The following is a 72,089-nucleotide window of genomic DNA, read 5'->3' as shown; positions in this document are numbered from 1 at the left end:
CATTGATCTATGACATCATTGAAATGAACGATTGTGAAACTGATTTGATAACTGATTTTACTGGTTACTCGCTGAGCTTCTAACTCACCCCAAAAATGTTTTTTTTCCCCTCCACAGGGCTCAAGGCGAAGGGAAGGGCTTGTAGTGGTTAATCCTGGATTATTTCATGTATGGATTGAATTTGGTTTTTCTTTTGTGTAATCATTCATATTGGGATTGTATTGAACGTTTAGAATTGATTGGATGTGTAATAGTCAAGTTTTGGACTTCCTCCTGTATAATCATTGTGACCAAGGATCAGAGTGGCGCAGTGGAAGCGTGGATGCTTCGCTTTTGATATGTAAATGTTGGAATATTTGATTTATATTGGAGATTTTATCTTGTATTTGTTTGAGGACTGTAGTGATCGACTGAGTCCCGGCGAGAGCTGGGCAGGCGGCCCGTTGACCCCTCTGGTTCGCTTTAGGGGAAAATGGGGTCGTGACAGGTTTGCAACGTATGAATTTTACCAATCTTCAAGAGGATCCCACGATGGACGCTTGAACTTCAAATTGAACCTACTTGCTCTTGCTACTTGGTGAGTGTCAAGTATGTGTTAAATGCTTATGTGATTGAGATATTAGTTGTACAAGTGTTATACATGATACGTAAACTTGCCGAGCCGAGTGTGTACTTTATCGCACTCGTTCTCATTTGAAATGAATAACTCATGCTTGAAATGCTGAAATATATTAAATGCTTGAATGTATCAAATGCTTGAATAACATGAACACGTTTAACTCGTAAGTTCTGAGCGGAAGCATGTACCACACCGATTCGGGTGGGAGGTGCCTCTCATACCGTCTCAGTGCTAAAATCAGTTCCCTGAGCGATAGCATGTACCACACCGATTCGGGTGGGAGGTACCTCTCATGTCGACTCAGAACCATAAACAATGATTGGTAATTGTACATGAATATGTTTAACTCGTGAGTTCTGAGCGAATAGTATGTACCACACTGATCCGGGTGGGAGGTACCTCTCATGTCGTCTCAGAACCATAAACCTTTCTAAGTCGATTGGAGCGATGTCTCATCGACTACTGAGCGATAGTATGTACCACACTAATTTGGGTGGGAGGTACCTCTCATTCGACTCAGAACTATAAGCAAAGTATAAGTCGATTGGAGCAATGTCTCATCGACCACTGAGCGATAGTATGTACCACACCGATTCGGGTGGGAGGTACCTCTCATTCGACTCAGACTCATAAATGGAATAAGTAAAGTTCTATGGACTATTAGATTGAAATTTGACAAAGTAAGTGGAAATGAACTCCTAAGAGCTCTCGTATCCTTCCTAAACGTGTTTTGTGAATATTCAGGAATTACTTGAATGTTATAGCTTTACCTCTCGTACCAGCTTTATTGCTACTTGAATTACCTGCTTGCATGATTTTCTTGGCCTCACGAGCATTCGCTCACCCCGTTAGATTTTTTTTCCTCAACAGGAACTGAAATGGGAGGAATTTGGAAAAGTTTACTTGATGGCTCATTTGATTAGAATTTTGAATGTATTTGTTTAGACAACTTTTGAAATCTGTATATTTTGGGAATGTAAGGTATTTTTGGTAGTTTTTGATGTACGACTTGAACGTTTAGTAGGGAATTGACCTTTCTCTTATCTTTGACTTCTAGTATCGACTAGTTATTTTAAGTTTGAATTGAATTTGTATCGAGTCCTAGCGAGAGTTGAGCAGGCGTCTTGCGGATACCCTTGGGTTCGCCCTTGGGAGAAGTAGGGGCGTCACAGTCGAGCTACAGCAGCTAGAAACATAACCTTCATAATGAATTTTTTACTCTTACATGTTCGAAAAGGTTGCTCTTCCTCAGGATGAAGATAGTACCTTTCGGATTCTTTAGTCAAATAAAACCATTTTTCATCAACACGAACAACAGTAAACATACTCCTAAAAACTGGTTTAGTATTGAGACTTTCAGATTCAAGCATTGACGAGCAAAATAGAAGTCTTACTTGCTTATTTTCATCCGTCAACTGTGGTTTCAATACGTTTGAATGCGGCCTAATAGCACCTTATTTAATTCGTCGATAAAGAGTTGACTTGGCCACTTTCATTTCACTGAGAAAGAACGAATGTTTGTTCGGCTACGAAGAGGAATTGTCATAACGGAGGTGAAATCTATTTTCACTCATTTCCGTCCAGGTCCTTTTGAAAATCTCCGAGTTACATCAACTACTCCTCCATTTGCAAAAGAGACTGCCGCTCGTTTCCAAATCTTGCTAACAGTTATGAAATTTATCTGGAATAAGTCTGCAACATTTTTAATTGTCCCTCTTCTCAAATTTCCACCATCACTATACTGAAAGAGAGTTTCAAAAATAGATTGTCTTTCTTCATTAGTTAATCTCTTTATACGATTGCAGGAAGTTTCAATGTCATCAAGCATATCCATTTTTCTTTAAAAAGTCATCAAAGAAACAGAGCATAATGCTCATATTTATATACAGAGTAGAACTAGGAGTGAGTAGTTGTAGTCCTTAGCTAACAAATTTTTAAAATAGGCAATTCAATTTTTAGAAATCCGTCAACTTGCAAAAGTTTTAGACCAATTTGGTGGTAAATCTCAAAACAAAAAACCAGAAATTATAATTAAGCAAGACAAGAATTAACGCCCTCTTGACATGAACCCGAAAAAAGAAAGAATAAAAACAAATCATAACAAGAGAATAAAAAAAACTCAATCTTGATATGTTTTGATTAGATGGATAATCTAAATATAGGCAGTGCAAATTAGACGAACCTTTATTGAAGACTTGAATCCCATAGAGTTTTCATCATTTCCTTGAGCATCAACGTCAACTTATTGTCGAAAGTTAGGTAGAGCAAAATTTTAAGGATTTATTAGCAAAAGATGGAAGAAATTTAGGAAGTGGAGTAGTAAAAGACAATGAAATTTTCTTACCGGAAGAAAGTTTGTAGCTTGTGATCTGAAGAGTTGTCACTTGTCACATCAATGTCTCCGGAAGAAGTGTTTGTATTAGATAAAAGTAGCGGTGATGGGCAAAAGTGGAGTGTATTGTGCATAAGGGCAAAAGTGGAAAAAAATTTTTTTGGTAAAGTGTACTATGCATAAAAAGCACATATTCCCAAATATAACCAAATATATGGGACAGAGAGAGTATGCGATTATAATTTATGCATTTATAGGAAAATATATCTTGCAAAGTGGAGAAAATTATGCCTAAATTTTACATGTTTGATAAAATTTCTTCTCTTTACTTGATTTTACATAGTTAAGTGATAAATATGGTCAATAATTGCGATTCTCTTCTCGTGATTATTCTTTTGAGTGACTAATTATTATCTTTGCTTTGAAAAAAATAGAAAAAAAAGAAAAGAAAAAAAGAAAAAAGAAAGAAAAAAAAAGAGAAGAAAAGCTGTTCTATTCCAAGGGTTATTGTACTTAGTAACCGGAAATTTTTAGCTTCATACGAACGGCACCAACCTTGTGATGCAACCCATACAGAAAGGCTTGGATCTAGAAAGTAGAGACTTACGTTGAAGACGATGAACACAGCGGATCACCTAAACCTGTTGATCACATAGTCAACGAACCTCGGTATTTGTAGAAGACGCCACAATCTAGTGCAACTCTAGATTGATAAGTCAATTGAATACATAAGATATAAATCTAAGATATTCAAGGTGCTTCAATGAAGTTTTGAGAGAACTCTCAATGTAATTTTATTAATCATCAAAAACTGAATGTAAACAATGACTTAAGGCTATTTGTAGTCGTGACTAAGGCCTAACAAAGTTTGGAAAACATTAAGGAAATTCGGCCAGCCCTTGGGCTTCTCTTTGGGCCGACACCGGCGACACAACATGTTATTGGAGCTAACTCGTTAACTAACTAAAAGAGCTAACTCGTTAACAGCGAGACCCCCAAACCAGCTCATCGTAGGGACTAATTCGTTAACTAACTAAAAGAGCTATTGGACCTACGGTCCACATGGCCTAGACCTCTTTGTTACACCCTACTAAACTAATAATGGGCCATGGACCCCCTTAGCTGAATCATGGGCTCCTAATCTTCAGTGATGGCCGAGACTAGGACAACAAGCCTAGTTTCGTTGAGGCCCTCGATGGCTTTTGGCTTTCCACTTGACTCTCGGGCCGCACGAACCAATGTTTGTAGTGTCACATTCAATCTCTTCGCGCGAGCTCGTGTCATAGGCCCCAATGGTACCTTCACTTGCTCCACTTGGATAGCTCTCTCGACCTCCTCATCACATCTACAAATGTCAACTTTCATATAAAATGGTACTTGAATTAAGAGTATGCAAGGCAACTTGATTATGTGAAGTGCTGAGTGACCGGCGATCTTTATCTAAAAATGTCGATTTTCACATCAAAAGACAATTTCACAATGTGAGTAATATTTATATATATGATATGAATAAATCCCTCTTTAAATTTGAATAAGATGATGATCATGAGTTTAGGTAGCATTTTTATTGACCATATAAGTTACTTGCTTGTGAAATTGGGTAAGGATGAGGAATTTAATTGAACTAGTTACAATTATGGTATAATTGGCTCTCCTTTACTTGATATTATGAGTACTTAAACTTAGTTGAGTGATTGCATAATGGTTATTTACCTTATTTTGAGAAAATGAAATTGAATGGAGCATATATGTTTTTTTTCAAAATTTTGAATCATTGTTGGATTGTATTTCTAATTGCTTGAGGACAAGCAATGGTTCAAATGTGGGGGAACTTGATAAGTACATATTTTACGTGTTTTAAGTGTGTTTTATTAGTTAGTTTGTTGTGTTTTAACTACTTTTATAACTAATTAACTAGGATTTTAGTGAAAATATGCATTTTGTAATCAAAGTGGTAAAAATTGCATTTCTATGGATTTTGATGGTTTAAATCTTCATGTTTTTGTAAGATTAATGATTCAATCATCAAATGGAGGATGATTAATGATGATTTAATTTGATATAAAGAGAATATGAAGTGCAAGGGAGGATATGCACTCAAGAATAAAAGGAAGCAAGTTTCACAGCTTTGACACCTTGTGGTATTTTGGTTATATCTTGGGTTACAAGCAGTGGATTGAGGTGATTCTTAACCATTTTGAAGCTAAGAGACAGATCGATATTTGATATGAAGACATCAATCCGGTTTAGTCGTTTCATTGTCAAAAAGTCAAAACACAGAAGTGCAACTCTGATGTCGAAAGGTGAAACAAAGCTCTGACCAGTCAAGGTTATTTCGGTTATTTCTTAGTTCACAAAACTCCAAATTGGATGATTCTTGAGGCAATGGAAAGCTAACTCAAAGGGCTACTAACTTTCATGTTTTGCACAAGAGTTAGTTCGGCCTCTATCATTGAAAAAATAGCAATTGATGTGGTGCCAAATTCACAGAAGTGAAAACGCGACCCTTGAATACGTGGTTTGAAGTCGCGTATTCCACGGTCACGTATTCTTCATTTTCTACTGCAATTTGCTCTGCAACTTGTTTTTTGTTCACACATCCTTTCCAACCCATCTACAACTCAAAATTTCACCTATATCTGACCAAGAAGATTATGAAAAGTTGGAGAAACAACTCATGGGAGTTCCAAGAATCAAAAATGCTAACTAGAAACAACTCATTTGACTCTTGAATTCTCTATAAATAGGAGCCTTTGGAGACCATTTTCATAACTTTGAAAGGCTAGAAAAACTCCACAAAAATGTAGTCTTCATTAGAATTTCTTTAGTTCATTAGTTAGAGTAGTATAGTATAGGTAGTATAGTTTATCTGTTTTATATTTGTAATTAGATTTGGATGAAGATTAAGGAGCAAAGATGGAGAGATTGAAGCTCATATGACAAGGGTGATTCTCTCCTATCACTTTCTCTTTTGTATTTGATTTCATGTTTAGTTATAAAACAAGTTTGGATCTTGTTTTTCATGTTTAGTTAAACTTTATGCCTAGAGTTATGGATGAACTTTCTATATCTTGTGTGTGATGTTTACTTGATTATTTGATGATGTTATTTTGAGCAAGTTATTAATCAGTTTTGTTTATCTAATTATGATTAACCGGCCATTAATTGTGATAATGTTACGGTGTTAAGTTTGCAATGAAAATTGAAATTTAACACTAATTCAAGGAAGTGATAAACCTAGGTAGTACACTCACAAGAGTAGAGCTGTACCTATGTGACTTTAGTGATTTGTTTCATGTAATTTTATAGAAGAAATGAGTTTGTAATTAAATCATAACCATGAGATTTGGTATGGCTTAGTTACAAGTATAGTTGATTCACTACGAGAGTAGATTTCACATACATTAGGAAATTACGTCATAACTAGTCAAGATAATAGCATTCACATAACCGGTAATGTCAGTTGCAAGAGAAGTAAGGAATTCTATACCTCTAGGAGTTTTCTTATGTTATTTTCATTATTTTTATGTTTATGGTAGTCTAGATAATAAAGGAGTTCGAAAACCACCGATAATTGAAAATCTTTTCTATAAGATCGACCCTTAATACCCTATACTCGCTCACGACCAATATACATGCAGAAAAATCGCGTGTGGGGTATTTACGATGTTATAAATGTAAAACTTGACTGTGAAATAAGCTTGTTGTTATATGTATATCTCGTGTATGTCAAGTTTTTGGCACCGTTGTTGGGGAAGATTTGTCAATATCGGTGCTAGGAACAACTTTATTAGTTCATACATTTTTATTTTTTTTCTTGCTTTTGTTATGTTTAGTGTCCTTTTTTTGTGTCTTGTATGTTTGTTGTTTCTTTAATTGTATTTTTTTGTATGAGTTGAGTCATCTATTCTTCTTGACTAAATGTGTTTTTGAATTATTTTGAAAGCATGTTTAGGGACTCAAGAAAAGTAGAAAACATGAGGAGGCAATGCATGAGAGAAGGAAGATTGGCAACAGATGGTTATCATGTGCAAAACTCCATGGATAGAGGTAATTGGGAAACTACCGAAGGTATGTCGTTTGAAAATAGTTTAAGGTGTTTAAAAGCTAAATTTGATGTTATAATGTTACAAGTTCAATTGGACACCATTATGCATGAGATTGAACAAAAGAGGAATGTTAATGCTTTTAATTCTTATCATATGATTTGTGACTTGTGTGGGGGTTATCATGCTACTCATATATGTGGACAAGCACAAAATGTGAATTATTATGGTGAATTTGGGCATTATAATTCTTGTTTTGATCAATACAACCCTAATCGGGGGAATTCTTATGCTTATGGTTAGGATAATCAATGCACTTATAGTAATTCTCCATGTTTTTATGATTACACACCCGAATGTGTCCAATATGAATTAAAACTATCTTGGCAATTGGCAGTAGAAAGGTTAGTTCATGCACCTTCACCTTCGAAATTAGAAAGTGAACCATTAGCTAACGATTCCAAATCATTTTAGGAGCTAGCTATAGAAAAGTTAGCAAATGTAAACTCCGACTGTTTTGATAGGATTGAGGAAAAGATAGATTAATTAGTTTCTCACTTTGGTAGAATATAAGACTAATTGCATGAGTTGTGTGAAGTTATTTCTTCTAATGATATGCACTATGATCCTAGCATGAATGGTGAGCATGTTGCAAGTGAAAATGGATTCCATTTTGATGAAAATGACGAATCTCAATTGTGTTTCAATGAGAAAATGTTCATTTCACATGATAGTACCTTTGGAGCTAATCTCGAACCTCAAGAGGTGAGTCTTAGCGACTCATTTTCACCCTTCTTAAGGAACGTATTGAGGGTATAGGCTCTGAAGGTATTGTTTTTCAAGAAAACCATGCGGACGTTCCTTTGGTAAGTTCTCAAGTAATACATATTCAAAGTAATATCTATGAATCACTTGAGATAGGTAAGCCACTTCCATCTCTATTATAATTTGAATATCTGACTTTTGTTATGAAATTTATGCGTTTGAATTATCTTGTTTTTTTTCTTTTGTTGGTTTAGGAAATAGAGACAAAAGTGACCAAATGAGGTGAAAAAGGCAAAATTCGATCAAGGAACTCCAATCCTCAATTTGAGTAAATGTTGTTCTTGATTCGTTAGAAAGGGGTAAAATGCATATTTTGATCATTTTACATGTGCGTCCATTGATAATTTTGACAAGAGAATGATATAGAATGCATTTTGAGCATTTGGGGTAAAAGTCAAATTTTTGAAAAGCTAGAAATTTCTGCAGTTTTTCTGCAGAAATTGAAAACGTGGCTAGCTTACGCGACTCTGAGATCGTGTTTTCCCAGTCGCGTATTCAATTCTGCAGCGACAAAGCAGAATACGCGAGTATCAGAAATACGCGACCTTGAGTGTCATATTCCATGCTCGCGTATTGCATTATGCACCCTCAACAAAGAAAACGCGAGTATGCAAAATGCGACTTTTGGTCGGGTTTTGGTGATGTAGCGTATTGTTTCTTGTTTTGAAAGAAGAAAACGCGATTCCTTGATTCATTTCTTCTTTTCTTCTTCACTTCACGTATTCATTCACACTCACACCCAAGATTTTTACACCATTTTCTTGCATAAAATCATACAACAAATATCATTTGACCTTTCTAGAGCCTATTTAACCGATTGAACTTCAAGAAAAACATCTCAAAAATCGATTATAGGCTAGGGTTCATATTTTCTAAGTTCTTCAACTAGAGGTCAAATGGGGTGATTTTCATAGGGCTTTTTGCATCATTTGCATCACCAAACATTACTTTACCAAATTGAGGTAAATTTCTTGAACTTAACTTTGGTATTTTCAACTTCACCTTTTGCATATCTTTTGAGTTCAATGATATATTTTGAATGGTGAATTTGTGATGTTAGTTGTTGATGTATATAAGTTTCATTATGCTTATTAAACATTTTTAAGCATGTTTAGATGATCAAATGTGGGAATGTGATGATCCATGCAATGTCTACTTTATGCATATTCTTGTGTTATGATCAATGTGGTACTTGATTTTGGAATATTGTTAAGTATAATTGGACAATTCAAATGACCAAAATATGACTGCTTGTTTATGATGTTTACATGCGTACATGCACTATTGTGACATTTTGGAAAATATGCATTTGAACTTGATATTATAATTATCTAGAGAAGGAGACATGCTTATATTTCATATTCTAGGTAAAGAGGGTGATAATTGTGCTAAATGCTTAAAGAGATTGGGAAATCTGGTGTGATGATGTGAGAAATTTTGGTAAAAAGTTATTTGCAAAATATTTTTCGTACCTTTGTCACTTTTTGCATCTTTTGACCCTTACCTAGTTTTTTTTCATTTTCAATTTTTAGGTTTTAGTACTAATGGTTATCCAATAGAACTCGTGAAGTTATGGAGATAAGCGGACAACGGTTTGTGACACTTCATGCCACGTCAATCACAACAATAGGGGAGTATTAGTTTCTTTATATTGATTTTTCTTTTTACATATTGAGAACAATGTGCATGTTAAGTGTGGTGGGGTGAGAATTGAGATTATATGCAATGTATATGATTGGCTTGTGCTTGAAATAATTTGAACTTGATATTGGGAATGTTTCTTGTGCTTTAATTTGTTCAAACTTGAAGTTTGTTGGCAGGGAGTTTAGTCCATTTATAAGGAGAAACTCTGCCAAAATTTTGTTCAAAATTTGCAAATTTGCCCCAAAAGGTTTCAAATTTTTTCAATTTTATCGAAAGAATAACAAGTTCCACACCGTTAGTAATTCAAATTTCTTCTACTTTTGAGATGAATATATGAGACTTAAGCACTTCTTTTTTCATTTAATTTGGAAATGTCTATTATGTAATTATAATTTGTGCATTTATAGGAAAGTATATCTTGCAAAGTGGAGAAAATTATACCTAAATTTTGCATGTTTGATGAAATTTCTTCTCTTTACTTGATTTTACATAGTTAAATGATAAATATGGTCAATAATTGCAATACTCTTCTCATGATTATTCTTTTGTGTGACTAATTATTATCTTTGCTTTGAAAAAAAAATAGAAAAAGAAAAAAAATAAAAGAAAAGAAGAAATAAAAGAATAAAAGCTGTTCTATTCCAAGGGTTTTTGTACTTAGTAACCGAGAATCTTCATCTACAAATGTCGATTTTCACGTAAAACGGTACTTGAATTCATAGTATGCAAGGCAATTTGATTATGTGAAGTGTTGAGTGATCGGCGATTTTCATCTAAAAATATCAATTTTCGCATCAAAAGACACTTTCACAACTTGAATAATATTTATATATATGATATGAATAAATCTCTCTTTAAGTTTGAATAAGATGATGATCATGAGTTTAGGTAGCATTTTTATTGATCATATGAGTTGCTTGTGAAATTAGGTAAGGATAAGGAATTGAATTGAACTAGTTATAATTATGGTGTAATTGGCTCTCCTTTACTTGATATTATGAGTACTTGAACTTAGTTGAGTGATTGCATAATGATTATTTACCTTGTTTTGAGAAAATGAAATTGAATGGTGCATATATGTTTATTTTCAAAATTTTGAATCGTTGTTGGTTTGTATTTCTAATTGCTTGAAGATAAGCAATGGTTCAAGTGTTGGGGAACTTGATAAGTATATATTTTACGTGTTTTAAGTATGTTTTATTAGTTAATTTTGATGTGTTTTAACTACTTTTATAACTAATTAACTAGGATTTTAGTGAAAATATGCATTTTGTGATCAAAGTGGTAAAAATTGCATTTCTATGGATTTTGATAGTAAAAACTTCATGTTTTTGTAGGATTAATGATTCAATCATCAAATGGAGTGAGTGAAGAAGATAATTAGATGATTGATGATGGTTTAAGTGATGCAAAGAAAATATGAAGTGCAAGACAGGAAATGCAATCAAGAATAAAAGAAAGTAAATTTCACAGTTTTGACACCTTGTGGTATTTTGGCTATATCTTGAGTTACAAGCATTGGATTGAGGTGATTCTTAGCCATTTTGAAGCTAAGAGATAGATCGACATTTGGTATGAAGACATCGAAATCTTGTTTAGTCATTTTCATTGTCAAAAATTTGAAATACAGAAGTGCAACTCTGCTATCGAAAGCTGAAACTGAGCTCTGGCCAGTTAAGGGTATTTCGGTCATTTCTCAGTTTACAGAGTTCCAAATTAGATGATATTTTAGGCAATGGAAAGGCAACTCAAAGGGCTACCAACTTTCATGTTTTGCACAAGAGTTAGTTTGGTCTTTATCATTGAGAAAATAGCAGTTGATGTGGTGCTAAATTCACAGAAGTGAAAACGCGAGCCTTGAAACGTGGATTGAAGTCGCGTATTCCAAGGTCACGTATTCTTCATTTTGTGACTACCCTCTTTGTTTAGGACGTACCCCAGGGTAGCTGACCGCCTGCCCAACTCTCGCTAGGACTCACTCACTCACTTCAAGAAATAAGTTACAACTTCAAAAGTAAAGGAAACAACAGTTCCCAAACTTAGAAAGTACATTTATACTCATTTCTATCTCAAACATTCATATATTTCCAAATATACCAAAAGAGCCAAGTTTCAGCTACTTCCAACCCTAATCAAGCACTAGCACGAGTACAATCATAAATTCAAAAACTAGACGACGCTAGCCTGTACCAGTCTCACGCCCATGCTTGTATTCCCTTGTAAGGAAAACAAAATTAATAGGATGAGTCAAAACTCAGTGAGGTTCCAAAACAACATGCAAACCCAAGTAACAAATTGACCATTGTAAAAACTTGGAATATCAAAATAGCGAGCATAAGAGTTCATAAAAATGAGCAATAATAGTTCAAATAACTAATCATTAGATATCCAACATTTCCAAGTAAAAGGATACGGTAACTCTTGCAAGTTAACTCCGCCATAGCTTCACCAGGTAGCAGTTGACATGCCGTCAACTTTCAAGTAGAGTAACCACTCCAGTAGATCACTACTTAACTCCAATCTCCATCCACCAATCAACTCCCCACCGGGCCCGAACTCCAAAATAAACAGTGGTAGTAATACTCGAGTATACCGAATTTAGTGGACCATATCCAAAGGATTACACAATAAATAATAAATGATAATCAGTAAACAGTACCTATGGTTCACCAGTCTTCTCGACCAAGTCCTTACTGTGACGCCCCCACTTCTCCTTAAGGCGAACCAAAGGGTATCTGCGGGACACCTGCCCAACTCTCGTCAGGACTCACGCAATTTTGCATTCAAACTTAATACAACACTAAATTACAACCAGATAAAGTAATTGCAAATAGTGCGAAAATTTTTAAACTTAACAACACATAGCCATTATTCAATCCTTACAATGGGTTTCCAAAATACATCCCAAATACCAAAATTTTTTTTTGTAGCCACAATACTTGGCCACTAACACTGGGGCCCTATTACAAAATATCACAAAAGGGTTCTTCCATGTCTCAACCCATGTCCACTACTGTTAAGGAAAACAAATCTATAGGGTGAGCAAAATGCTCGTGAGGCCAAGAACACACATGTAAGCACGTAGTTCAAGTAACACTCCCAAATTAATCAATTTAAAACAATAACCATTCAATAAAGAGCACTTCACTAAAAAGTAAACAGAAACAATTCAAGGATATGGGAGCTCTCAGGAGCTATTTTCCACTTGCACGATCACGAACCTCCACGCGTTGACACTCCGTCAACCGAGTAGGTTTAATCCGTAGAAACATCACTTACACTTCCCCTTCTCAACCTTACATACCACACCGGGTCCGCAATACATTTATGAGGTGATACTTCAGCGAGTATGCCAAGCAAGACCTCTCAATAGATCGAGCTTATGAAATCTCATGGTTCACTGAGGAGCTCGACCAAACCCATGCTGGCTCGAGTCCAAGGCTAGCCAATAAGAGAGTTTGGGCGTCCCCCACTTTTACACTTTTGTATTGAGGAGGTTCACTCCAACGACTTATGCAATCACAGCATAAATAATCACATAAACACTTCACATATATTCACTTAACAAGTTACTTTAAACAAGTAATCACTTCACTTCACGAACTCAAGTTCACTTCGTTTAAATGAGGACGAGTGCGATAAAGTACACACTGGACTCAAAAGTTTCAAAATCTCAGTTTATATAACACTTATCACTTTGCAGATATATCACATAATACACACACTTGACACTCACTGTGAGTCAATAGTAAAAGTGTCACTTGGAGGTTCAAGCTTCCACCGTGGGATCCTCTTGAAGGTCCTCGTGTGCACCTGAGCAAATAATAGTGAATTATCATTCACATAACCCAATTATCAAGGAAGATTGTGCACTAGTACAATCTAGGGAAATTTCATGAAAATGAACCTCAATTACTCGTAAATCGAGATTCAAGTGAAGTTTCTTAAAGTACAAGAGCAATCGAGTTTTTTTATCTTGGAAATCAAGCATAAACGTTCAAGTGCTATCGAAGGAATAAGGAATACTTGAAAAACTCCATTTCCTTGAAATTCGAAAAATTTCAGTTTTGATACGATATTTTGAAAAATCGTATCTCACATTCCACATGTCAAAAATTGGAAAACTTGGTACTGTTGGAAACCTCTTCCAAAGTACTAAAAGTTCCTAGAATACATTTTTTTAAGATTCCAAATGGAGAACATTCAAAAATGAGCTCAAAGTCGCTGTTTTGGTTCATAAGGCAGATTTAAGTTGGTTTTTGGCCAACTTTGAAAATTCGACAAAACTCACTTGATTGGAACTAGCCTTTGAAATTTAGAAATCTATTAGAGTTACAATCCAATTTTACAAAAAAACAAGCGGAACGAGAAACGGAGTTTTGAGCACTAAGATATGGCAACTCAAAGTTACCAAAATTCCCTTGTGAAACAAGAGTTTTCCAAACTCGAGTCATGAACTTTGGTAATTTAGTCGAGCAATGAAATGGACTCGGATTGGTACTAAATTTGGCAATATAATACTCCTATATAAAGGGTATCTCTCTATCAAATTTCATGGAAAAATACCTTTAGGAAGGTAGTCAACCAAACAACCAAAGTTTCGAAAAATCCTAAGGCAAAACTGCCTTGAGCTTCTTGTTTTCCATTTCCAAACATTTGGCCAAGGAAAATCCTTCAAACATGGTTCATTTGTGTAGGCAAAGCCTAAAGAACATTTATGATACATTTGGTAAGTGTTTTAACTCCAAGAAATTCAATTGGCAAGTCCACCCAAGTCTAGCATCAATTCTGCCCAAAATTTAGGGTTTTCAAGAACAGGGCAGGTTTCGTATTTTGATCACAAATCACTCAATTTAACTCGGAATTGAGCATGGTTGGTGGTGTTGGAAAATGTATTCATAAAACTATAATTTCATGGAGGAAATTGTTTTGAAATTCAGCACACAACTAGCTCAAATTCGAGCCTCAAGTTGCAGCTTCTGAACTTCGTTCCAGGAAAATAGAGAAACAGGACAGTCATCTTTAAACGGTTGGTACAGGATACTCGGGTGGAATTAGGGGGTGAATTTTATACCGTTGGAAATATGGGAATGTCTAGTTTCAAATGTCACTGACAGCATTTGATTTTGACATTGGAGCACAGAGTTATGGACGAAACAAGAAAGCTGTCTGAGCATTACGGGGAAATTTTCCAGGTTTGCTAGTTTTACGAGATTAATCCATTTGACCAACCAAACCTCAATATTTTTCAATGAAACTTTGTACACCATCTATACAACATATAAACATCATATGCAAGCCATTAAAACCTCAAAATTCCGCAAAAAGAGGCACGATCATAACAGGGGCAGAATTGGAAACTTTACATCCATGCACTCCTTGAAGTTTATACTAGCTATGCACCATTAATCTACCAATTTGAGCACTAAACCAACATTAGATCCATCATCAAGCATCACATCAGCCATCAATCCAAGAGTGGGAGTTCATAGAGCCCACATTCAAAATTTTCCAATAATAACAAGTCACCCACATGAATATCTAAGCTCATAAGTGTAAATCAACTTCCATAGGCCAAGAATTTGAGGGTTGATCGTCACTTACTTGTGTTGGTGAACAAGGGCAGAATTTCGACCCTCTCTTAGCTCAAGAAAACCGTGGAAAGCTCCCCATTTTTGTAGCTTAAGATGATCTCCAAGTATTAAGCTAAGTGTGTGTGAAATTTGGAAGGAATTGGAGAAGATTTGTGCAAGATTTAGAGATGAAAAATGAAGAACTCCTTGGGTTATTTTTGCAGCTGATGGCCGGCCACTTTGTGAGGAAGAGAGAGAGTGTTTTGATCCAATTTGGCTTCCTAAGGAAGCTTCATTTGTGTGGCTAGAATTGGTGCAAAAGTCAACTCTTTAATAGTGCGCGTACGCGCGCGTTTTGTACTCAATTCCTCTCGCATTCATTTCACTAGTGCACTAAACCTCCAATATACTTATATTCATACTATTATTATTCGCTCTTAAAGATATAAATGAAGGTCTATAGTTTCCCAATTAATCGCGCGCGCAAAAATATGAATTCTAATTTAAGCACGATAAAGTGAAACTTCCAAGAAATTCTTATAACGATAGTACTACTAACTATCACCTGAGTACTTAAACTTTAAAATACCTAATTTAGGTCCATAGTACAAGTCTCCAATGTTCGAAACTTATTGTACTCTCCAACGGTTAAAATTTCCAAATACTTTTTCACTAATTTCACTAAACGCGCTTTCGGAGACTAATTAATTTTTTGTTTTGAAACGAGTCACTTTAAAAATATTTTGAAGCTATACTTCCATGTAATCAAGTTCAATAGGGCTAGAAAATGATATTCGGAATAAATGGACAATTACATGATTAAATAAGCTCGAAATAGGGTTTTTAAAATAAATGAATTTTGTGAATCCTCACACTTACCAACTCAATTCGACTGACTAACCAATAGGGTTAGGATCCCCGGTAGTATTCAAGTCATGCACATGTATATATATCAAACCATTGTAACCAATACACAGTAATAAGTCACATTAGGGCAAGTGCGATAAAGTACACCCTTGCCCTATCAAATAAAGTGATTCATTCAAGTAATAAGTTCAAACATGCATTTGGAAACACTCACTAATGAGTTATTGCTTCCCAAAACCAAGCTCAGGTTCAACTCCCTGGTTGGAGTCCAAATCTGCGATAAAATACCATTTACTAATTTGTAATTAATTAGGGTTTCAAAATATAAGAGTTTCGCTTAAAAAAAAATCAAGTAAATAGAACTCATTTAAGTAGTACTAATTTTACTTAGTAAACTCTAGAAAATTCATACTCGCTCTTTTGATTTCGATAAAGAAGCATTTAAACGTTTAAGGTCGCAACTTGGCGGAAGAAACTAGAAAATCGTGTTTAAAGTGATCGCTACTTTGTCTTTGAAAACTATACACATTTGAAACAAATTTTCGCCTATAAGTCGCCTATGTGACAGTCCCACCTCCCCTTAAGGCGAACCAAAGGGTTCGGCGGACCGCCTGCCCAACTCTCGACGGGACTCACTACAGTTCTCAAATAAATTACATCACTCACATCTAATAACATAGGGTACAACCTCAATAATAAACGAAATAACATTTTTCAAACTTAGAACGTATACTTACATACATTACACATCTCAAGTAGTAGTACAATTCCCCGAATAAGATAAAAGTCCTCAATTCTCAAATAATTACAATTACAATATCAGTCTCAAATATTACATCTTCCAAAGTTCCCCGAATTCACATACCACAAGGAGATCGAGTTCGAATTCAAGTTATACAAGAAATATTTCATCCAGTCATACTAATAACTCATTACATGCACTTTCTTTGCCTCGAGCCCTGTAGAAGGGGAAAGAAAAATATTTTGGGGTAAGCTACAAGCTCAGCGAGTGACCAGTAAATTCAGTAATCAAGTACATTTCACAATGATGCATTTAGATGATGGCATGACTCAGTGATCAAATGTAAATTTAGTACTCTTGTGAGCCAGTGAAATCCTCGTATTTAGAACTCCAACGCTCAAACAGATCAATGAACAGTCAAATAGTAATATGGAGCCATCAATGCTCCAGGTAAACAGGGTGGAGACGTTGGTTCTAAGCACAAGACTTCCCATGAACTCATTGGAACCAAACCATTTCATGGTACACATGCAAGCACTCATGATATGCAATCGATTAAACAGTGCAAGAAATAGTTCATAAGTAACTTTGGAAATAGTTTGGGATCACTCACCAACCACAGCTCATGAACCTCATCCATCATAAACAGTTTCCTCGATCAAGTCCAAGCTCTTTGTTGGCCTAATCAACAACATTCCTCAGATCCCGGCTCGAAGGGACTAACCGCCCAACCCGTGGAACCCAGGGGTGCAGCCCCTCATGCTGGCCGAGCGTGGTACGGTGTTTTGCGCTGCCATTGTGGTTAAGGAAATAAAGTTGCACCTTCGCTAAAAGCTATAGCTTTTGGTACAATGGTAAGCGCTTGATCCTGACAAGTGGTATCAGAGCGAGGTCGCGGGTTCGAGTCTCCCTGGCTGTTGTTGGGGGAGGGATTGTTGGCCTAATCAGTAACATCCCTCAGATCCCGGCTCGAAGGGACTAACCGCCCAGCCGTGGCACCCAGGGGTGCAGCCCCTCATGCTGGCCGAGCGTGGTACGGTGCTTTGCGCTGCCATTGTGGTTAAGGAAATAAAGTTGCGCCTTCGCTAAAAGCTATAGCTTTTGGTGCAATGGTAAGCGCTTGATCCTGACACTCTTTATTCTACCAAGAATTAACCCAAACTCAAAGTGATCAAACGTTCTCAAAGATTGGACAGCACTTCCCCTTAAATTTCCTTATTTCCATCCTACAACAACCACTAATATCCATTCAAAATAGTACACACAAATCATAGGCTAGTAAATTGTGACGGCCCCACCTCCCCCTAAGGCGAATCAAAGGGTTTAGCGGACTGCCTGCCCAGCTCTCGCCGGGACTCACTCACTTACTACATTCCTCAAGTAAATTACAAGGTACAACTCAAATAATACATCCAATTCTCCAAAAATTACATATCATAAGCGAAGCGGAAACTAGTTCTAAGCGTAGAATGTAGATATACATCCGATTCAATTCCAAATATTTATACAGGCCCAAAAGTACATAAACCAAAACCAAATCTAAACTATACAAGATGTACGCCATCCAGTCACACAGATATCCAAATACAAGTTCTTCCTTTACTACAATCCCTGTGGGGAGAAGAAGATAATTGGAGGTGAGCTAGAAGCTCAGTGAGTGACCAGTAAAATCAACAGTCAAGTGTAAAGCATTGATCTGATGTTATGATGCAGTAATCAAATGTTCATTTATTGCTCATGTGAGCCAGTGAAGTTCTTGTACTTAAATATCCAACGCTCGTTTGGATCAGGTAACCGTGAAACAGAAGTAAGGAGCCATCGTGCTTCAAAGAATGTGTAATCAATAGTGGAGACATTGGTTCTAAGCACAAGACTTTCCAGGAACTCATTGGAGCCAAATTATGTCATGGCACACACCCAAACCCAAATGATATGCAATGGAGTAATAAATGCAAGAATTAATTCAAAAGTAACTTTGGAAATAGTTGAGGGATCACTAACCAACCACGACTCACGAACCTCATCCATCATTTATTATTGTCTTGCTCAAGTCCAAGCCCTAGATCACAAATGAAAATAAGGACTAAAACGATCAAAGCGGAAAAACAGTAAAGGAATGCATTGGGCGTGCGCGGAAATGAAAATGGTACAAAACGGGTTACACGATTTTGCCCATAACTGGAGTTGTGGTTATCAGATCAAAATGTACTAGGTAGTGTCTCGAAGCTTAGACAAAGAGTTACAACTTTCATGAAGACACCTCAACCTAGTTTTCAATGTATCCAAGTCAAATTTGCCAAATATAGAACTAGAACTCCAAACGCTAGTTTATCTTTCTCGTGAAAATTTGGCAGCATGCCCCTTGTGTTTACCTAATTTTCCAGCCATTTAGGCTTCATTATTTTTCTCTCAGTCAATCCCAAAGTCATACATATCATAGATTCAAGTATATAGCCGTTTCATAGGCTCATAACAATTATAAGAACAAAATCAAAGTGATAACAAGTGCGGAAATGTAACCTAGCAAAAGACAGATTTGACGTGTGGTTGCGGAAATAACACATTCAAAGCTACGCTTATCGGATTGAGGCGCAACTTATAGAATTTCGAAGCTAAGACATAGGACTACAACTTTCATGAAGATCACTTAGTCTAGTTTCCAATGCAACCTAGTCAAATCCTCAATTTACAGAACCAAAATCCAACTAGTCGGCTATTTAACCGCACTGCACTGGAATGGTCATATCTCAGGTTACCAAGGTCCTATTAAGGTGTTCTTGGAGGTGTTTAAAAGCTAAGTCAGAATACTAAAACTTTCATGTTTTGGTAAAAAGCTATATCTGTACGGATCCTAGTGAATAAACATGATAAACTGGATAAGCTGACCAAACGGACTACTGGGAAAAACCTTAAAATAGTGAGGGTATTTTGGTCTTTTCACGGGCTACGTTGCTCCGATTAAGCTAAAATTTTGTAGGCACCTATAAAATACCATTCTATACAATTTTCATGTTTTATTCCAAGCCCAATTCGGCCTCTAACATGGTGCAACAAAAACGGGCAGAATAGGGTGAAAATTTCCAGAAATCTGAAATCTTTTGGTTTCAATGATAGTTTTCTTAATTTCTTGCTACACTTGCTACCAAAACCCCCTATATAACCTTGGATACAACATATATCAATCATACATAAATTATAGGTAGAAATTAATCAAACCCTAACTTGCTTAAATCATCCAAAATTCATCACAACAACTTGCATATCTTATAATCAAGCTAAAACATGATCTAAATAACATCTTAAACCAAAATTTAAAGGAACAAGGATCATGATCAGATTTTTATACCTCAAAGACAAGGCTTGGAAGAGTGATACTTTACCCCCTTTGAAATTTCTTAGTTCCTCAAGCTTCCCAACTCACAACCCACACTTTAATCGGTTTAGAACTGGATTTTCTCACTTGGTTGAAGCAAATCAAGAAGGAAATTTGTTTCTCTTGCTCTTCTTCTCTCTCTCTCTCTTGTCTCGGCCCTAAGCAAGAAAAAATGAGGGAGAAAGAGCTTAGTTTGTCTTATAAGAAGGAAAGAGGATTAGGACTAATTGTAACCACAAGTTGGGCCAACACTTGGCTCAATTTTCACCACAAAATTTTCTTTTCTTTCCTTGCATTTTTTTGTTCCAATTTTCGGCCAAGAGATGACCATGAGGGGGGGATATTTTGCTCAATTAGTAATGAGCTTGTAGGGTAAGAAAGTGGTGATCAGGTGGTGGTTAAATCGGTAGTACACGGTACACGTCGGTTCGCGCCGTTTTTCCTTAAATTACCCGTACTAGGGTTTTTAATTTCTTTTCACTAACTTTTATTCATTACTTCTAATCACATATTATTCTCACTTAAAAGTCACTCTTAAGCACCAAATTTGATCCGTACTCTGTACCGGATAATTACGTTGCGGATACACGAAAAATTCTTATTTCACCTTGAATTGAAAACGAATAGGAAAACCCTAATTTCCTATAACTTTTTACACTTTTCTAGGGTGGTTGAGTAGTAGGTCCATTATAAACTGGTATTTGTCAAAGAAAAGGGAATTTTTTTAAGAAAAATATAAAGAATTTGCACGGTTTCTGGCCGGATTCTCCACAAAATACTATTCACCAGAAATTTTTCCCTTTTCTTCTGCCTCGGGGTGTCACAAACTCCCTTCCTTAAAAGAATGTCATCCTCGACATTCCAACTTGTACTAATCAGATCAAAATAGTTCTCGAAAGTCGGTCACGTATTAAGAATCATTTCAATCTCGCTTATTATAATCAAATACTAATCATATCAAATATCTCAAAGGTCAATCACATACTAAGAATCACTCATCACAATCAAGTACTAAAAGTACTCCAATCCAACTTATCAAATAATCTTGATCCAATAGATAGTCAGACGAGTAACTGGATACATATACAAAAGGGGCTCGAAATCGGACTTAAAGTCCCTGATATTTGGAAAAACAATCCAGGACATAACGATGTCTCAGGTCAGAAATTACCCCTGGTGGTGCTTGAAAACACAACAAGCTAGCACTCAGCTATACTTCACCAGAAAATCTCAGATGCAAGATTTTGTCCATGGCGGTGCTGGACAACACAACAGGTTAGCACAACGGCTATACCTCGCCAAAGAACCTCAGTTCAAAATTTTATCCTTGGTGGTGCTTGATAACACAACAAGTTAGCACAACGGCTAAACTTCACTAGAGGATCTTAGCTCAAGAAATTGGCCCTGGTGGTGCTTGGAAACACAACAAGCTAGCATACGGCTAAGCTTCACCAGAGAGCCTCAAGTCAAAGTTTCATCCCTGATGGTGCTTTGAAACACAACAGGTATGCCTCGCCAGAAGAATGGCGGTGCTTGAAAACACAACAAGCCATACCTCATCAGAGAGGTTCTGTTCAAGAATTTCAATCCCTGATGGTGCTTGGAAACACAACAGGCATGCCTCGCCAGAAGAATGGCGGTGCTTGAAAACACAACAGGCAATGCCTCACCAGAGAGGTTCTGTTCAACCGCTACAGAAGTGTAGTAGCCGGTCTATAACCAAACAAGTACGAAAATGTTCAGAAACAGAGTCAAAAGCAGGGTTCAAGTGTATCGGTTCAAAAGCAGGGTCAATTATTTCAGGTTCAAAGAACATGAGTACGAGTAGGAACTCACTCGCCTAGCTTATGCCCAGTAATTCACACTCTCAAGCAGCCATCAAACTCAAATCCACATACAGATCATATATGAATCAAGATACTTGCTCAAGAGTAAAAGAGATACCCTATTTTTAGTCAGGTCAGGTTTATCAAGTGTACGTAAGGGTACATTAGCCGATACAAATTCAAGTCTCAAATGAGCTCAGTCTAGTCGGTCTTAGACAGTTCAAATATCTCAAATCTTAACATTTACCACTCGGGTGGTATAACCTTAATCAAACAGGAAAATTAGAAGAAAAATGCAAACCAAAACTTTTCTCAACAATTCCGGCCACCATAATCTATCAAAACCCTAGCCAAGAATCCTAAACTAAGAAACTTTACAGCTCAGGCCATACGGTCTCAAGCGTAATTCAACCAAATCATATCTTACGCGTACCACTTTCAAGATTCACAACTGACGCTCCAAAAGAGCACTGAACGTACAAACCAATCCCACAGTCCGGCATCCTAAACTTTAAGCCTATGATACACTATAAAGATCTGAACCCTAAGCTCTGATACCACCTGTGACGGCCCAAGCTCCCCCTAAAGCGAACCAAAGGGTTTAACGGACTGCCTGCCCAGCTCTCGCCGGAACTCACTCACTTACTACATTCCTCAAGTAAATTACAAGGTACAACTCAAATAATACATCCAATTCTCCAAAAATTACATATCATAAGCGAAGCGGAAACTAGTTCTAAGCGTAGAATGTAGATATACATCCGATTCAATTCCAAATATTTATACAGGCCCAAAAGTACATAAACCAAAACCAAATCTAAACTATACAAGATGTACGCCATCCAGCCACACAGAGATCCAAATACAAGTTCTTCCTTTACTACGATCCCTGTGGGGAGAAGAAGATAATAGGGGGTGAGCTAGAAACTCAGTGAGTGACCAGCAAAATCAACAGTCAAGTATATTTCACAATAAAGCATTGATATGATGTCATGATGCAGTAATCAAATGTTCATTTATTGCTCATGTGAGCCAGTGAAGTTCTTGTACTTAAATATCCAACGCTCGTTTGGATCAGGTAACCGTGAAACAGAAGTAAGGAGCCATCGTGCTCCAAAGAATGTGTAATCAATAGTGGAGACATTGGTTCTAAGCACAAGACTTTTCAGGAACTCATTGGAGCCAAATTATGTCATGGCACACACCCAAACCCAAATGATATGCAATGGAGTAATAAATGCAAGAATTAATTCAAAAGTAACTTTGGAAATAGTTGAGGGATCACTCACCAACCACGACTCACGAACCTCATTCATCATTTATTATTGTCTTGCTCAAGTCCAAGCCCTAGATCACAAATGGAAATAAGGACTAAAACGATCAAAGCGGAAAAACAGTAAAGGAATGCATCGGGCGTGCGCGGAAATGAAAATGGTACAAAACGGGTTACACGATTTTGCCCATAACTGGAGCTGTGGTTATCAGATCAAAATGTACTAGGTAGTGTCTCGAAGCTTTGACAAAGAGTTACAACTTTCATGAAGACACCTCAACCTAGTTTTCAATGTATCCAAGTCAAATTTGCCAAATATAGAACTAGAACTCCAAAGGCTAGTTTATCTTTCTCGTGAAAATTTGGCAGCATGCCCCTTGTGTTTACCTAATTTTCCAGCCATTTAGGCTTCATTATTTTTCTCTCAGTCAATCCCAAAGTCATACATATCATAGATTCAAGTATATAGCCATTCCATAGGCTCATAACAATTATAAGAACAAAATCAAAGTGATAACAAGTGCGGAAATGTAACCTAGCAAAAGACAGATTTGACGTGTGGTTGCGGAAATAACACATTCAAAGCTACGCTTATCGGATTGAGGTGCAACTTATAGAATTTCGAAGCTAAGACACAGGACTACAACTTTCATGAAGATCACTTAGTCTAGTTTCCAATGCAACCTAGTCAAATCCTCAATTTACAGAACCAAAATCCAACTAGTCGGCTATTTAACCGCACTGCACTGGAATGGTCATATCTCAGGTTACCAAGGTTCGATTAGGGTGTTCTTGGAGGCGTTTAAAAGCTAAGTCAGAATACTAAAAATTTCATGTTTTGGTAAAAAGCTATATCTGTACGGATCCTAGTGAATAAACATGATAAACTGGATAAGCTGACCAAACGGACTACTGGGAAAAACCTTAAAACAGTGAGGGTATTTTGGTCTTTTTACGGGCTACGTTGCTCCGATTGAGCTGAAATTTTGTAGGCACCTATAAAATACCATTATCTACAACTTTCATGTTTTATTCCAAGCCCAATTCGGCCTCTAACATGGTACAACAAAAACGGGCAGAATTGGGTGAAAATTTCCAGAAATCTGAAATCTTTTGGTTTCAATGATAGTTTTCTTAATTTCTTGCTACACTTGCTACCGAAACCCCCTATATAACCTTGGATACAACATATATCAATCATACATCAAGTATAGGCAGAAATTAATCAAACCCTAACTTGCTTAAATCATCCAAAATTCATCACAACAACTTGCATATCTTGTAATCAAGCTAAAACACGATCTAAATAACATCTTAAACCAAAATTTAAAGGAACAAGGATCATGATCAGATTTTTATACCTCAAAGACAAGGCTTGGAAGAGTGATACTTTACCCCCTTTGAAATTTCTTAGTTCCTCAAGCTTCCCAACTCACAACCCACACTTTTATCGGTTTAGAATTGGATTTTCTCACTTGGTTGAAGCAAATCAAGAAGGAAATTTGTTTCTCTTGCTCTTCTTCTCTCTCTCTCTTGTCTCGGCCCTAAGCAAGAAAAAATGAGGGAGAAAGAGCTTAGTTTGTCTTAAAAGAAGGTAAGAGGATTAGGACTAATTGTAACCACAAGTTGGGCCAACACTTGGCTCAATTTTCACCACAAAATTTTCTTTTCTTTCCTTGCATTTTTTTGTCCCAATTTTCGGCCAAGAGATGACCATGAGGGGGGGGGGATATTTTGCTCAATTAGTAATGAGCTTGTAGGGTAAGAAAGTGGTGATCAGGTGGTGGTTAAATCGGTAGTACACGGTACACGTCGGTTCGCGCCGTTTTTCCTTAAATTACCCGTACTAGGGTTTTTAATTTCTTTTCACTAACTTTTATTCATTACTTCTAATCACATATTATTTCTCACTTAAAAGTCACTCTTAAGCACCAAATTTGATCCGTACTCTGTACCGGATAATTACGCTGCGGATACACGAAAAATTCTTATTTCACCTTGAATTGAAAACGAATAGGAAAACCCTAATTTCCTATAACTTTTTGCACTTTTCTAGGGTGGTTGAGTAGTAGGGCCATTATAAAGTGGTATTTGTCAAAGAAAAGGGAATTTTTTTAAGAAAAATATAAAGAATTTGCACGGCTTCTGGCCGGATTCTCCACAAAACACTATTCACCAGAAATTTTTCCCTTTTCTTCTGCCTCGGGGCGTCACATAAATACACTTTTTTAGGGTCACAACACCCTTCACATATAACCATTTGATTGCTCCACAATTAAACACAATTAAGGCCCAAATTAGAAACCCTAATACTGAAATTTTGCTCTATAAGCTGGAATTCCACAACAAACCATAATTAGCACATAAAAGCTCCATCTTACCTAATACAAGACTATTATTCTATGGCCAACCATAATTTACCATATAAAAACAGGAAAATCACCAATAAATCCAAAATTGGTTAAGCTTTACCCTAAACCATGAAATCATCCACAAAATAGCATATTTAACATCTACAAACCACCAATTAACAATCAATTGAAGTAGATAGGAAGTTCTTAGTAAGATACCATCAAATCTCAAGAAAATTGGTAGCTCAGTGCTTCCTCTTCCAAAACAACTCCACCAATAGTTTTAAACCTCCTTAGTGAGCACTTGTATGGAATAGATTACAAAACTAGCGGTTAAAACTCAAGATTGGAACAAGGAATTGAAGTAGAAAATGAAGTTTCCTCCCTTGTTTTCTCTCTCAAAGTAGCCGGCCAAGAAGAAGCAAAATGAAGGCAAAGTTTAGCCAAGAAACAAGATAAGAATGAAGGAAAACAGCCGGTCAAACTTGGCTGCCAAAGGTGCCTCGTCACAATCCAGCCAAGATCTGGCCGGATTGCTGACCGGATTCATGGCAGTGATGAAATCAATTTTTTTTCCAAAACCCCTGTCAATCTGGCCAGATTCTCACTGTTCACAGAAATTTCTTTTCTTCTTTCGGGTGTCACAGCCCACAAGGTCAACTTAAGCATCCCTACATAACTAAGTCCCAAATCAAACCCAAGTCACATCCTATTTCCATTTCACTTACTTATCACACGAAAAAAAAATCAGGCAGCGTTTCCCTTGTGTTTACAAATTTTTTCAGCCATTTAAGACTTCATTTTCTTTCCAAATCAGCCCCAAACCAACGCTACAAGTAAGAATATAAAGATAGTTCTTAATCTAGGCCATAAACCATCCAATTGTAACTCATTTCTAGCAAATAATCATCCAATACTAAAGCTGGAAATTTCTTAACAAAGCTGGAATTTCCTTTTTTAAAGCTAAAACGTCACAATCATGCTACTAATCACGTCACAATTCCATATCCAAGTTCCATACCAACATACTATAGTTGAACAATATAAATCAAGGTTAAAAATGGCAAAACCCTAGCTGAAATCCACTAATCTACACCAAAACTAAAATATCATCCATAATATTCCAAGATTCAAGGCATCTATATCATATTTGGCAAGAATAAGGAAGAGAAAGGAAGTTGATGAACTTATACCTTCCAAACTTCTTGAGAAGTGAAGAACCAAACTATTTCTTCCAAGAAACTCTCCACTCCAAGCTTCCTAACTCCCTTGGTGCAAGTTTAATCGGTTTAGTTTTTGTGATCCCAACTCAAACAAGGCAAAATCAAGATTGGAATGAAAGTTTTCTTCTCTCTTTTTTTCTCTCCTTACTCTCGGCCAACATGAAGAAATAATGGGAAAAATTTAGCAAAAATGAAAGATAAGAAGGAAAGAATTGTCTTGGTCAAACATCTCTTTGATTGCCAACACCTCTTTGATTGCCAACACTTGGCAATCAAGATTCTTTCTTTTTTTTTCTTTTCTCACCTTTTCTTTGGTCAAAAATTTTGGCTGCATTAGGGGTTAATTTAGGGTTGATTAGATGAAATAAAAACAAGAAGATTAGGGTTAGAGAGTAGTGGTCAAGTGGTGTACTCAATCGGTAACAAATGGTGTACGTCGGTTCAAGCCTATTTTCCTTAACTCTCTTGTAATTGTGTTTTAACTTATGATTCACTAACTTATTATTAGCACTTCTAGTCACACACTTTCTCGTATCTAATACTCACTCTTATCCACCAAATTTAGCACACACACCTCACCAAATGATCACACTACCAAAATGCGTAAAAACCCTAATTTACCCTAACTATAAAAGTAAAAGTGAAACTCTCGATTCTATTATTTATTACAACTATTAAGGGAGTAATTTTAGTACTAAAAGGAATTATAAATTAACTTATTCAAAATAACAGAGAATTATAAGAAAATATAAGCAAATTTTCAAGTCGTCACACGTTTTCTACTGCAACTTACTCTACAACTTGTTCTTTGTTCACACAATCTTTCCAGCTCATCTACAACTCAGAATTTCAGTTGTATCTGACCAAGAAGAGTGTGAAAAATTGGAGAAACAACTCATGGGAGTTTCAAGAGTCAAAAATGCCAATTAGAAACAACTCATTTGGCTCTTGAATCGTCTATAAATAGCAGCCTTTGGAGACCATTTTCATAACTTTGGAAGGTAGAGAAACTCCACAAAAATGTAGTTTTTATTAGAATTTCCTTAGTTCATTAGTTAAAGTAGTATAGTATAGGTAATATAATTTATCCATCTTATATTTGTACTTAGATTTGGATGAACATTGAGGAGCAAAGATGGAGAGGTTGAAACTCATGTGACAAGGATGACTTCTCTCCTGCCACATTCTCTTTTGTATTTGATTTCATATTTAGTTATAAAACAAGTTTGGATCTTGTTTTTCATGTTTAGTTAAAATTTATACCTAGAGTTATGGATTAATTTTCTATATCTTGTTTGTGATATTTACTTGGTTATTTGATGATGTTATTTTGAGCAAGTTATTTATCACTTTTGCTTATCTAATCATGATTAACCGGCCATTAATTATGATAATCTTAAGGTGTTAAGTTTGCAATGAGAATTGGAATTTAATATTTGTTCAAGGAAGTGATAAAACTAGAGAGTATACTCACGAGAGTAGAGGTGCACCTATGTGGGTTTAGTGACTTGTTTCATGTAATTTCATAGAAGAAATAAGCTTGTAGTTAATTCATAGCCACGAGAGTTGGCATGGCTTAGTTATAAATATAATTGATTCACTACGAGAGTAGGTTTCACATACATTAGGAAATTATGCTATAACTAGTCAAGATAATAGCATTTACATAACCGGTAATGTCATTTGCAAGAATAGTAAAAAATTCTATACCTGTAGGAGTTTTCTAGTGTTATTTTCATTACTTTTATGTTTATGGTAGTCTAGATAATAAAGGAGTTAAAAAAACCACTGGTAATTGAAAATCTTCTCTGTGGGATCGACTTTTAATACCCTATACTCGCTCACGACCTGTATACTTGTAGAAAAATTGCGTGTGGGGAATTTAAGATGTTATAAATGTAAAATTTGACTGTGGAATGACTTTATTGTTATATTTATATCCCATGCTCATCAAAGTTCTTTTGAGAATTTTTTAACACACATCTCTCAACAAAAAGACTATTCTAAATACTATTTTTCCCTACACTCATTTGTTTCTCCCTGATTCTAATTTTCTTATTCTAATTTTCTTTAGACAAAGTAAGATATTGAGAAGCTTCTACTTCTCTTTGTTGTGCAGATCAAAGGGAAGCAACAACTATAGAATTGGACTATTGTATCCTGGAGGCGGCGCGCCAAACTTTCTGCATTGGTTAAAGAATACCATAGGGGTGCGTATCGTTTTAAAGAGAGCATTCTACGCACCTCAATCCTACTAGACTTTTTAGTAGCTGTCAAATTCAAGATGATTAGATTGAAAATTAGAAGTTATTCGCGTACTCTCCTCCAACAATTTTAAAACCTAGTCTATGTTTCAACCCATATCAAATTAACTATTGATGGTACAAATTATTTGGATTTATTAATGCAATATTGAGGTATGAGATTTTTGTTAATTTCTTTGTTATATTTTATTAGAGAAATTATTGTTATTTATATAATTATTTTGGCTCAAATCCAACATGTGTTGCTAAGGATGATATTGTCATTAAAAAAGTTGGATGAACCTTTTTACGAAAATCACCAAAAAATGTTGGCAAGAATTCTGGTTAAGGGCCAAAAAGCAAGTGAGCGAGACATCCGATGACCTTTGATGGAGACATTTGATCTTGTGAAATTGACAACAAAAGTAAGTGAGATTTTCAAAATTTCAGAGGTGCAAATCATTCCAATTTTCAGTGTTATTATGAGTTTCATAAATAAAATAACATAAGGGTCTTATTTGAATCAAAATATTATCTCTTTTGTTTTTTTTGCCAAAGGCACTGACATATTACAAAAAAAAAAAAAAACAACTCAAGCTAGGTACTTTGAGGTCCTTGTTTGAAATGTATTTTTCCCTAAAAAGTTTTTACGTTTTTTGTGAATACATTTTCGAATTACCTTGTTTGAATTTTGTTAACCACAAAGGTGCTAAATGTCATTATGAAAATTTTCAAGGGAGGTTTCTAAAATTATCCCTTAATACTGTGGATCGTATAATGTTAGACGAGGACTTTTAATGATTTCATATATTGTAACAAAGGGCTTTTACAATTTTCTATCATTCTTGATATTTAGTATTTTATTTTATTTTATTTCTGTATTTTATTGTAGTTTCTTTGTTACTCTTGTTAGGATTTATTTCCTTTATAAATACTTTTATACTAGAGCAATCAATGGAATAATATTGAGATTTATTTTGGTCTTGATATTACGCTTGTTTTTCTCGGTTTCTTCAGGGAAGATTGTTTGGTTTTCCCTTGTCGCTTCAATGCCAGTTTCGGTTCCATTTTTACTCCCTCCCATATTTGGGGACTCGCAATTATTATCAACAGTGCAAGGCATTTAAATGATTTCGATCCATAATACTCCACTTGACTTTCAATGTATCACACATGTTTGAATGATGAAAAGGCCACAAGGTGTAATAAGATATGCGGGATAAAAAAGAATGAAATGACTCGAAATTGGAAAGTTTCATGCACGGTTATTGTTTGCATTTCACGTGGGTGTCACAACATTATCAAATGCAATGTTTGTATACATTTTTTTTCAAACACGATAAATTCTATTCCACACCTATTCCTATTCTATATTAAGGAGACGGAGGACCCAAAGGGATCAAAAAGAGAATTCAGAGGAGACTGAACCACCATCAATTTAAATGGAAGCCTGTACACCCGCAATGTTTGTACTTGAAAAGTACAAATTTGGGGCATTGGAATGGAAATGTGTGAAAGTTTTACTGTAAATTTGGCAAGTGATAATAATTTTGAGACAAATCAAAATGAAAACTAAAACATTGAAACGGAAAGAGCACTTTACAAAAGATCTTTAAAACAAAAGATGCACGTTCTAGAATGTACCACCCCAATCATGTTGCACAAGTCATGGTCAAAGGATCACTAGTTGGTCCATGAATATATACAAACTAAAGATGCACGTTCTAGAAGGCGATGTGCACGTATTTCTTTATTTGGTAGAAAGTGATATGCATTGATTAAATAAAAGCCAGAGTTTACGCTGTGCAAGGGAGTGGGGGTGAGTGTGTACCAGTGATGTTATGATTCCCACTTTTGCAAGGATAAAGATATCTCTCTGTATATAAATAAACAAAACTAAAGGCTGAATAAAGAAAGATGGCAGCTTTCAAGCTTCAACCACGCAAATGTTCTTATTGAACTAGAATCCAAAAACAATATCGTCGTTTTTTTTTTTTTGTCAATCGTCAATTCTACATTATTCTAATCTAAGGGAGAGACCCAACTGAATTTAGGAGGATTGGTGGAGACTAAACCATCACCAGACTAGACGAATGCATTACGCACCCGTCTGAATTTTTTTTTCTTTTAAGAAGCCACTTAATGTGACATTTTATTAGGAGGAAAGGTTTGAACCCTTACCTTAAATGGCTGGTAGGTGGCCACCAGTCCAAAGCTGGTGGTTCAATATCGTCCCTTCTTGCAGATTCAAATAACAGACTTTTCCATCTATCTGTCCAAAATAGGATTCTAATTGCAGTCTCCATTGTATGTGGACCAAAATCAAACGCCCATTACTTATATTAACTCCCAAAAATTTGTTTGAGGCCATAATACAAGCATCACAAAATAGTACTTTAAACGTCATGACAAGAGTAACAGCGAATTGTTTTAAATTTGAATGAAGGAAAAATTATGGCAAGATGAAAAGTAATAATCAAAGAAAAACAAATTAAATCATAAAAAATAGCAATCATGTTGCTAAACTTCCTAGTGAAAACAGTAGTACGGAAATTCAAGTACCAAAAGAAAGTTAAAAAAAGGTGCATGTATAACAACTGATATAAGGGATTTGTACCTTTTTTTTAACAGCTTGTAAGACTTTTTAGAATTCCAATATCAGATACTTCAATACAATTGTAATATAAATGTGTACTATTCTCTGAAGAGTGACAATCTTGATCGACACATTGTGATTCGCATGCTTGACATATGTGGCTCTCTCTCTCTTCCTAAATTCTGTATGGTGGCTATCAATGGGACAAGCCACCCCAGCAATACAATACTAGTGTTATCAATGGGAGAGAGGGACCTAATCTTTTATAACTGTAGTGGGATCTCTCATTAAGTTAACCCTAATTTAAATAACATGCCCTACACCTTGCATATCATGCCAAATAGATGACTTAGACGGATCTAAACTCCACCTATAGTGGATCATACGGTAGTGGGTTTTACTGGTATTTATTTAATCAATTTTTAAGAAAATAAATAACATCAGTAGAAGCCCAAATTAGAAAATAATTCTAACATTCTCCAACTTATGCAATACTGATTATTTTAAACTTGAGTTTGAAAGCATTTTAAACGTTAATTTCAAAATAGTTTTAAAGGTTAAACATAACTTTAGTGGCCACGGTAAGAAAATATCTTAGTCTAGAATTTTATCCAATTAGATTACTTGTATTGAACTATAGACGTCTTTACATCACTTATTAATGTAGGGCTTTCATAATTACAAATATTAACACTTCATTAACACAAATTCCAAAGTGTGATAAAATGAGTGTGGTATGACTAACATGATCCAAGAGTAATATAATCAAGTCAAAACACATTCAATCCACTTTATAGTCTTAAACCGAAGCCACTTCACAAAGGAAGCATGTGTAGGACTTTCGTCCACATAACTGCTTTAAACCCGAAACCGTTTCACATATAAAGCAATCATTGTACAGCTTTTATTGAATATTTATATGAGCTCATATATGCAGTATAATCCTCAAATGTGCACATATATGAGTAAATCATATTCATAATTGCATAAATCAGGGAATGAAACCTTTATCAACTTAAATAATTGTAAACTATGTACATGAGAGTTATGAGTTATTTATAACTCCTATTGAATGTACAACCCTATAAAACACACCGCACATTTGACATAATTGGCAGACTAATACAATGTAAGTAACTTAGACTATAATTACTGAATATTTAATCATTATAATGAATTCATAAACTACAATACACTTATCTTCCCTTATTTTACTTAAAAGAACTATAAAAATTGTAAACATCCATGTCAGGTAATTCAAAATTTAGTGCTCGTTATTGTGAAAACAGTAGTGGACATCAAACTTGATCCAGAGATGAAAAAAAAAACATAAGCCCTTAGAACAAACTTGCTGAAGGTGAGCCCTTTGAGCATTAAGTTAAGACAGATAAAACCTCCATTCTAGAGGGTATTTATTAACTTAATTGTCTATAAGATTTCTGAGTACTCAAAGAAAACAAGCAATCTTTAGTTTCTTAAAACCTTATTAATTCATTAGCAAATACACGAAACATAAACCAATATTTACCAAATTTATCCATCCACATAATTACTATGTAGGTAATATCAGGTTTTATACAAAAAACTAATACAAAGATCACTCGTTACAAACTGTATCAAATTCCACATGAAATTCTTATAGATCACTTTCACTGTATTACTTTTTAACCCCCATTATCTTTAGCCATTTGAGATAAATTGACATGTAGTTTCACATTTGACTTTAAAGTGTATAATCAATGTAAAACATGAGTCCCAACTATTCTTTATTTTTAATATATCAAAAGATGCTAGCTCGCAAGATATTTTACATCAAAGTTCTTGGAATAATATTCTCAACTATATAAAACTCTCAACTATATAAAACTTAAATTTCAGCTAGCCAATTGAAAAACATAGAATATGGACAAAACTAAATTTGCTGTCATAGACCTTGAGAGTAATCTCAAACGCCATAGTGAAAAAAAAATGTAACACCAAAAAAGCCTTTTAAAAAATTAATTACAGAAACATACCGTATATGACACAAGGTCTAAGTTTCTCTTAAAAATGTGATATTTTCAACTGGATAATTCCAAACACAATGTACTTCTTCTTTAAATCTAAATCTCATGAAAAAAAATTTTGGAACAAAAGTGTTGGGCATGCTGAAGATAGATATGGCTATATATATCATGTTCCATTTTAAAGAGATTTAGAAAAAAAAATCACAATGCACTTGACCATATTTTTATGAGTATTGTTTAGATCACTTGACCACACTATTCTTCTTAAAGTGTCAAGAATTTTATTGAGCAATTACACTCAAATATAGCAAACTAAATATCAGGTAAAAGGGTCCCTATGTCAATAGTGGTAAATTTATATATTCTCACCAAAACCACATTTAAAACTTGGCCCAATTATCTTCCTATATTTTAATTCTAGAAGACCCTAGAATTATTACAAAGGTGATAACATTTTGCTGCATAAGGTAAGTAATAGGGTAAAAAACAAAAAAAACCTCCTGTGGTAAGCCTAATATACAGAAAAGCCCCCTATGGTTTCAAAATATACAATACGACACCTCATGCTTTGAACTAAATTGTAAAGGTAATGGAATCCGTTAAGCTTAACAGAAATGACTTATTGGAACCTAAAAAAAAATTTATACCTAATTTTTATCAAATATACCTATTCTACCCCTTAACGCTCAATTTTCTCTATTTAGAGAATAAAACAAATGATTTTTTTGAACTGTCTTTTGCTTAATTATGTCAGGACATTTTGGTCATTTCGTCCATTTCCGTTAAGTTTAACGGATTCTGTCACCTTTAAAATTTAGTTCAAAACATAAGGGGTCGTGTTGTATATTTTGAAACCATGGGAGACTTTTCTGTGTATTAGGTTTACCACAGGGGGTTTTTTTGTTTTTTACCCTAAGTAATAATCCAAAATATGTGGGCGTTAATTAGAAAATCTTTATTGCATGAAAATCCATGCATTTAAAATTAACATTTTCTTCCCCTTTATTTTACTTTTGTTTGTGTATGTACTATCAATGACATTAACCAATGACAGTTATTATATTATCAAATCCCAAAAGTTAGATCAAATATAAACTAACAAATGAAGGATTTTTTTTTATCGGCTAACCCCAAGGTGGGGGAGGGCACCACTCCTCAATTGATTCCATAATAATGAAAACAGTTATGGAAAGCTAAAGGAAAGCACCTGACAAACTAACAACCCCTAATAAAAGGAAAGGAAAGAGCATCAAGATTCAACGCTGCCTTAGTTTTACTTGGAAGAGAAGAAAACGAAGCAAAGATCTTGTCCGACCCTAATTGAGCCGTAGCGAGCGAGTCCGCGGCCGAGTTAGCTTCACGAAAAGCATGCACCAATGCTATCTCCAATTCCTATACCAAAAAACGAATTGCTCACAAAGTATTACATAAAGGCCAGCTATCCAACTTATCTGAATTAACTAGTGAAACCAACGATAGCAGGTCCCCCTCCATTGTGAAATTCCTGAACCCCTGCTATTGACAAAATCGTAGACCCCACCATAAAGCCAAAGCCTTTGCCAAAAGCACGTTAACTTCCCCAAACTCCTTGTAGAAACAAAAACTAACTGACCATCATGATTCCGTATAATTCCACCGCCATACGCCCTAGATGGAGAAACGCTCGCATCCGTATTTAACTTCACCGCGTTAAAAGGAGGTGGCGCCCAAGCAATAGACCACAACCGATGCCTGCCACGACCCGTTGTAGCTAACACGCTCCATGGGTGATCCCGATCTCTTATGAAGTGCTTCTCCTGAAATAGCCCAGCCGCTCCCAACTGCTTAATGCACCAATCAACTTGTTCAATGACCGTGGAAGCCGAAAACAATTCCCCCAAAATCTAGCTTGATTCCTCGCTTTCCAAATAAACCAAAGAATGAGTAAGGGAGCCCTTACCCGAACATAACCCGAAGGGACAGATCTAAGTGAAGAGAATTGTCAGGATTCATCCTGATCCTTTGTGGAAGAAAGAAAGAGAGAGAGAGGTGTTTATGAGCTGAGAGAGAGTTGAGAGGAATGAGAAGATATTTTCATTTGAAAATCTGATTATGAATCTGACTACCGCCTTTCTTCACCCTTTTGCTATTTATAGCATTATTTACACTTCATCGGTGCTAATCGACTTTGTAACTAACTGAAACAAATATAACAGATTTCCTAACTAACTTTCAGTGTAACGTCACCGTTTCTTGTAAGAATATGAACTCATACCCAAAACTACGTCACGCTACTTATTTCTCCTGGCAATTTTCAAAACGACGCCGCAATGCTCCAAACTACGTTGCATCACTTATGATTCCTAACAATACCCTCGCCTTCAGAGCATTCTTGTCCTCAAGGATGGAATTCTGGAAACTAGTGTTTGATGAAATCCATGTCCTCCCAAGTGGCTTCTTCGAATCTCAGATTGACCCATTTGATCAAGACTTGTGACACTGGTTGGTGGTTTCACAGTATGGCCCTCCTCTTGAGTACCATTTCAGGAGCAACCTGAATCTCATCATCAGGACCAATTAATGGCAATGCAGGCATGACTACTTGAGAACCTCCCAACTTCTTCTTCAACATAGAAATGTGGAACACAGGTGAATTCTGGAACCCTGAGACAACCCCAAGCTTTAAGCTATTTCTCCCACACGAGCAAGGACAGGAAAAGGACCATAATACTTAGAGGCAAGCTTCGAGGAACGCCTTACTTCCACAGACTGCTGGCGGTAAGATTGAAGCTTCAAATAAACCATGTCAGCAACTTCCAAAGCTCTTTCACTCCTCTTCTTATCTATAAAAAATTTCATTCGCTGCTGCGCTTGAGTCAGATTCTGGCGAAGAATTTGCAATACAGTCTGCCTATCACGAACAAGATCACTGGCTGCAAGAACAATTGTATCAGAAATGCACCCCAGAGGTAGCTAGTTAGGTTCGTAACCATAGAGGGCCTCAAATGGGGTCATTTTAAGGCTGGTGTGGTAGTTAGTGTTATACCACCACTCAGCCATAGGAAACCATGACTTCCACTTCTGAGGTATATCACTACTCATGTACCTTAAGTATGTCTCCACACACTGATTAACACGTTCACTTTGACTATCTGTTTGTGGATGATAGGCTAATCTAAGATTTAAGCGAGTTCCAACCAGTCTAAATAGCTCTTGCAAAAAAAGACTGGTGAAGAGCTTGTCCCTATCTGAGACTATCACATCTGGTAACCCATAGAGTTTGAAAACATGTGTTAAGAATAGCTTGGCAATTTCCACTGCTGAGAAAGGATGTTTGAGGGGGATGAAATGGGAGAATTTGTGAACCTGTCCATAAACACTAGTATAGTGTTAGAACCTTCAGAATTTGGTAAACTCTCAATGAAATCCATACTGATTTGTGACCATGCTTGGTTGGGCACTGGCAGAGGTTGTAATAAGCCAGGATAAGGAACATTCTCATGCTTGTTCCTCTGGCAGACATCACACTGTTTGACAAATTCAACTACATCCTTCTTCATCCTAGGCCAGTAGAAGACTGTACCTAGTCTCTTCAGGCACCCCAACTAACTAGAATGGGCTTCTACTGCAGAAGAATGTAAATGTTGAATGATTTGGTTCCTCAGATTACCATGATCTCCAACATAAATCTTCCCCTTTACGCTTAAAATCCCATCTGCATACTTATAGTCAACAACAGAAGTAGGATCTATCAGCAATTGAGCAATCTTCTCTTGGCATGATGAGTCACCCTCATAACTCTCAAATACATCTACCAACCATTGGGGCTTTATGCAAGAAATGGCACATACTACCCTTGCGGAATCCTCACTGACACAGGCTCTTCCTGCAGAATCCTCCTCCTAAAATCCCTTCCTGGACAAGGCATCAGCAGCTTTGTTCTCAGCTCCTTTCTTGTATTGGAGCCTAAGAGCTTTGTTAAGCACTTATGGTGCATTGGTGTATTCAGCCTTTGCTCCAACAAAATCCTCAAACTTTGGTGATCAGTTCTTATGATGAAATGGTATCCCAGCAGGTAGTGTTTCCACTTTGTCACTACCATCACCAAAGCTAACAACTCCTTTTCATATATAGATAGTCCCAAGTTCTTAGGACTTAAGGCTTTGCAGAGGTAAGCTATGGGTTGCCCTTCTTGCATTAACACAACACCTATGCCTTAACTACAAGCATCGGTCTCCACTACAAAAGGCTTAGAAAAATCTGGCATTCTTAGCACAGGAGTGGTACTCATGATGTCCTTCATACTCTAGAAGGCTGTGGCTGCTGATTCATTCCAGCCAAAAGAGTCATTCCTCAACAATTCAGTCAAAGACTTGCAGATTTGCCCATAACCTTGCACAAACCTCCTGTAATAACCTGTAAGGCCTAAAAATCCCCTCAAAGCCTTAACAGTTTCAAGCGCTTGCCAAGCTCTTATGTATTCAACCTTAGTAGCATCCATTTCAATCCCATTGTAGGATATGATATGGCCCAAGTACTCCACTCTCAGTTGAGCAAACATGCACTTAGACATCTTTGCATACAACTGGTGAGATCTCAAAATTTCCAGCACTGTTCTCAGGTGGTTTACATGGGATTGGAGGTCTGGACTGTAGATGAGTATGTCATCAAAGAAGACAAGTATAAATTTTCTGAGGTAAGGCTGGAAGATCTCATTCATGAGGGATTGGAAAGAGGCAGGGGTATTAGTGAGGCCAAAAAGCATAACTAGGAATTCATAATGGCCTTGGTGAGTTTGAAATGCTGTTTTATGGATGTCACAAGCCTTGAGTCTGATTTGGTGATAACCAGATCTGAGGTCAATCTTGCTGAAGAACTTAGAGCCAAATAGTTCATCTAAGAGCTCTTCAATATTGGGAATAGGATACCTATCCTTGATGGTGAGGTCATTTCAGTACCTGTAATCTACACAGAAGCGCCAAGTACCTTCTTTCTTTTTGACTAGCAAGACAGGAGAAGAAAATGGGCTAGTACTAGGCTTAATGATCCCAGTTTGAAGCATGTTGGACACTTGGTTTTCAATTTCTGTTTTTTGGGAGTATGGATACCTATAGGGTTTGAGTTTAAAAGGTTGAGCCCCTGGTTTCAAGGGTATGGTGTGGTCATGTGCTCTTTCAGGTGGTAATTGTGTAGGTTCAGTAAACACATCAGAGAACTGGTGCAATAATTCTGAGATTTCACTAGGGAGTGAACTTACATCATCTGAGTTGCTATCCTCAGGCACTGAACAGATTGATGCCAAGGTTCTGTGTTTCTGTTGCATGAATTTCTTTATTGCCTTTCCTCTGATTAGTTTTATTGAGGGTTGCTCAGCTGCACCTTCAAACACCATTTCCCCATTTTCTTCTGATAGTTTGATCAGTAACTGTTTGAAGTCGAATGTGATAGGATTGTACTGCACCATCCAATCTACTCCAAGTATCATATCCCATGTCCCTAGTTCCATGATTACCAAAGGAAAGCTAAAGTTATACCCTTGGATGCTCCATGTCACATTGGGACAAAACAGTTCCATGGAAATGTTGGTCCCATCAACAATTGTGGCCCTTAGTGGTGTCATCTTAGCTGTCCTGAAGATCATGGTATTTAGTAATGTGGAATTCAGAAAATTATTAGTGCTGCCAGTGTCAACCAGAACAGATATAGTTTTTCCTTTTAACACCCCTTGCAAATTTAGAGTTTTCCTCTTGATAGAGGTTGTCAATGCATGCAAGGACACATCTACTGATTGCCCTGGATGGCCAGTATACTCATCCTATTCCCTAATGGCCTCAAGAAATTCAGGTTCCTCATCTTCTTCCAGAATCAAATTCAAATGCCTATACTTGCACTGATGACCAGGACTAAACCTCTCTCCATACTTAAAACATAGATGATTGTTCTTTCTGTGCAAGATCTCCTGAGGAGAGATCTTTCTACTTTCTAGGTTAGTGCTCTCAAAATTTACCTTCTTTTGGTCAAATGGTTATGAAACCTTCCCCCCCTGTGTTGGATGTTAACAAGGGACTGGAGGACCTTGAATTTTTCACAGGCTCCCAGTTCCTAGTGTTTTTGGCATACCTTCCATTCAATGCCAGTGATTGTTCCTGCCATTCTGCAATCTCAAAAGCCTCAATTAAGGTATTAGGCTTTAACATCTTAACCATAGGCCTGATTTCCTCTTTAATGCCACTAATGAAACTGGAAACAAAGTAAGATTCAGAGAGGTGAGGATCCCTTACTAACATCAAGGAACTCAGTTCCTCAAATTTCTCCTGGTAGTCCTTGACAATGCTGGTTTGGTAGAGTTTATGAATTCCTCCACCTCATCTCTTCTTTCTCGATCTCCAAACCTCCTCTTCAATAATTCATAGAATTCTTCCCAAGAGATTCTTCCCTTGCTCCTCTTGACTCCTTGAAACCATATTTCTGCTTTCCCTACCAGATACATCTCCATTACTTCCAATTTCTGGTCCTCAGGAAGTTGATGAATGAGAAAATATTTCTCACATTTCCTGATCCACTCCTGAGGCCTGTCCCCTTCAAAGAAAGGAAGATCTACCTTAGGAGGATTCGGAACTGTAACCCTACACTCCTTGCTTGCTGCTGACTGATCACCCTATTCCTTTCATCTTATATGTGGATTGGACAATAAAGGAGTATTTTCTTGTGGAGGAGATTCGCCTGGTGCAGCTACTCTATCTCTGTTGAGAGCTTGAAGAAATGAAGTCAACTTCGTCTCCATTCCTGCCATTAATGCATCAATCTTCTAATCGAGCTCCTCCATTCTGGTATCTACGTGCGTTCAAGTTTCCTGTAGCTCTGCTTACATGGAATCGACTTGAATCTGAACCCTAGTCTCTAGTTTCCTGAGTTGTTCATCCAAATTCTTGAGTCTAGTACCATCTGCCATCGAAAGTTATGCGAATTCCACCGAGGATTGAAGGCTTTGATACCACTTGTCAGGATTCAACCTGATAGTTTGCGGAAGAAAGAGAGAGAGGGAGGGGTGTTTATGAGCTGAGAGAGAATTGAGAGGAATGAGAAGATATTTTCATTTGAAAAATCTGATTATGAATCTGACTACCGCCTTTCTTCACCTTTTTGCTATTTATAGCATTATTTACACTTCTCAATGCTAACTAACTTTGTAACTAACTGAAACAAATATAACAGATTTCCTAACTAAATTTCAGTGCAACGGCACCGTTTCTCGCAAGACTATGAACTCATACCCAAACTACGTCGCACTACTTATTTCTCCTGGCAATCTTCAAAACGATGCCGCAATGCTCCAAACTACGTCGCATCACTTATGATTCTTGACAAGAACCAAGCTACTAACATCGACGAGACGCCTCTGCTCCTCAGGTTTAAAATCCCAAACTGACGCGCAAAGAAACCCTATACAGTCATCGGACCCTCCACAAAAAGGCGCTCAACTGATTCTACATCTGTGCTACAACAGTAACATCCAGACACCAAATCGAACGCATCTGGATTATCTCATCAATAGGAAGCTACCGGCGCACAAGTCGCCAGGCGAAAAAGGAGATCTTAAGTGGGGTGACAGAGTTCCACAGAAAACTATCAACCAATGACAGGCTCCTCCTCTGGCGAACCTCCTCCCAGGTAGATGATACAGAGAATTCCCCAGAGGGAGCTAGAGCCCACACAATGCAATCCTCCTGATGTCTTGAGAATGGAATTTGGAAAACATAGGCAATCAGAAATGGAGATAACCAACGTCGAAGCCGCTGTTCATTCCACCCCTGAGCGTCATAGAACTCTCCCACAAGCATATGGGGGGTCAGCAACCCCTGTTAGCTTAGCCAAAGGCTGGTCAAAGCATCATGCATCATGCATCACGCCAATAATCAACCAATCCTTTACCTAAAAACCACTGAATCTAACTTTCAGCAATGAGTCGAATTTCCTGGACACATCTCCACCCCACAGAGGGTCGAAGGACAACCACCATCGAAGGGTGAACTCCTCTAATATACTTTTGGTGCATAAACTTGGACCATATCGACTCGTGCTTTCTTAGCCGCCACCACAATTTACATGTAAAGGCACGTGAGACATCTGAGAAAGATCAGAACCCCAACCCCCCTTCTTCCTTGGGAAAACACAACCAGTCCCATGCAACCCAATGAAGCCGCTTTGACTCCGCACTATTGTCCCACAAGAAAGAGTTGTAAATCCTCCCAAGAGTCATTAATACTGCCTTAGGAGGATGCACCACCTACAATAGATACATGGGGAGAGAACTTAGCACATGTCGGATGAGGACAATTTTGCCTCCCATGTCGAGCAATTTGGAACTCCAATGGAAGAGGGGCTGCCGAAATTTTGAAATAAGACCGTCAAACACTATACATTTCAACTAACCCTTCACCAGGGGGAACCCCAAATATTACATCAGAAAAGACTGCTGACAAAAACCAAGGATAGAAGATACCAAAGTCAAATGCTCAGCCCTATCTCGAGGAGAACAAACAAAGTAGCTTTTATTTGTATTAACTTTTTGTCCCGAATAAGACTGACAGTTCCCCAGAAAATCAAGTACAACCTGTAAACACCCTGCAGCACACCTAGTGAAAATGATAGGGTCGTGAGCAAAAGCAAGGTAGGGAACCTTACCCCCAGCCGAACCATAGAACCATAGCTCATTTCCCAAGAACAACTGATGTAGCTCTTGGCCGAGAAACTCCTCCACGAACAGAAACAAAGTTCAAAATAGGGGATCCTCTTGTCTAACCCCTCTCGTGGATTTAAAGAAACCTCAAGGTTCACCATTGATTAGGACCAAAAACCATGAGTTCGCGAATGTTCGGAACAGTAAATCAACTACCTGTTCTCCAAAACCGGACATTCGCAACATAGTATTCTGAAAGGACTATTCCACTTGATCATAAGCCTTCTTCATGTCAAGCTTGAAAATAACATTTGGAATGCTTAGTTGTCTGTCCAAATCCAAAATCAACTCTTGGGCCAATAGCACGTTATCAACAATACCCCTACCCGGTACAAACCCCGTTTGCCACTGAGAAATAAGAGAAGGGAGCAACCAACCAATCCGATTTGCTATAACTTTAGAGATAATTTTTGAAGACACATTACATAGACTAATTGGACGGAAATCCTTCCTTCGATGAGCTCCATCAATTTTTGGAAGGAGAAGTAGGAGGGAACTGGACTAGTACTTGGGTTGCTCCACTCCCAGGAAAAAAAAAATCATGTATTGCCTACAACAGATCCACTTTGATGATATCCCAACATGACTGATAAAATCCAGCTCCAAATCCATCTAGCCCAGGCATGCTATTGATGTCCATCGAAAATACCACCTCTTTTAACTCCGTTAACGAAGGAAGTGCAAGAAGCATGGCATTATCCACATCCGTCACCTTGGGGACCTCAAAATTAAATTAAGGGGCTTTAGGTCGACCTTCCGATTCAAATAGTTGAGAATTAAACGCTATTGCTGACACTTGAATAAGCCCCACGGAATCTACCCACGAGCCATCCTTCTCTTTGACCCGAGAGATAAAATTCATATTTCTTCTTTGCCTAACAACCCCATGGAAGAACGCTATGTTAGCATCCCCTTCTTTCAACCATCTGATATTCGACATTTGGCGCCAATAAGAACATTCCACCACAAGTTCACGGGAGAAAACAACTCAGGCTTCATTCAACCGCAACTTTCACAAATCGTCTTTGTTGGTATCAAACTCCACTTCCCTTAGCTTGTAGTTCTCCTCGGCTGTTTTCACCTTAGAGAAGATATTTCCAAAGACATCATGATTCGAAAAGCATAAGAGCCGTCAAACCAGCTTTAGCTTCTGAACAAAACCAACCATGCCTATCTCGGAGACCGATTTTTTCCATCCTCCGCCACCACTCCCATGAACTGGTGATGAGTACTCCAAAAGTTGAGGAAGCGAAAAGAAGAACATCTTACTCTGTCATTCTTACACTTAATTAGCAGAGGCGAGTGATCTGAGTGTCCAAGAGCCAAGTGCATAACCTTTGTGACAGGGTAGCTATCCATCCATCAAGCATTGACTAGAGCCCGATCTAATCTTTGCCACATGACACCATTTGTCCAAGTAAAAGGTTGCCCCTCAAACTCCACTGAAGCTAACCCGCAATTAAACATAGCCGTATTAAACTCATCAACATTTCGCATGTTCATAGAAGAACCGCCCACTTGTTCCCCTGCAGAGGAGACAACATTAAAGTCTCCCACTGCCATCCAAGGTCTCACCATATCACCGTTCAACAACTCCATAGCTTCCCAAAGGGGTCTTCTACCAACTCTAGTGCACTTTGCATACACTCCCGAAGACTCAAAACAAAAACCAGAACGAAACATGATCCTAGCATGGGCTAGCTGTTCGGCGTGTTCTGTAAACACGATACCAAACTCCTCACCCCATAGGCACCAAATTTTATCTTGAGCAAAACCTATTGCCTTATCAAAACGAAGAAAGTGCTTAACAACCTCCAATTGATTAAAGTCAGAAATTGGTTCTAAAAGAACCACTAAACGAACCGAATTTTCTCGAACCTACTTATTTAGATAACGAAGGGAGTCTATGCGAGAAGCTCCCCGTATGTTCCAAACTAAAAAATTAATTGGATTTGAGTTGGAAGCAAAAACCATAAGTAGCTTGAGAATACTCACGAACCTGTAGCGAAGACTTTCGAGGACGCCCATTAGGGGTGGGCGCGGGTCGGGTACCTGTCCCATTCACCATTTGGCTGACCCGATCCGCATCTTGTGGGTCACTCATTTTTTGACCCTTACCCGCCCCGTATATTAGCGGGTACCCTATAATCGGGTACCCGCTGAGATAGGGTCGAGTCAACGAGTACCCGCCCCGTCCCATTTATCATTTAATTTAGAAAAAAATGATTTATACCAATTTAATTTTATATTTTACACATTCATCTAAGATTTAAGAAATATTTTTTTCTAAAAAAAGGTTTCCCACCAAGAAACAAGCATGTGAAGAAAATATAAGATAAAGGAAAAAAATTAAAAGAATTCGAAATCAATAAAAGTTTGAAATAAGTAGCACAATTTTTAATATATATGTTCCACATTAATTAAACTTTTTTCTATAAAATATAAGATCATGGCCTCTACAAATGAATCTTGTAAATAAACTATAGTCTCTCATATTTGTAATGCAATTTGTTCAATAGAATTACTTATTTAGTTCTTATTATTTTATAGTGTGTGTATAAAAATAAAAATAAAATAAAAAATATATATATGTGGGGCGGATCGGGTACCCGCAGGTTTTTAATTATGTGACCCTAACCAACCCCGCATCTTAGCAGGTACCCGACTCTCTTTTGACCCGATCAAATAATAAAAATCGGATATCCTAATTTTTAGATCGGATCGGATCGGATATGACGGGTTTTCGGGTTAGCGGATAATTTTGCCCACCCCTATCGCCCATGTCATTTTTTATTATTAGTTGGTTGCACCGACACGTGATTGTTCGCCAATGCCGTATCAACTATTTCCAATTGCAACGCTTGCCATTTGCGATGCAATTCCCCTTGGAACAGCTTCAGCTGCTACAAAGTGCAAGACAGTCATGGAAGATTCCCCGCCAATAGGGCGTGATGTAGCAAAGGTTAATTAAAAACAAATAAATGAAAAATAAATTATGTTAATTTTTTGTACAACTTGAGCTCATAAAACTTGAAGCACCCTAAAATTGACATTTAGTATTTTTAATGTCAAAATTATGAGTTGGACCAATGGAAGCTTTCTTAACTTCCCCTCATTTATTATTCACCCCAATTGGTAGATATATGTCAACCACTTATTGACACTTGAATATAAATATAAAATTGAACCCAAATTATTGAAAGAAAGTGGAACCTTTAATTCGGTGGACAACAAAAATTGTACTTTATAATGGTCAAGAAGATACGCAGTTTTACATAGTCTTAAGAAAAGTTCTTCTTCAATAATCTAACAGACAACACTGTCTATTAATGCTCATTGAAACTATAACTTTAGATCTTCCATATTTATAAAATTGTTGCTCAATGAACTCAAACAAAATTGATCAATAGTTTGAATTATCATGGTACTTTGAAAAAGGCCAAAGGGCAAATTTTTGCATAATCTTAATATTTTAATTTATCCTCTAAAACAGGCCTTTTCTATGTTAAACCGTAATTATAGGACTTTAGAAACTTTACTTGAAGTACAATAATAGCAAGATCAACCAAGCTAAGTAGTAAACTCAACTTTACTTTTCCATCTCAAAACAATATTGCCAAACAAAACAACAACAAAATGACAATTGTTCACACAAATATTGCAAACTTTTAACAATTATATTCGAAGACATATCACACACTTGAAGTAATAATAATAGGTGAGCAATTAATGGCAATATTCATGTGGAAGATAAATTATATTTCTAAAGAGTGTTCTTTGGATAGCATAAACCTCCCACTCAAGTGAAACAGTGAGATAACTTTAGAAGAACTAATGTATTTCAAGTAGATAGACCCCTTTTGAGGTCATAATTTTCCCTCATCACACACTCAATCCTTTTAAAATAATATATATGATTATCACCTTCGGTCAGATAATCATATAATACAATTATAAAAGACAAGCATCTCAGGATCCTTATTAAATAAATTTATGAATGATGATAATGGCCACTTCAGTGTATCAGTAATAATAATTTAGTATACTATTTAACTGGGATAAATACCATATGATCATAAATGTACCATGTGATCACTTGACCCTTCCAAAATTAATATGCATAAATACCCCCTTGGGGCAGGTAATTATGATAAAAATTTCAGAAGACAAACATCCTAGAATCTTTGTCGAATAATTTTATGAATTAAAATAATAGCAACTTTGGTGGTACTAATTGTAATAATCCATTAAATCATTCAACTGAGACAATATTTTATGTCAATAGATAATAAATCTAATTATGACATTAGCAAACTAAAACTTGTTTGCACAAAGTAAATCCCAAATCCTTTGTCCAATTTGCTAAAAAATTTAATCGTGCCATTGAAAACATGGACAAAAGGAAATATATGACATCCTTATACTATATAAAAATGAGTAGTGGTCAAACGGGATTTAAATTTCAACCGCATGGATAAGGGCTTTTTGAGAATGTAGAATGTTGTATAATTTTTTTAAAACTTTTGGTACAATTGAGGATTACATGTGTTTAAGTATATTTATCAAAATGCCCTCATTTTGGTACATTTAAAGTTTTCATTTATGCAGACATCTGAATATTTCTGAAATATGGAATTAACCATTTTTGCATCGAATACAACTCATATAAGTTTATGTGTTGGTATAATTATTGAAACGGTAGTATAGACACATTTAATTGAAGTGTGGCTTTTGTTGTGCAATTAACACAAAGACATATTAACACATTGTGCAATTAACACGTTACTATAACTAGTCGTTAGAGGATATTTCTTTGTTTGAAACAACCTATGTCAGCTCTTAGATGATTTTCAATTGACATTTGTAAGGGCCTTTTGGGAATGGTAAAATTATAAATGCATTGACAAAGCAAAGTGTATAAGTGTATGTTGCAATTAGAATGTACTATTATTAACTTTATTATATTTGATGACTATTTCTTTCCAGAATGTACTATTATTTGTCCAATGAAAAATTCTCTCCAACCACAAGCACCAAACACCGGCGCGATGTGCGGGCACTTCCTCCTAGTATTTTTATAAATACATGAACCAAGATGGCTACTCTATATATTACACCAAAGATTCATATCTCAAGTGACAATTTCAACTTTTAATAAAAACCCAAGTCGAAAATCATCATAGAACTTCAAAACATGAACATCTCAAGATCCTTATTAAATAATTCTATAAATATAATAAAGATCACTTTGATTATACCATTCATTATAATTCATGAATTGTTTAACTGAGACAAAAACTTTATGCACATAAGCTTTTTCATGTCATTTATAGAAGATCAAAGTTAAATAAGTTGCACTTGTATTCATGAAGTTCTAAAAGACATCATTTAGAATATGTCAAGTTTAAGCACAGAGAGAGGCCAAAACCTTAATTTATCCCTCAATGCAAAGCAAACTTGACTACTTTATCCTTCTTTTGGCTTTCATTTTGCATAACTTGCTCAATAAATTCCATAAATCAAACTTTGTTAGTGACAATTAAATCATGCATACAAATTCTACGGTTGATATGATCATAGTATTTGGGAACCATAACCAAATTCTTTTGCACAAACCTTCTCCAATGAACATTTTTAATTGATTTGAAGTTTCATGTTCAGTTACTTTATAACATGCATGGAGCATATTCTCAACGAATAGTGTATAAAATTAGGAACTGGATATGCACAACCCTCCAATTTAAGTGGAAGTGGAATTTATCTCCACCTCTAGGAAAAGAAAATGAAGATAGATCAACGTCAATAATTGAGAAACGTGCATTCTTTAATGAGAGCGAGCCCATAAACCAAGTATGAATTGTCACACCATTAGTACTGAAAAGCCATAACCTTAAGATCATGGTTCAAGCAAGGATCAATAGCCATGTATGTTTTATAAAACAGCAGCCAAGAGGATATTTAGGTACTTAAAAGTCTTATGATATGTCATAGCTTGACTTTATTAGTGTTAAATCCCAATTCTCATTGCAAACTTAACACCTTAAGATTGTGATAATTAATGGCCGGTTAATCATGATTAGAAAAGCAAAAGTGATGAATAACTTGTTCAAAATAATATCATCAAATAACCAAGTAAACATCACTAACAAAATATAGAAAGTTCATCCATAACTCTAGGCATAAACTTTAACTAAACATGAAAACAAATACCAAACTTATATTATAGCTAAACATGAAACCAAATACAAAAGAGAAAGTGATAGGAGAGAAATCACCCTTGCCACATGAGTTTCAACCTCTCTATCTTTGCTTCTCAAATCTTCATTCAAATCTAACTACAAATACAAGAAAGATAAACTGCTCTAACTATACTATACTAATAAACTAAGAAAAACTAGTGAAGACTACATTTTTGTGGAGTTTTTCTAGCCTTCCAAAGTTGTGAAAATGTTCTCCAAGGTCTCTATTTATAGAGAGATTCAAACTTAAGATGAGTTGTTTCTAGTTGGCAAAATTGCTTCTTGAAACTCTCAAAGGTTACTTCTCAAAGTTTCCATGCTCATCTGCTCGTTTCCAGTAGGAATCTTTGTGGAAAAGTTGGTCAAAAAGGTTGTGTGAATAAAGCACAAGTTGCAGAGCAAGTTGCAGCCGCAAAACATGAATTCGTAACCTCGAAAATGCGGCCTGAGGTTGCATATTGTACCACATTTTGCTCTTTTGCAGGATTGCTCATTCTAGGGGGATTTCATCTTTGCTCTATTTTTGCACCAACTTTCACATATATTTTCTTAATGATGGAGACTGAACTAACTCTTGTGTAAAACATGAAAGTTGTAGCCCTTTGAGTTATGTTTCCAATGCCTCAAGATTCATCCAATTTAGAGGTCTGTGGACCATTGAATGACCAAATGCCTCAAGAATTTCTATTTTCAAATTAATTACTATTGGGTATGATTATGAACCTCATTGTCCAGTAGTAGATTTTAAAAATAGTGAAGTTATTAATTCTAAAGTTTTCAATATCATCCTTTAAATTGAGCAATATGCTGCACTTGACCACAATAATTATATTGGCAGCAAGTATGTTTATCACTAGGGAAACTCCTTAAATTTTGGCATAAGAGATTGAGATATATCTCTATAATGAAATAAAGAGTTGATAAATCATAAATCTTTAAAGATTTTAGATTCATTGACTATAATATTTCAAGTAGACTGCATAAGTAAAGTCTACTCAACCATTATGTATGCCACAAGAGTTTTATTATAACACCAAAATTTTGTGAATTATTTTGTATCCTTTTTTATTGGTGAGAGATATTTACCTCATTATTAGGTAACCATTCATCAAATATAAAGTTCCTTTCTTATTTGATAAAGGATCAATATTTGATATCTTTACAAGTGTTCAAACGAGAAAGGAAATTTGAAATTTGAAAGATAGAAAATAAAATGAAGGCACAAAAAAAGGGGCTATCCTATTTGTGCTCATTAATTAGGAAACATTGCTAATGAATAAAAGCAATGCTTGATTGGTTACATCCAAATGGTGTACCTTAAGGAAATAATGAGATACTTTTGGATATAGCATATTGGTAATTTTTATATCATGTGAGTAATGCCTTGAAACTGAAGTATATGCTTAAACAATTTCCTCCAATGTTGTTTAAATACCACTTTGATTATGGTATGGATGGAAATCAAGTTTAAAATATTACGTTCAGTTTTGTGAGGGTAATCAACCTACACATAAAGAAGTTGTACAAAGGAAACAAGGCTATCTTGCTCCAAGAAATTTAGATTTTTTTACACATCAAGAATTATTAAATTGGAGATTAAATTTCTTAAGAACATGAAGTAGGAGTGTTTTGACTCTAGAATGGAGTTTTAAAAAGGTAAGGATTCATTTTTGACTCCTTTGCATATGGAAAATTGATAGCTTTTGTCAAAATAATTATTTAATTATTTTAGATAAGCAATCAATTGAAAAACTCCTTGTCAAATAAACACATAAAGATAAATCCACTTAGAACCCACTGGTTGAGTTATCTTTGAGACAATGGGAGGCAAAATATTATGTATAGAGAATTGAAGTTCTCTAGCTACTATATTGTATATTTGCAAGAGTTTAAGGATAAATTGTGTAATGTTTTCATAAGGTACGAATGGAGAAATCTCCATATTCAGGAATAATATCACAAATTACAATAAAATCTCTACCAAATTTTGAGAGACGTTATTTAGGGTAATTATGGCACTAGTAACTCACTATTAGAGTTACATTAGATAAATATGAAAACAAATGTCCTTCACATGATTCTTGATAATTAGGTGTACATATGTGTCACCATAATACATTTGTAGAGAATACAATTTAAATCAAATTGTTGCTCCTCAATAGTATATTAATTTATTCTTCATTTGATCTTAGAAGAATTTTTCTAATAAATTAATATATATTAAGATTATTGGGAGTAATACTATGAGAGTTTTTATCAATCATGATATTTGTGATACCCTTCTATCATTGATATTCACAAAATAGAATGTAAAATATAGTTAATCTATCTTAAGACCTTCATGCAAGAGTTCTTTGATTACATTTAAGTAATAATAGTGAACAGTTGCATAATGTTCATATCATGCATTGGAATGAATATAAATTCACCAAAGATGCTATGAAGGTATACCACAGGCATCTATTGTTTGGCATAAAATTTGTCAATATTGTATTTTGGCCACTATAGATATTCGATTTGACTATACGCTTTCATTATGTATACATGAAAAAGTGGGAGTCAAGATAGGTAAGTCGACATAAGGTATTCAATAGTTATTAGAAAGCATAAGGTAGCTATTAAGTATACAGTAAGGAGTGGGGGGGAGGGATTGGTTGGATGGTACGGGGGGAGGGAGTGTAAACGTGAGGTCTAGGATTCAAATCCTCTTGCTTACACTAAAAAAAAAGAAAAAAAAGGAGTTATTATTGTTGATCAAACAACTCAAGGTTGCCGGCTGAGTTGTTAATGATCAAATAACTCATATAGAACTCAATAGTTCATTTAGTATTTTGCTATTATTCTCAAACTATTGTTATTGTCTAGACACTCGAGATACTTATATTTACATGATTTTGTGGACATTGTTATTCATGTATAAAATAAGGATCATGTGATCCATAAAGTTGGACCCTGAATAACTTATATGAAGTTATTCATAAAGTTCTTTTAAAGTACTTAATTAGGAAGTATAATACATTGTAATACATCGAAGGAAGTGTTTCCAATGAAAACATAACCGCTATGATTCGTATAATATTATATTCTAATTAGGCAACTGTTACATAACTGTTAAACTTGGTGAGTAACAAACAAGGTTTATGGTCATTTTTAAGTAGTTAGTCACTCATAAGTTATCTGGCTATTCCATGTGGGTCAAGTGGGAGAATGTAAGACTTGCCTCCTTTTGAGACAATTATGACCCATATGATTAATTCTAAAGTGATTGATATCATAATTAATTGATTGACATTTTGTCAATAATTAATTAACATTTCCTATTAGATAATGATTAGTGATTGATATCCTGATTAATTGATTGACATTTTATCAATAATTAATTAGTATCTCCCATTTATTAATGATTGATTGATATCTTTGTTAATTGATATCTTTTTCAATTAAGATATCAATTAGTTAATTAATCAAATCAATCAATTAGTCAGAAAATGTTATTTTCAGTTATGAATTTTGGCAAGATTTCCTTGATGGAAGAAAACCTTAGAGATTTTTATATTTGCTAGTAAGGGTCCCTAGCCTAGCCTATAAATAGTTTATGGTATTCCATAAATTATACAGTTTTGGGTTAGGCATAGGTTAGAAGATCCTTACTCTAAATTCTCTATCTACCTTTTCCTTCTTCTACATATTTTGTTTCTTTAGAGTAGACATGAAAGAGTCAAAGATACAAGAAGAGATCAACTTATACTTGACAACAATAATTAGATGTAAGTGTATTTAGATTTCCGTTGTGTAGTACATTCATATATACATAATTAGTTAACATGATAGCCTCTACACCTTGCATATCACACCAAATAGATAGTTGAGACAAACTTAAGCCCCGACTATAGTAGATCATATTGTAGTGGATTTTACCGATTTTCATTTACCCGGTTTTTTAACAAAAAACAAATATAATCAATAGAAACCCAAATTATAAAATAATTCTAACACAGCTTTCTCCCAATAACTTATTGCCGGTATGTGGACTTAGGACAAAATTTGTTTTCTTTGATTCTGATAGGCAACGTGTATGTATATAGCGACTTCAATCCTGTAGTTTGCAAGCAAAGGTTACTCATTTCTGCAGAGAGTTGGTTGAGTTTTTCATTAGTAGAATCCTTATGATTTTCCCAGTAGTAGCGGTGACGTTGGGTTTGAAATTTTGAAGGATTAACCCCTTTTGTTTCCGTTGTAATAATGAGCTTGCTGAAACATTTTCGAAAACCAACACAAAGGACAAAAAAAAAGGGGGAAATTTGCCAAATTGGTCCCTAACATTTCAAAAAGAAATTTTTTAATCCCTAATATTTAAAATCAGTCAGAATAGTCCCCAACATATAAATTATGAGCCAGTTTGGTCCTAATACTAGTATTTGCTCATTTTTTTGACTAAAACACAGCACACCTCTCTCACGTGGGCATAATTTCAAGGGTAAAATTGAAAAATATTTGTCAATCCATGGTTTTACAGGCAAAACCCCCATTGGGTTCCTATTACTTTTTTCCCTTTCCCTCGACACCATTTTGCAAACTAGCCGGAAACTATCAACAAATTTCACCTTCTCAGCAAAAGCAGCTTTTGCACTTTCCTCATTCTCATACAAAAGATAAACAAACCCTCTTGATTTCCTTGTCCCCATATCAAACCCCCAAGGCCCTTCTTGAATTTCACCATACCTCTCAAAATAACTCAACAAAGTCTCAGAACTCATCTCAGTTGTTTGGCGCATTCTCCATCAATTTTATTGCTGACAAACCCATCAATTTTATTACTGGGGTTTTCTAGGGAAAGAAAAAAAGACTCAACATTCTTGAAAGTAACAAAACCATAGACTTTTGATAAAGATCTTGCGGTAGGATGGGATGTCATCAACGATGGAAAGAAAGGTATGGAGAATGCTGGGATGGACAATGGCAGCTTCTGAAGGATTTCAACAAGTTGGGATGTCGTGAAGGACTGCAAAATGTTGCGAATGATTTGTTTTTCTTGGTTTTCAACATTCAATGAAGCTTCAAGTTTTCTAGTTCTCTTGAGATCATCAGGCTTTGGGTTAGTGGTGATGGTGGAATGCATCTGATGGAGTAGGTGCAAGGAAGATGACTCAAGATTGACTCTAGAAGGAATGGGTGGAGTTATGGAAGAATAGCCATTGAGAGCTTGAACTTTGAAGAGAATATTCTCTTTCCTTCAGAGTCTAAAACCATGGATTAATGAATGTTTTCCGATTTTGCCCTTAAAATTATGCTCACGTGAGAGAGGTGTGTCGGAAAAATGAGTAAATACGAGCATTAGGACCAAATTGGTTCATAATTTATATGTTAGGGACTATTTTGACTGATTTTAAATGTTAGGGACTAAAAAAGTTTTGTAAAAAAATATTAGGGACCAATTTGGCAAATTTTCCAAAAAAAAATGATAGTAACTGGAAAAATTATGACTAGATGAGACTGGCTCTGCAATACACAGCCGCAACCCACTGAAGCAACACCTTATTAGCATGCATAGGCTAAATAAGAGTGCAAGGATAATTTTATCAATTTGCAACCTTTGAGAGAGACATGATAAGTAAGATTTTAGAAACTTTGGTGCAAATTATCGCAATTTTCAGTGTTATTATAAGCTTCATAAATAGAATAACATAAGAGTCTTATTTGAACCAAAATATTATTTCCTGATTTTTCTCCCAGAGGGACTGACATGTTACAAAAAAATGTCAACTCAAGCAAGGACTTCGAGGTACGTAAGATTTTGGTAACCTCGAACGTGCTAAGTGGCATGATGAAAAATTTTAAGAGAGGTTTCTGAAATTATCCCTAAATATTGTGGATTGTGTAATTTTTAGATGAGAAGTTTTAATGATTTCATATATTGTAACGAGGGGCTTTTACAATTTTCTATCATTTTTACTCTTTAGTAAATTTATTTTATTTTGGTATGGCATTGTAGTTTCTTTGTTCTTCTTAGGATTTGTTTCCTCTATAAATACTTTTATACCAAAGCAATCAAAGGAATAATATTGAGATTTATTTTGGTCTTGGTATTGCTTATCTTTTTCACGGTTTCTTCAGAGAAGGTGTTTTGTTTTTCCTTTCATAGCTTCAATTCGGTTCAATTTTTACTTTACAAAAGATGCACGTATTAAAAAGTACCACCTTCAATCATGTTGCACAAGTCATGGCATGTTATTAATTTGTACCTATGTAAAAAAAGTTTTTGCGTTGACAGTATAGAAAAAATTAATTTATATATATTCAATTAAATACCTTATGTTACTTGGACTTGGGTATGGGTGTTGGGTTGAGTACGTGTCTAAGAGTTAATTAGGATACAGAGATACTTCTAAAGACTCGGACACGAGTACGTGGGTATGGCAAAATTTCTAGTTAATAAAAGAATTATACAATACAGCCAACATACAAGTCATACCTCACTAAGGATTGGAGAATTCTAAAGTAACCACCGAGTCATAGCTAAAAGGATTCTAGTGCAATAAGGATTCCAATGTGACAACTTTTCTACATCTAATAGTTTTCTCAGCCAGGTCTTCTCCTCTTCCTTGGACATTAGACCTCACAAAAGTCAAAATGTCCACAAATTTTTCAAAGTCTAGAACACATATCCCAAACCAGCACAAGTGTCGTGTGGACATGGGTACTTTGAGTTTGGGATCAAAACCAAATGAAGAGTCCGAATAATATAGCAAACACCTATCTTGACCGCAGGTGCACGTGAAACACGCACAACCGTGAGTTTTTCTTTTCTTTTCATTTATTTTCTTTTGGCTTTTGTTTATTCTTTTCTAGGGCCAATATGTTCTTTTTTTTTTTTTTGTAAAAAGAGGAATGCATTAATAAAGTACAGAACAAAAGCAATTTCACTCATGGTTCGCAATATCAGCCGATACCGATGCGTATCGACCGGCTCGTAATCGAAACAGAGGGGACCGGCACGATACCGATTCCCGAATCACGGATATTACCATATCCTTGAGGACTCGTTCTGACTCGATCGCTATTGGCCGATTTGAATCCGTGATACATGATATCAGCTGATATATCTGAATCAACTTAGAATCGACTCGGATATTTTTTTAAATTGTGTCTTTTTTGGTATTTTCTAATTTTAGTAAATTTTTCAAAATTTTTGAAAACTTTCATGTGTTATAATGTGCGTATCACCCGATATGCCGCAACGAATATGGAATAACCGAGATCGCAACGCGACCCACAATGGCGAACCATGGTTTCACTAGCCAATACAAGCCGTAGGAATACCACGAGAAGACGGGCTCCTTTGATATTCTCATCATAAACAAAACCAACTTCTGAGGACATCTATCAAAAGTGGTGAAGTGTCTATTCTGCTTGCTTCTCATCTTAGCTAGTTGATATGCACATCAATTAGCCTCACGATAGACATGGGAGATTCTAACTTTCCGAAGCTGCGAGAAGAAGAATCTACAATAGTGCAATCCATAATGGATAGATGTAAATAGTGATAAACATTTTCAGTAGATTTAATCATAGATATAATATCCACACAGTCTATTTCAACTTCAAGATGAGATATATTGAGTGAGCAGGCCAATTCCAACCCATCTCAAATACCCCAAAGTTCAGCGAGGATATTGGTAGCATTTCCAATGTTTCTGCAATAGCCTTTTGTGAAAGGCGGAAAATTTATTCATACATTTTACATTTTCTTCTAAAGATCGAAAGCATTGCATATACCATATCATTGATTGATTTACGTGTTTACTTGTCTCCTTTATAATTTAAAGTGCATAGGGATACTTTAAATTATTGTATGAATACCTTTATAGAAATTATACTACTCAAAACAAATTAATGGGGCAATAATGTGATTACTAGAATTACTTTGGCCATAATTGAATAATGTTTGGAGAAAAATCATGCAAACGACAAACGTCAAGTTTTTTTTTTTTTTTTTGCCAAATGTTCAAGAGTTTGTTAAATAACCATATGGCCCTAGGAATGTGCTAGAATTACCATGCAACCAACCAGCTTTTCCTTTTTCATCTTGACTTGAAACCGAAAGGAAACCATTTGTCTTTCTTTTGTTTAAACCGAGAGAGAGGGAAAAGCATTTCTGGTTCCTCTTTGCTTCCAACTGAAACCAGAGAAAGTGAGGTAGCGAGAGAACCATATTCTCACCCTATTCCCACGCACAAAAGAGAGTTGAGAGTGAGGAGGAAGTTGTAGCCTCTTGGTGTTTATGCTAGCCGAATTGAGGGGAGAAGGAAGAGAAGCCTGGTGCGGTTTTCTTGAGGAGCCAGGAGAGGATAGGCTGTCCGCATTTTCCAGCTTAGATTTTCACAGAAAGGAAGGTAAAACTTGTAATAAAACCCCTCAATCTTCCAATACTCTTAATTATGTATGTTGCATGTTGGTTTTTAGATAAGAAAAGTGAGTTTTGCTGAAGAAAAACCTGTTTAATGACTGCTCATTTGCTGAAAAATTCTGTTATGGCCGAGGAAGTGAGAGCTAGATATGCAGCTTGTTATTTGAAATTTTTGGAGAAACTTACTAGCAAATGCATGATATAAGTTTATCTCTTGTCTTACAAGATATTTGCCTTTGAATCTGGTAAATACATTGGTAATCTTGGCTGAAATTGTTGAAGAAAGCTTGCTAGAATCTGTTGAGATGGCCAAGAGAGGGAAAGAAAGAATTTTTGAGTTTTTCTCTTCAAATCTGTTGGGAAAGGGGTACCAGTACAGGCACAAAATATCAGAGTTAGCTCAGGACAAATTTCTTTTTACCTAAATACCAGTTAAAATAGGAACAAACCAAATCACCAAGTAATAATACCAGTAGTGATAATAAAATGCAAGAAAAATAAAAGGCACAGGACACCAAGATTTTTACGTGAAAAACCCAATTAGAAAAAATCACGGGATCTAGTCCAGTCAAAAATCTCTACTATCACAATAATGGGAGTACACAGGTCTACCCGAAATATTCGAATGACAATAATATCGCCAGTACCAACCAAGCAAAATTGCTACAAAATCACCCCCAAAAACTACAATTGTCAAAGAAGTGGGTTTGAAAAGGTGTTACCAAACAAAGAGGAAATCCAAAATCTGAATCGATAGATGAGTAGAGCTTGATGAGAGGATCCCGTGTGTAAAATTTCGTCTCAATCGGGTTTCAAATCACCCTCCAATCAAGACCTTGAAGTTTCTCTCTCTCTAGCTATTTCTCTCTCTTCGTGTCTCTCAAAAGTAGCGGCTGGCACTTTTTCTCCCACGCAAGGACCGAAGCAATTATCTCCTTATGCGGCTGCTCTGTGTATTTAAGCATGAGAAGCCCTCAAGCTTTTGCATAAGTGGGTTGGCCCACAAATGGGCTGACCCACACCCAACAATCTCCCCCTCCAACTCATTTGGGGGGCTCCACCAAACCTGCTTCTTGCCTGCAAAACAAGAGTTTCTCCTGAGGCAATGCCTTAGTAAACATGTCTGCCCCATTATCATTTATATACACCTTCTCAAGTGTCAACAGTTTGTAATCCAGTACTTCCCGAATCCAATGATACCTTACATCAATATGTTTGGACCGAGAGTGACATGTGGAGTTTTTACACAAATGAATAGCACTCTGACTGTCACAATAGAGACTATACTTCTCTTGTTTCATACCCAACTCTTGAAGGAATTTCTGCAGCCAAAGAGTTTCCTTGCATGCTTCAGTGGTTGCAATGTACTCTGCTTCCGTACTAGAAAGGGCGATACATTTTTGTAACTTACTTTGTCATGACACTGCTCCTCCTGCAAAAATCATCAAGTACCCAGATGTAGACTTCCTGTTATCAAGATCACCTGCCATATCTGCATCAGTGTATCCATCTAGCATAGTTTTACCATTGGCGAAACATAGACACAATCTAGAAGTTCCCTTGAGATACCTGAGAATCCATTTGACAGCATTCCAATGCTCCTTACCGGGATTAGAGAGATACCGACTGACTACTCCAACTGAGTGAGTAATATCTGGCCTGGTACAAATCATAGCATACATCAAGCTACCAACGACCGAAGCATAAGGAAAGTTTTTCATGTCTTCTTTATTTTTCTCACTTGTAGGACACTGCTTGATATTCAGTTTAAAGTAACTTGCAAGTGGAGTTGAGACTTCCTTAGCCTTACTCATGTTAAACCTGTTGAGTACTTTCTCAATGTATTTTTCTTAAGATAACCAGAGCTTCCCATTTTGCCTGTCACGTGAGATTTTTATCCCCAGTATCTGTCTAGCCGGACCCAAATCCTTCATTGCAAAGAATTTACTTAACTCCTTTTTCAACCTGTCAATTTTCACAGTATCACGACCAACAATCAACATGTCATCAACATATAGCAAGAGAATAACAAAATCACCATTTGAAAAGTTTTTCACATAAATATAGTGATCAAATGTAGTCTTATGGTACCCATGATCTGTCATGAATGAGTCAAACTTCTTATACCACTGTATCGGTACTTGTTTCAATCCATACAAACTCTTCTTAAGACGGCATACAAGATTTTCCTTACCACTTTCTTTGAACCTCTCCGGTTGCTCCATGTAGATCTCCCCTTCCAAGTCACCATGCAGGAAGGCTGTTTTCACATCAAGTTGTTCGATCTCCAAATTCAAACTGGCTGCAATACCAAAAATAACTCAAATTGATGATATTTTTACCACAGGAGAGAAAATTTCTTCAAAATTTATACCCTTCTTTTGACTAAATCCCTTCACAACCAATCTTACTTTGTACTTTAATTTTGAGCTTTGCTCCTGAGTCTTCAACCTGTAAATTCATTTGTTCTTCAGAGCTCTCTTGCCCTTAGGCAGTTTCACTAGCTCATAACTATGATTCTCATGCAGGGACACCATCTCCTCTTACATGGCTCGCAACCAATCTTCTTTATTCTCATGCTCTAGAGTCTCACCGTAGGACTCTGGCTCTCCTCCATCTGTCAACAACACATATTCATGAGGATTATATCTGCTAGAAGGTCTTCTCTCTCTGGTAGATCTCCTAACCTCATCTTGTGGTGGCGATGGTAGAGTAGGTGGTGCCTCATGCTCAGGTTCATCAGCAGTAGGATTATCACCGTCATTAGCATTCTCTCTCTACTCTGTCTTAGCTCCCCCTTGATTAAAATCAACAGGTACTGAAATTGGATCTGGATCTGAATTTGAGCTAGCAGGAATGTCATCTGAGGATTTTGAGTTATCACCTTTATCAATGTCTTCAATGGTTTGATCTTCAAAGAAGACAACATCTCTGCTCCTGATTACCTTCTTCTCAATAGGATCATACAATCTAGAACCAAAATCTTCATGTCCATAACCCAAGAAAATGCATTATTTTTATTTTATATCAAGTTTTGACCTCTCATCCTTGGGAATATGAACAAATGTCCGGCAACCAAAAACTCTCAAGTGTTTAAAAGATATATCTTTTCCCGTCCATACTCTCTCTGGGATGTCACCATCTAAAGGAACTGATGGAGAAAGGTTAATCAAATCGACCGCAGTCCTCATTGCCTCACTCCAAAAGGATTTTGGCAACTTAGCGTTAGAGAGCATACATCTGACCCGTTCAGTGATGGATCTATTCATCTTCTCTGCTACTCCATTCTCTTGAGGAGTTTTTGGTATAATTTTCTCCAATCTGATTCCATATGACTTGCAATAGATTTCAAATGGTCCTCTGTACTCACCACCATTATCAGCACGTATACACTTTAACTGTTTACCAGTTTTTCTTTCAACTTTGCTATGAAAATTTTTAAACACATCCAAAACCTGATCTTTGGATTTCAAAGCAAAACACTAAACTTTTCTAGCAAAGTCATCAATAAAAGTTACAAAATAAACAGCACCACCAAGAGACTTATCTTTCATATAGCAAACATCAGTGCGCACTAATTCTAATGGATTCAATTTTCTTTTCTAGATGGAAGAAAATTTTTGAATGCAACTTTGTGTTGTTTTCCATAAATACAGTCAACACAAGATTTAAATGCATTACCTCTGACTTCATGTTGCAGTTGTTTGCGAACAACTGTCTGGATTCCTTTTTCACCCATGTGCCCAAGTCGTCTATGCCATAGGTCAATTGATGAATCACGAACTGTATTGACTTCTTCCTTCCCCAACTTGGCTTGCATCAAGTAGAGAGTACTCTGTTTCTTTCCTCTAGCAACAACGAGATTTTCTTTACTGAGTTTCCATTTGCCTCCACCTTGCAAACTATGATAACCCTCATCGTCAAGTTTTCCTGTAGAGATAAGATTAAGGCGAATATCAGGGACATATCGAGCATTTCTTAATATCAGCTGACACCCGGTATCTGTATCCAAATATATGTCTCCCATGCCAACAACTTTGCATGAGATTTCATTTTCCATTCTAACATATCCAAAATCTCCTTCGGTATAGGTTGAGAAGAAATGCCTGTGAGGAGTAACATGATAGGATGCACCTAAATCAACTACCCAATCACTATCATAATGAATAATATTCATCTAACCATCGTCACAGAACACAAACATATCATCATGAGCTACCACAACTGGTGTAGTGTCCTCATAATCTTTTTCCTTCATCTTATCTTTTTTCTCAGTCTAATCCCGTTTTAGGATTCTGCACTCCTTCATATAATGCCCATTCTTTTTACAATAATAGCATGCAACATTTTTTCGCGATTCAGACCTGCCTCTGGATTTGTCATTTCTGTTATGGGGTCCTCTACTTTTGCTTCTCCCTCTTCTTTCTTTCTTTTCTGTCACCAGGGCTTGGAACTCATAGACAATTTCTTGTTCCTTCCTCCTGAACTCTTCATTCATCACGGTCTCTTTTGCAATAGCCATGGTCAACACACCATTTAGAGCTGAATTACTGATGGAGACCACCATGGTTTTCCAACTATCCGGTAGTGAACTGAATAATAATAAAGCCTGCACTTCATCATCCAGATTCAAATTTAATGTAGTTACCTGGTTTATCAATCCCTGAAAATTACTCAAGTGTTCAGTCATATCTTCTCCATCCTTATATCTCATTCGAGTAATCTGCTTCAGACACCTAGCCTTGTTCAAACCCGTCTTTCTTTCATACATACTTTCAAGTTTTTTTCATAATATATCAGCTCTGGTGTCATTAGCAAAATGTTGAAAAATACTTTGACCAATCCATTTTTTAATATTACCAACAGTTTTTCTATGCATATTAGCCCATTTTTCATCACTCATATCACTTGGTTTGCCTTTATCCCCTAGAACAGATTCAAACAAATCTCTACAATACAAGTAGTCTTCCATTCTAGCCTTCCAAATTGAATAATTAGTGGCATTTAATTTTATCATGCAACCACTATCCGAATCATCCATTTTTAACCAGTACAAATGAGCAGTTTAACCTGACTGCTCTGATACCACTTGTTGGGAAAGGGGTACCAGTACAGACACAAGATATCAGATTTAGTCCAGGACAAATTTCTCTTTCCCCAAATACCAGTTAAAATAGGAACAAACCAAATCACCAAGTAATAATACCAGCAATGATAATAAAATTCAAGAAAAATAAAAGGCACAGGACACCAAGATTTTTACGCGGAAAACCCAATTGGGAAAAAACACGGGACCTAGTCCAGTCAAAAATCTCCACTATCACAATAATGGGAGTACACAGGTCTACCCGAAATATTCGAATGACAATAATATCACCAGTTCCAACTAAGCAAACTTGCTACAAAATCACCCCCAAAAACTACAACTGTCAAAGAAGTGAGTTTGAAAAGGTGTTACCAAACGAAGAGGAAATCTAAAATCTGAATCAGTAGATGAGTAGAGCTTGATGAGAGGATCCCGTGTGTAAAATTTCGTCTCAATCGGGTTTCAAATCACCTTCCAATCAAGACCTTGAAGTTTCTCTCTCTCTAACTATTTCTCTCTCTTCGTGTCTCTCAAAAGTGGCGGCTGGCACTTTTTCTCCCATACAAGGACCGAAGCAATTATCTCCTTATGCGGCTGCTCTGTGTATTTAAGCATGAGAAGCCCTTAAGCTTTTGCATAAGTGGGTTGGCCCACAAATGGGCTGGCCCACACCCAACAAAATCTTGGTTGCAAATTTCATATTATTGTTCAATATACCTCATACCACAATTATCACCACATGCATGTTGAGTTTGAGTGAAAATAATAAAGAATTTGTTGGGAAAAAGTTCGTTTTCCAAACTATCTATTTGCTGAAATTTTTCCAGCTTTAGCCGAGAAGGATGAGAAAGGATTTTGCCAGCTTTCTCCATGGATTTTGGCTGCAAACTTTCATATTGTGATTTAATGCACCTTATAACACATTAACCTTATCATGCATGTGACATTTGAGAAGTTAAAAGGAAGAAAGGATGAATTTTAAAGCAGCAACAAATCTGGAATATCAAGACAGCAAACTAGGCGAAAAGAAGAACGCGGCAACTTTGGTTATTTTCTTGGAAATTTTGCTAGATCATAACTGAAATCCATGCTTTATGCCTTGTCTCATATTGTTAGGGTGATACATGTGAGTTTCTATGGTAAAAACTTGAGTTTTATGGCTGGTTTCTCGCTGGAATTTCCAACTTTGGCCAAGAGGAAAGAAACCTTGGTTATTAGCTTGTCCGAAGAGATATAGCTGTGATTCTTGTTTGTTGAATTTCGAAATTTCATGACCTCATTTCAGTATATAAGTAAGTACATGTCGGATTTGGTTGATAATTTAGAAGATGGAATGAAAAGTTGGGAAAGAAACATGGCTGTCCTTAGTGATTTGTAGCCGAGAGAGTGGCTGTGTTTTCTTTTAGTTGATTTCTATTATGTGAACTGAAATTGTGCAAATATTGGTCAAGAGTACTCTATAATCTTCCATTTTCCCTGTATTTTACACTTATCCTGACTAGAACAAGAAACATTGAGTTTTGAGGAAAGAAACCTAAATTGGTCAACTAGTTAGACCTTTTTGAGTCGATTCGAATGGTTGAGGATTTCAAACTAATTTCTAAACTTTCACTGAAAATTTTGACCAAACTTTAAATTAAGAACAACCCATTAGGTATAATGGTAAAATGCAAGTTGGATTTTAGGAGGTTTGAACCAAGAAATAGTGAACTTTGGAACAAAAACATGAAGCACGTCTTGTTAAAACCCGTTTTGAATAATCCTAACTTAGTACTTAGATTCTAGCTTTTAATTTTAAATTTCTAAGGTAGAAACGAACCAAAACTGATCAAATTCCTCTAAGTTACCTTATCAAAGTTTTACCTATAAATCTCATCCAAAAATCTAGGATAAAATCAAGGAACTTCATAAGATCCCCAAACTATGAAATCCTACAAAACTTACTTACTTTACACCTCGATCCTAAATGATTCTTAGAACCTAAATCCCAACTTTTATTGACATATAATCACCTTAAAACTCCTCCTAAATATATATATATATGTATACAATTAAACATCTTGGATTATATATACACACACATATATATATACTTTAGTCAAAATAATCATGTGAGCCTTAACTTCACCATTTGGAAAAATTAATAGGTTTATAAATATCTCAGGTGCAGAGGGAGATTCAGCGGAGGGTCCAAGTATTGAGGTGTGAACTCAAAATATTTTAGGTGAGTGTTTTCGAATTTGTGTGTTTAAACTGCTTATATTTTACTTAAGTGGTGTTATGTGATAAATGTGCTTATTATGGAATATTGCTAGCGATTCATTGTAAAGTGTATTTCAATTGTCTCTCGTCTTCTACGTCGGAGGTGTACTTTATCGCACTTGGTTTAGTTGAGTTTGAACGTTGACAATTGACCAAGTATTACTGTAAGTGTGCATGAATATAAGCCGTATATGTACTTTACCACACCGGTTGAACTGGACCCAAAACCATTTGTTCAACAGGCTATTCGAGCCAGCAAAGGGTTTGGTCGAGTAGGACGGTAGTTTGGGTAAGTATTTCGATATATTCAAGTATTACCCTGAAGTTTGGAGATTATTGAACTTATGAATGAATGTAGGAGATTGTTTATTGTTTTGAAAGATATAAGGGGGTGATTTTGGCGGAGTGTGCAGTGGGATTGAAATGACTCTCAGAAGGAGCATGTATCCTTTTATATTGACTGAGTAATTATATTGTGAAATGTATAGTGTTACATAAACGGCTCTTAATGAGCACCGTATCCTTTTGAAAGTAATTATACAGTGAACTAGTGAAGTGTTCTTTACTTGTTTAATTTTTACTGGTTTAAGTGTTTATTGAATGTTGCTTGTTTGGAAAACCTCACTGGGCGTAAGCTCATTCCCTTAGCTTTGTTTTCCTTGCAGGAGTTGAGGTTGGAAGAAGCGTCAAGTAGGAATAGATGGTTTTGGGTGGTCAAATTTGTATATCGCTATTTAAAACTTGTATTTTGTTTCTTTTAACGAATGAATTTACATTCTAATCTAGTTGGCTTTGTACTTAAAACTGAATGTGCAGTTGTTTAATGGAAATATTATCTCTGAAGTTAATTTGAGTGAGTGAATCTTGACAAAAGTTAGGCAGGCGGTCCGCTAAACTCTAGGGCGAGGTCGGTCGTCACACCTTTGATCCACATGCCTGAGGAATCTCTAATGATCCTGTGATGCATACGCAATTTCAATGTTCTTGTGATGCATGTGCAAAATTTTTCAGTTTAGCTGTCTGCCAGATTGTGATTGGTCCCAACGTTGGCCATGTCCCGACAAATGATGCAGGTTTTGAAATGGCTGTGCAATAATTCAGAATTGGACATGGCCACAAGGAATCACGTTGCACAAGTTAAAATCAAAAGGCCACTAGCCTGTCCATGAATAATTGGTCATATATATGAACAAGACAAAAGGCCAAATAAAGAAAGTGGCAAGTTAGAAAATGGTACCAGAATCAAATCTTCTCGTTCGTCCTCACTTGTAACAGAGTGAAAATCAATACAGAGAAAGACCGGTAAATAACAGCCTGCTCAAGATCAATACAGAAGTGAAGGTGTAGAAGAAACTAAGCGGAGGAGAAAGGAGATCCAGTAGACAGAGGGGATTAACAAAAGAAAAGAAAAGAGGACCCTGCCAGTCATCAGAAAGATTTACAAAAATAAAATGGTAATTAACAAGTTCTAAGGGTGAGTAATAGCCAGGTTAAAACTATAGAACAATATAACCAGCAAAAAGATGACAGCACAAAATCATTACTGGTAACCACAACAATAAATATAGAAAACAGGAAAACTCTTAAATTACACTAGTTTAATGCTATGGTTCACCATAATTTTCTTGTCAAAATGTTTGAAATCCACTTGGCATTCAATGGTGAAAGAATCTTAGATTTTTATATACTTCCGCGGTAAGGAAATTGTTGTCGCATTTTGGGATTCGCAATTATTACCAACGGTGCAAGGCTTTTAAATGATTTCGGTTTAAGTTCCAGTAATACCCGACTCCAGCGCCTGTCATCCTATATATATTCGTTTCCCACCCAAGAAACAAAGCCATAGAACCTGCTACTAAACCAACGAAAATGGAAGTCATGGGGTTCAAATTAATAGCAATCTTGGGATTCGTAGGTTATGCCATTTACTGGCTTTATGGGATGCTTGATTTGTACTGGTTCAGACCAAAGAAGCTTGAGAAATGCCTTAGGGAACAAGGTTTGAAAGGGAACCCCTACAGGCTATTACGAGGAGACCTCTATGAAAGTGCAAAATTACTCAGGGAAGCTCATTCCAAGCCTATTCAGCTTGGAGACAATATCGTAAAACGCACGATGCCCGAAGTCTACAACTCTGTCCAATCTCATGGTACGTAACTTTTAATTTCTGAAGCACCACTTAATTGTGATTTTGCTCGCGTTCTCTTTTGATTTCTTCTCCTTCTTCTTTTTTTATTTATTTTTTTTGGTTGGAATACTAACGCAAACCGTTTTGTGCTGAACTAAATTTAGGAAAAAATTCTTTCATGTGGATTGGAAGATTCCCCAAGATAACAGTGACAGATCCAACACTAGCCAAAGACGCCTTGGTTAGACACGCGACATTTCACAAGAGTTTTCACGATCTTGATCCACTCATCCACATCCTTTTCGGTGGAATGGGCGCTGTAGAGGGTGAAGAATGGGCCAAGTATAGAAAGATCACTAACCCTGCTTTCACTTTGGAAAAGTTAAAGGTGTGATTTTCAACATTATTGTCTCGCATTTTCAACTCTGCATGCACCGGTTAGTAGTTGATATGACCCCTTTAACTGTTCCCTGTTTTATAGAGCATGTTACCACTGTTTCAATCGAGCTGCATCGATGCGGTTAACAAATGGACTAGTGTGATTCCTGAGGGGGGTGCAGCAGAGGTGGACGTGTGGCCTGGAGTTGAATCGATTTCAGCAACTTCAATTTCAACATCACTATTTGGGATTGGCGGCGAAGAAGGAAAAAAGATTGTCGGGCTTCTGAAAGAACTTGCCAATCATACGTGGGAAAAAGTAAACTCAGTTTACTTTCCAGGAAAGAGGTAAAGTTTACCCTTAACCAAAATTTTTTTTTCTTTATAAATATAACGTACACAAAATTCATGTCTTGTTCCTTGAGCCTCTTTTTTTTAATATTTTATTTTATTTTATTTTTTAAAAATTAATTATCAACTTCATGCAGGAAAAAAATTTTAATTAATATTATGTTCCTATTACCTTATGAAGAAACTCATTTGCTATAATGGAATTTTGTGTAGATATTATCAATTTGAAAAGTATAACTAGTAAACCTGCCTTTACGTATATAATCTTAAAAGCATGTCTATACAAAATGGGTGGTGAAGGAGAAACTGTCCAAGTCTGCCCCATGTTAATCCGATATTGGAATATGGCTATGCCAATATGCACATACATATATACTAACACATGTTACGCATATATATGTATGTATAAACTAGATTTGCGAACTAATTAAGTTCATTTAATCAATGTTAAGAATAAATGACCAAATTAAGAATAAAAGTTAAGTAAATGAGTAAATTAACAAGCAGTAATCAATCAAACAATGGAATATAGTCAAGAATCAGAAAATCGATCCACATGTTGTACTGAACTATTATCTGATTTATTAGATAATTAGTTTTGTGTTTGAATTTGCTGCTGAAGGTTTCTGCCAACTAAGAGCAATCTCAGGATGAGAGCATTAGACAGAGAATTAAGAGTTAAGATTACAGACATCATCAATAGAAAGTTGAAGGCAATGCAGGCAGGAGAATCTGGTGGTGCTGACTTCGTGGGGTTATTGTTGGAATCCAATCTCAATGAGATCAAGCTGCAGGGCAACCAAAAAAGTGCAGGATTGAGCATTGAAGATATCTATGCTGTGTGCAAACTGTTCTATTGGGCAGGGCAGGACACCAGCTCAACTTTGGTCCTCTGGACACTCGTCCTCTTGAGTAAGCACACTGAGTGGCAGGACCGTGCAAGAGAAGAAGTTCTCCAAGTTTTTGGGGACAAAATGCCGGACTATGATGGTATAAACCACCTGAAAATTGTAAGTCTCCCTTCAAGTTCCTAAATCATGCAGAAGTTTTGGGCGCTAGATTGGGAAGATAATAGGCACCTATTAGAAAAACTTTATGAAATTTCTTGATTTTTATTTTCTTTCTTGATGTATAGTATTTTCTGGCCACTCAATTGTATTACTCGTACATAGGTATCTATGATCTTGAACGAGGTTCTACGGTTATATCCGCCACTAGCTGAGCTCTCCAAAGTGGCTTCCGAAGATACACTACTTGGGAAGTATTTGATTCCAGCTGGAGTACAGGTCATGATGCCACAAATTCTGCTCCATTATGACCCTGAATTATGGGGTGATGATGTCTTGGAATTCAAACCAGAGAGATTTTCTGAAGGGATTATGAAGGCAACAAAAATCCAGGGTGCTTATTTTCCCTTCAGCTTCGGACCAAGGATGTGCATTGGGAATAACTTTGCACTGTACTCGATAAAAATGGCTATCGCAATAATCCTACGTACTCTTTCCTCAGAGCTCTCTCCATCTTATGTCCATGCCCCGATTAGACGTGTCACCGTGCAGCCTCAGTATGGAGCTCATTTAATCTTGCGCAGGCTCAAGAACCATAATTAAGATGGCCATGCAGTAATATTCCTATCGTAGCTTTGAACAAGCTACAGCATTAAGCTAGGCTGGATGAAAGCAAGCAAAGTGTTCTGTGCTTGTTAGAAAATAAATTTTATTTGCATTGTTGGACTTGGGTTTGTATGACAATAATATATATTTGTCTAAGTTTGAGTGAATGATTATATATTTCAGTTCTAAACTTAAATGCAGTTGTATTAGTTGGCATGCTAGTTGTGAAATAATAATAATAATAAAAAAAAAAAGATTAACTCTGCAAATGAGTTGTGAAATTGAGGACAAGGGCGTGCAGGCATCCAAATACGAAAACACGTGGTCCGATAGCTTCTGTGCCAGCGGAACTCGGATTTGGGGCAGGGACGGTCATCAGTCGTCATCAGTATGACTGATGACCGTCCCTGCACGGTTCATGGTCCAGATTGGACCTCAAAAAAATGTGCGGCTCAGATAACAAGTGGTAACTCGATTTCCGCGCCAAGTGTGGGGCCCACCACTATCTGTTGTGAAAATACAACCTGTGGAAAAAAAGTTACACGGTGAACAAAAGAAGTTACGCGCTGTTGATGAAGAGGAAATTTGTCAGGGACGGTTGCACCTGCCCCGAGTCCGCGGAACTCTCCCTGGCATTGATGGGAATAAAAGAATGAAAATCTGAGGACAACAACGTGGGGCCAGTGGAGTGGAAGTGTAAACTTTGTAGGGAAATTTGTCAAATTGATCCTTAACATTTTTATAAAAAGAAAAATTCAGTTTTTAATATTTAAAATCAGTCAAAATAGTCTCTAACATATAAATTATGTGTCAGTTTGATTCCAGTGCTCGTATTTGCTTATTTTTCCGACTAAAAATTGCACACCTCTCTCACATGAACATATTTCAAGGGTAAAATCGGACCACTCACTTGTCCGTCAGAATTAGCAGCACCTCTGCTCTTCTTCCTATTAGTCAAATTAATTGAACAATCAATATCTTCAATCACAATAATGGATTTTGAACTGGTTTTCATCAACAATTTCCTCAGCTCCGAATTGGTATGCGCCTCAGCCAACTCAAGATTGTAAATGTCATACCCCAAGAAATTAGCCATTGCAGCAATCATGCTAGACTTACTCGTCCCAGGTGGTCCGTCCAACAAATATCCCCTCTTCCAAGCCCGGCCAATCCTCTGATAAAATGCTTCCCCATTAGCAAAATCTTTAAGATCAGCCATGATTTCGGCCTTTTTGATCGGATCCATAGCTAGCGTGTCAAAAGTGCTAGGATGCTTAAAGGGTATGGACTCCCAAGGATGGCCTCAGGAATCAAGTGACCCTCCACGTGAATTGGTGTAAAGCAACCGATCTTGATTATTCCGACGTATTTCGCTAGCTTTTTCCGTGACAAAAACTAGGTAAGATCCCAAAATAACCGACTTATCCTTCTTCTTCACGCGCAAAGTGAAGCCCCGCTTTTCTTCGGGCAACGGCCGCCAAGAAAATGTCTGGGCTTGTCTCTGCGTGACTGTGTTCCCACAGAACCGTCACGCCCTTGTAGTTGTCCATGAGGCGGTCATTGTTGGATAGCCTGAGGTGGAGTTGAGCCAGCGAGTGAGGCTCAGGCGGTTGCCGGAGATGGAAGCGGATCTGCTGAGGTACAGCTGGACGGCATTGTAGAGTTCATTGGTGTTGACGCCGTCGATTTCTGTGATGTCATAGTAGCAGTAGACTGAGAAGTGAGAACCAATTGAAGAAGCGATGGAAGAGTTTGAGGGATGCATAACTATGGATTAACGAATATTTTTTATTTTGCTCTTGAAATTATGTCCATGTGAGACAGGTGTGTTATTTTTAACAGGAAAAATGAGCAAATACGAGAATTAGGACCAAATTGACTCATAATTTATATGTTAGGGGCTATTCTAACTAATTTTAAATATTAGAAACTAAAAAAAATTTTTGTGAAAATATTAGGGATCAATTTGGCAAATTTCGCAACTTTATAAGTGGTGAGTCCAAAACCATTAAGGATCAGTTTGTAAATGGAAAAAATGCACTTTTTATCCCTAATGTTTAAGGTGTCAACCAATTTTGTTCCTAAAGTTTCATGCAAAACACATTGTGTCCTTGTAATTTTATAATTTTGACTAATTTCATCCTTAAAGTTCACTCAAACACATTTCATCTTCATAGTTTCGTAAATTTGGCTAATTGAGGACAATTGATGGATTGTGAAACAATTTGAATGAAATGTCATCACTTGACCATGGCATACCCATTAGGAAAAAAAAACATTGGATCAACAAAAAGGTCAAAAATCTTTTCTTAATTCAATTTCTCATTTTAGTACAAAAATAAATCTAAAAAATTTTAGCCACAATTAATCTCTTCTTGATCATAATCGAACAAAAAGATCCAAAGAAAATGAAGTCATGGAAAAGAAACAACCTCACTGTTCAAATTTTGTTTTGTTGCATCATATACAAGTTTTTTAATTATCTATTTATCTTTCAATCTATTTGCTTTATCGCAAATACATCATATCACACTAAAAAAAGATCCAAAGAAAATGAAGTCATGGAAAAGAAACAACCTCACTGTTCAAATTTTGTTTTGTTGCATCATATACGAGTTTTTTAATTATCTATTTATCTTTCAATCTATTTGCTTTATCGCAAATACATCATATCACATTAAAAAAAGTGATAGTTTCCTATCCAAAAATACTTCTTGTCATTTCCGTAATTTAATCAATAACTGAATTAAGTATTAATAATACAATTATGAACAGGACATGTTATGATATTATGTTCAAATTGTTAAACAACCATTTAATTATTCTCAATTGGTAGATCTTATAAAACTATGAGGATGAAATGTGTTATATATAAATTTTAGGGACAAAATTGGTCAAAATTATAAAACTATGAGGATCAAATGTATTTCACATGAAACTTTAGAGACGAAATTAATTAACACCTTAAATATTGAAGATGAAAAGTGCATTTTCCCGTTTGTAAATTATTTGGTCCGGAGATGGGAAAAGGCAAATACAGGAGTAATTTCCCAATTAGTGCTAGTTTTCAAAAGAAAAAAAAAATCCCAAACAATTTCACTTGCCAAACTTCTTCCCAAAGGGTGAAAAACATAATAGCAAAATGCAATGCTTCTCGAAAACTTGTATTTCGCAAATGCAATGTTTCTATTGTAGAAAAAAACAAATAAAGTGGAGCAAAAAAAAAAAGTCCACAAAATGTTGCATTTCCTAAATGCAGCTTTTGGAAAGTATGCATTTCACAAATGAAATTTTTGAAAAATTCTTTATATTATGGAAAAACAAGCAAAATAAATTAATGCAAGAAAACTAGGAGGGGAAAAAAAAG

General features: G+C 36.2%; 2 protein-coding genes and 1 pseudogene across 2 annotated transcripts; 1 reads left to right on the top strand and 2 right to left on the bottom strand.

Moving 5' to 3' along the window:
• Positions 1–37,824: 37,824 nt before the first annotated feature.
• Positions 37,825–43,522, bottom strand: LOC140016103 (uncharacterized). Its single transcript, XM_072069282.1, has 6 exons — positions 43,397–43,522; positions 41,180–41,377; positions 39,848–40,176; positions 39,639–39,758; positions 38,477–39,148; positions 37,825–38,386 (listed from the first exon to the last, which is right to left on the bottom strand). Exons 1-6 carry the CDS (start codon positions 43,520–43,522, stop codon positions 37,825–37,827), a joined length of 2,007 nt encoding a protein of 668 aa, XP_071925383.1.
• A 22,523-nt stretch (positions 43,523–66,045) lies between these two features.
• LOC113700834 (7-deoxyloganic acid hydroxylase-like) lies at positions 66,046–68,918 on the top strand. Its single transcript, XM_027221270.2, has 5 exons — positions 66,046–66,401; positions 66,545–66,768; positions 66,862–67,106; positions 67,732–68,119; positions 68,282–68,918. The coding sequence occupies exons 1-5, from the start codon at positions 66,122–66,124 to the stop codon at positions 68,717–68,719; spliced, it is 1,575 nt and encodes a 524-aa protein (XP_027077071.1). The 5' UTR covers positions 66,046–66,121; the 3' UTR covers positions 68,720–68,918.
• A 256-nt stretch (positions 68,919–69,174) lies between these two features.
• LOC113691556 (AAA-ATPase At5g57480-like) overlaps positions 69,175–72,089 on the bottom strand; it is a 3,930-nt pseudogene continuing 1,015 nt past the window's right edge.

Source organism: Coffea arabica, chromosome 1e (assembly GCF_036785885.1).
Source record: "Coffea arabica cultivar ET-39 chromosome 1e, Coffea Arabica ET-39 HiFi, whole genome shotgun sequence".
Classification (NCBI taxonomy): Eukaryota; Viridiplantae; Streptophyta; class Magnoliopsida; order Gentianales; family Rubiaceae; genus Coffea; species Coffea arabica.
Note: the sequence above shows the minus strand (reverse complement) of the source record. Positions and strands in the feature narration are given on the sequence as shown.

Excerpts from the sequence above, each read along its gene's own strand:
- LOC113700834 (XM_027221270.2), top strand. The coding sequence starts at position 66,122 with ATGGAAGTCATGGGGTTCAAATTAATAGCAATCTTGGGATTCGTAGGT. Across the intron at positions 66,769-66,861 it reads TCACTTTGGAAAAGTTAAAG|AGCATGTTACCACTGTTTCA; the intron begins GTGTGATTTTCA and ends CCTGTTTTATAG. Across the intron at positions 67,107-67,731 it reads GTTTACTTTCCAGGAAAGAG|GTTTCTGCCAACTAAGAGCA; the intron begins GTAAAGTTTACC and ends TTGCTGCTGAAG.
- LOC140016103 (XM_072069282.1), bottom strand. The coding sequence starts at position 43,522 with ATGTTCTTCTTTTCGCTTCCTCAACTTTTGGAGTACTCATCACCAGTT. Across the intron at positions 40,177-41,179 it reads TATCATCTACCTGGGAGGAG|GGTGATCAGTCAGCAGCAAG; the intron begins GTTCGCCAGAGG and ends TGAAAGGAATAG. Across the intron at positions 39,149-39,638 it reads TCACTGGCATTGAATGGAAG|GACAGCTAAGATGACACCAC; the intron begins GTATGCCAAAAA and ends CATGATCTTCAG.